The sequence below is a fragment of the Homo sapiens genome, chromosome Y (assembly GCF_000001405.40).
Source record: "Homo sapiens chromosome Y, GRCh38.p14 Primary Assembly".
Classification (NCBI taxonomy): Eukaryota; Metazoa; Chordata; class Mammalia; order Primates; family Hominidae; genus Homo; species Homo sapiens.
Window position 1 is genome coordinate 23770350 of NC_000024.10, and position 72089 is coordinate 23842438.

The 72089-nt window shown below is 38.6% G+C and overlaps 2 pseudogenes; one reads left to right on the forward strand and one right to left on the reverse strand.

Moving 5' to 3' along the window:
• OFD1P11Y (OFD1 pseudogene 11 Y-linked) lies at window positions 474-27901 on the forward strand (annotated as a pseudogene).
• ELOCP9 (elongin C pseudogene 9) lies at window positions 38472-38797 on the reverse strand (annotated as a pseudogene).

A 72089-nucleotide genomic window follows, 5' to 3' on the forward strand; every position in this document is an offset into this window, starting at 1 on the left:
CTAAATCTACAATGCCCAGGACAGCCCCCAAAACATCTGCTGGCTCCAAAAGGCAACAGTGGCTTCATTAAGAAACCCTGGGTCAGGTGAATGTTCGACTGTCAACCGCGAAAGCAGACTCCAAAGAGGGCAGACACTTGCAGGTGGAAGTGCTTAGAGCATGGATGAGCCGGTCAGGACGTGGCAGATCTGATCTGGCTACCCCAGGGAGGAGTGGAGATATGGCACCAGCCTGCGCCATCACGCAGGGCCAGTGAAGTCACGCAGGGCCAGTGAAGTCCCACAGGGACTCAAAACGCCTGTTTCGACTCACTCCATCCCCTACCTGCAGCGAGAGGCCGACGAGGGAAAGACAATCTAAGTCCAGCTGTGGAGTCCCGCGCTCCACTGCTTCAGCCACATTTCCCCGGGGGCAGTTCTTTGGATACCCTGGATGTGCTCTCCCGAGATATGGGTGGAGCTTCTGTCGGGTGCTAGGCAACAAAGTGCATGCACCATGTCTCTTCAGACGGGAAGACTGTACTTTGTAGGTCTCCAGGAGGGGCAGGATGGGGTGTGAGGGCTGTAATCTCGCGGTCCTGCCTCACTGCTTTCCATCCCTAGTCTTTGGGTCCCAGCCCTCCAAGCGCCTTTGAATTGTGCCTAGGTCACGGTCCTCATCCATGCCTCAGAACCACGAAGAGAGGAGGCTCACATGCTTGATAGAAAACCTATTTGGGACTGTGAGATTGAGAGTGTTAAGCACCCTTGCTCCTCACCTGGGACAGAGGCATGTCTCTGAGGCCAGGGATTCCCCCTCATCTTGGCCTTGCAGCCTGGACTGGGCAGTCAACTCGGCCCATAGCGGGGCCAGTGAGGCGGCTTGGGAGGCAGCTAGTGACTGGAGGAAGCTGGCGCCTGATGACTCAGGAATACACAACTGCCCCTCATCGGGGACAAGTAGAAATGAAGTATTGTTGATAGTCCTTAATACCCCTTTCCCTGCTAGGCCACTCAGGGTGTCCCCAGAGACCAGTGATCTTTTTTCCGTCGTTCACCTTTCCTCTATCCCCCAGGTAACCTGTAACCATTTTGTCTTCTAGTCCACCTTTCTCCCCATGTCTGACGTGTTGAGTCAAAATAAGCTGCACAGAAAGCTACACAGAATGTTGAAGGATTGGGGTGTACAGGGTACACTCAAGTATCAGATGTACGTTCATTTGCTCCATAACTTTTAAAAGTGTAACCTGTAAAAAGTAGTTCACATTTAAATTCATCCAATGTTTGGGTTTCAAAAGTCTATCCTGAAATATTACGGTCTCTTTGAAACTATTGAGAAAATGTTGCATTTGAGTCGACCTAAAGGAGAATGTTCAAATAATTAATTGAACCAACAATAAAATAGCCGAAAGCATTTATATAATGAACACATTTTAGTAAAATTAGGCCTGTTTTATAAATCTGGCTTACAGATTCCTAAACTAACAAGTGGGTTAGTAATACATTTGGATGAGGGACATTCACACCATGTAGAAAACACTAGTGTGCTGTTTTAATAGTTTGAGGAATGAACATTTTCATCTTTAAACTATGTAATGTGACTGAATATTTAACTTGAGCAGCAAATATCTGTAGATATACTTTATATTTTGATTAACAGCTAGAAATAGGATTAGCTCAACGTATTTTTATTGCAATATGCATTTAAAAAGCATATTTTACTTTTAAAATATGTAGATATATCCAGTGTATATGTCATTTTTAAACTTATGGTGTTTAAACTATTTTATGGTGTTTAAACATTTTAAACTATATGGTGTGAGCATTTCTCTGTTTCCTTAGAATTTTCTTGAAATCCTCATTTTTAGAGGTAAGAGACTTATCTTTGGATATTTTTGTAACATACAAACAGTCCCTTGCTGTCGAATATTTTGGTTATATTTTCCAACAGTCCACAGAAGTGTGATGAACTGGCAGAATTTTTCCTCATACTTTGTATCTCAAGCGTAAGCTTCTGAAATCACCTTCTAGGGAAGTTAAGAGTCTGCAAATGGGTCTGGCTAACCATCAGTTTCACTTGGAAGCTGAGGAAAGAAACATTTTTCTAGAACACACTGGCCTTCTTGTCTATGGGGTAAGAGTTTTGCAGGGGAAGTTTCCTAACTTCTGGATGTGGATCTAGAAACATTATGGAAATAAAAGGAAGATTTCCAATGAATGTAACACATCTGTGTATATCTCTACTGAGAAAATCCTACTGATTTTTTTTTACCTTAACTGACTGACTGACTTCCTTCCTTCCTTCTTTCTCCTTCCTTTCTTCCTTTCTCCTTTCCTCTTTCTCCCTTCCTCCCTTCTTTCTTCCTTCCTTCTTTTCTTTCTTTTTTTTTTCCTTTCTTTCTTCCTTCCTCCCTTGCAAGACACAAATTCAAAACCAGCTAATTCATGAGTTGATGCACCTTGTATTGAATGGAGAATAGTAGCTTCAGTCCATTTCAATGCAAGGGAACTCCCTCTTACTAAAAGCCTCTAACTCTTTAGTGGCCGATCACCAACAAAGATGTGGCTATGAGTCTTCGCTTTCTGTTTTCTTTCCAGAAATTGGTTTGGCAAAATAAAAGGTAATGTACTTCCTGTTCAGTTTTGAACATTTTTTATGTATCTTCTACTTTATTTTATGATTTTTTGGTTATAATTTAGGTTCTAGGGAACAAGTTCACAAAGTGCAGATTTGTTACATATGTATACACATGCCATGTTGGTGTGCTGAACTCATTAACTCATCATTTACACTAGGTATATCTCCTGATGCTATCCTTCCCCCTCCCGCCACCACACGACAGGCTTCAGTGTGTGATGTTCCCTTCCCTGTGTCCCAGTGTTCTCATTGTTCAATTCCCACCTATTAGTGAGAACATGTGGTATTTGGTTTTTTGTCCTTGTGACAGTTTGCTGAGAAGGATGGTTTCTGGCTTCATCCATGTCCCTACAAAGGACATGAATTCATCCTTTTTTATGGCTGAATAGTATTCCATAGTGTATATGTGCCACATTTTCTTATTCCAGTCTATCATTGATGGACATTTAGGTTGGTTCCAAGTCTTTGCTATTGCGTATAGTGCCTCAATAAACATATGTTGCATGTGTCTTTATAGCAGCATGATTTACAAACCTCTGGGTGTATATCTAGTAATAGGATGGCTGGGTCAAATGGTATTTCTAGTTCTAGATCCTTGAGGAATCACCACACCGTCTTCCACAATGGTTGGACCAGCTTACAGTCCCACCAGCAGTGTAAAAGTATTCCTATATCTCCACATCCTCTCCAGCACCAGTTGTTTCCTGACTTTTTAATGATTGCCATTCCAACTGGTGTGAGATATTATCTCATTGTGGTTTCATTTTGCATTTTTCTGATGGCCAGTGATGATGAGCATTTTTTCATGTGTATGTTGGCTGTATAAATGTCTTCTTCTGAGAAATGTCTGTTCATATCCTTTGACCAATTTTGATGGGGTTGTTTGTTTTTTTTCTTGTAAATTTCTTTGTGTTCTTTGTAGATTCTGGATATTAGCCCTGTGTCAGATGAGTAGATTGCAAACATTTTCTCCCCTTCTGTAGTTTGCCTGTTCACTATGATGGTAGTTTCTTTTGCTGTGCAGAAGCTCTTTAATTAGATCCCATTTGTCACTTATGGCGTTTGTTGCCATTGCTTTTGGTGTTTAGACATGCCCATGTCCTGAGTGGTATTGCCTAGGTTTTCTTCTAGGGTTTTTATGGTTTTAGATCTAACATTTAAGTCTTTAATCCATCTTGAATTAATTTTTGTATAAGGTGTAAGGAAGGGATCCAGTTTCAGCTTTCTACATATGGCTAGCCAGTTTTCCTAGCACCATTTATAAACTAGGGAATCTTTTCCCCATTTTTTGTTTTTGTCAGGTTTGTCAAAGATCAGATGGTTGTGGGTGTGTGGTATTATTTCTGAGGACTCTGTTCTGTTCCATTGGTCTGTATATCTGTTTTGGTACCAGTACTATACTATTTTGGTACCAGTGCTATACTGTTTTGTTTACTGTAGCCTTGTAGTGTAGTTTGAAGTCAGGTAGCATGATGCCTCCAACTTTGTTCTTTTGGCTTAGGATTGACTTGGCAATGCAGGCTTCTTTTTGGTTCCATATGAACTTTAAAGTAGTTTTTTCTAAATCTGTTAAGAAAGTCATTGATACCTGATGGGGATGGCATTGAATCTATAAATTACCTTGGCCAATATGGCCATTTTCACGATATTGATTCTTCCTATCCATGAGCATGGAATGTTCTTCCATTTGCTTGTATCCTCTTTTATTTTGTTGAGCAGTGGTTTGTAGTTCTCCTTGAAGAGTTCCTTCACATCTCTTATAAGTTGGATTCCTAGGTACTTTATTCTGTTTGAAGCAATTGTGAATGGGAATTCACTCATGATTTGGCTCTCGGTCTGTTATTGGTGTCTAAGAACGCTTGTGATTTTTGCACATTGCTTTTGTATCTTGAGACTTTGCTGAAGTTGCTTATCAGCTTAAGGAGATTTTGGGCTAAGATGATGTAGTTTTCTAGATATACAATCATGTCATCTGCAAACTGGGACAATTTGACTTCCTCTTTTCCTAATTGAATACCCTTTATTTCCTTCTCCTGCCTGATTGCCCTGGCCAGAACTTCCAACACTATGTTGAATAGGAGTGGGGAGAGAAGGCTTGCCTGTCTTGTGCCGGTTTTCAAAGGGAATGCTTCCAGTTTTTGCCCATTCAGTATGATATTGGCTGTGGGTTTGTCATAAATAGCTCTTATTATTTTGAGATCCATCCCATCAATACCTAATTTATTGAAAGTTTTTAGCATGAAGAGCTGTTGAATTTTGTCAAAGGCCTTTTCTGCATCTATTGAGATAATCATGTGGTTTTTGTCTTTGGTTCTGTTTATATGCTGGATTATATTTATTCATTTGCATATGTTCAACCAGCCTTGCATCCCAGGGATGAAGCCCACTTGATCATGGTGGATAAGCTTTTTGATGTGCTGCTGGATTCAGTTTGTCAGTATTTTATTGAGGATTTTTGCCTCGATGTTCATCGGGGATATTGGTCTACAATTCTCTTTTTTTGTGGTGTCTTTGCCAGGCATTGGTATCAGTATGATGCTGGCCTCATAAAATGAGTTAGAGAGGATTCCCTCTTTTTCTATTGATTGGAACAATTTCAGAAGGAATGGTACTAGCTCCTTTTTGTACCTCCGGTAGAATTTGGCTGTGAATCCGTCTGGTCCTGTACTTTTTTTGGTTGGTAAGCTATTAATTGTTGCCTCAATATCAGAACCTGTTGTTGGTCTATTCAGAGATTCAATTTCTTCCTGGTTTAGTCTTGGGAGGGTGTATGTGTCAAAGAATTTATCCATTTCTTCCAGATTTTCTAATTTATTTGTGTAGAGGTATTCATAGTATTCTCTGATGGTAGTTTGTACTTCCGTGGGATTGGTGGTGATATCCCCTTTATCATATTTTATTGTGTATATTTGATTCTTCTCTCTTTTCTTCTTTATTAGTCTTGCTAGTAGTCTATCAATTTTGTTGATCTTTTCAAAAAACCAGCTCCCGGATTCATTGATTCTTTGAAGGGTTTTTTGTGTTTCTATCTCTTTCAGTTGTACTCTGATCTTAGTTATTTCTTGCCTTCTGCTAGCTTTTGAATGTGTTTGCTCTTGCTTCTCTAGTTCTTTTAATTGTGATGTTAGGGTGTCAATTGTAGATGTTTCCTGCTTTCTCTTGTGGAAATTCAGTGCTATACATTTCCCTCTACACACTGCTTTGAATGCGTCCCAGAGATTTTGGTATGTTGTGTCGTTTTTCTCGTTGGTTTCAAAGCCATCGTTATTTCTCCCTTCATTTCGTTATGTACCCAAGCAGTCATTCAAGAGCAGGTTGTTCAGTTTCCATGTTGTTGAGAGGCTTTAAGTGAGTTTCTTAATCCTGAGTCCTAGTTTGATTGTACTATGGTCTGAGAGACAGTTTGTTATAATTCTGTTCTTTCACATTTGCTGAGTAGTGTTTTACTTCCAAATATGTGGTCAGTTTTGGAATAAGTGCAATGTGGTGCTGAGAAGAACATATATTCTGTTGATTTGGTGTGGAGAGTTCTGTAGATGTCTATTAGGTCCACTTGGTGCAGAGCTGAGTTCAATTCCTGGATATCCTTGTTGATTTTCTGTCTCGTTGATCTGTCTAATGTAGACAATGGGGTGTTAAAGTCTCTCATTTATTATTGTGTGGGAGTCTAGGTCTCTTTGTATGTCTCTGAGAACTTGATTTATGAATGTGAGTGCTCCTGTATTGGGTATGTATATATTTAGGATAGTTAGCTCTTCTTGTTGAATTGATCCCTTTACCGTTATGTAATGGCCTTCTTTGTCTCTTTTGATCTTTGTTGGTTTAAAATGTGTTTTATCAGAAGCTAGGATTGCAACTCCTGTGCTTTTCTTTTTTTGTTTTCCATTTTCATGTTATATCTTCCTCCATCCCTTTATTTTGAGCCTATGTGTGTCTCTGCACATGAGATGGGTTTCATGGATACAGAACACTGATGGCTCTTGACTCTTTATCCAATTTGCCAGTCTCTATCTTTTAATGGGAGAATTTAGCCCATTTACATTTAACATTAATATTGTTATGTGTGAATTTGATCCTGTCATTATGATGTTAGCTGGTTATTTTGCGCGTTAGTTGATGCAGTTTATTCCTAGCATCAGTGGTCTTTAGAATTTGGTAGGTTTTTGCAATGGCTAGTACTGGTTGTTCCTTTCCATGTTTAGTGCTTCCTTCAGGAGTTCTTGTAGGACGAACCTGGTGGTGACAAAATCTCTCAGCATTTGCTTGTCTGTAAAGGATTTTATTTCTCCTTCACTTATGAAGCTTAGTTTGGTTTGGATACGAAATTCTGGGTTGAAAATTATTTTCTTTAAGAATGTTGAATATTGTTCCCCATTCTCTTCTGGCTTGTAGAGTTTCTGCCAAGAAATCTGCTGTTAGTCTGATGGGCTTCACTTTGTGTGTAACCTGACCCTTCTCTCTGGATTCCCTTAACATGTTTTCCTTCATTTCAACTTTGGTGAATGTGACAGTTATGTGTGTTGGAGTTGCTCTTCTCGAGGATTATCTTTGTGGCATTCTCTGTATTTCCTGAATTTGAATGTTGTACTGCCTTGCTAGGTTGGGGAAGTTCTGCTGGATTATATCCTGCAGTGTTTTCTAACTTGGTTCCATTCTCCTTGTCACTTTCAGGTACACCAATCAGACATAGATTTGGTCTTTTCACATAGTGCCATATTTCTTGGAGGCTTTTTTCATTTCTTAATAAAAAGAATTTCTCTAATTTCTCTTCTTGCTTCATTTCATTCATTTTATCTTCAACCACTGGTACCCTTTCTTCCAGATGATTGAATTGGCTACTGAGGCTAGTGCATTTGTCACGTAGTTCTTGTGCCATGGTTTTCCGCTCCATCAGGTCCTTTAAGGACTTCTCTGCATTGGTTATTCTAGTTAGCCATTTGTCTAATCGTTTTTCAGGGTTTTTAACTTCTTTGCGATGGGTTGGAACTTCCTCCTTTAGCTCAGAGAAATTGATCGTCTGTAGCCTTCTTCTCTCAGCTTGTCAGAGTCATTCTCCATCCAGCTTTGTTCCGTTGCTGGTGACAAGCTGCATTCCTTTGGAGGAGGAGAGATGCTCTGATTTTTAGAATTTTCAGTTTTTCTGCTCTGTTTTTTCCCCATCTTTTTGGTTTTATCTACCTTTGTTCTTTGATGATGGTGATGTACATTTGGGTTTTGGTATGGATATCCCTCCTGTTTGTTAGTTTTCCTGCTAACAGTCAGGATCCTCGGCTGCAGGTCTGTTGGAGTTTGCTGGAGGTCCACTCCATTCCCTGTTTGCCTGCGTATCAGCAGCAGAGGCTGTAGAACAGCGAATGCTGCTGAATAGCAAATGTTGCTGCCTGATCATTCCTCTGTAAGTTTTGTCTCAGAGGGGTACCCCACCATGTGAAGTGTCAGTCTGCCCCTATGGGGGATGCCGCCCAGTTAGGCTACTCGGGGTCAGGGACCCACTTCAGGAGGCAGTGTGTCCGTTCTCAGATCTCAAATTCTGTGCTGGGAGAACCACTACTCTCTTGAAAGCTCAGTTGGAAATGCAGAAATCACCCATCTTCTGATTCGCTCACACTTGGAGCTGTAGACTGGAGCTCTTCCTATTCTGCCATCTTGGAACCACTCCACTTCTCTATTTCTTTTAATTGTGATGTTAGGGTGTCAATTGTAGATCTTTTCTGCTTTCTTTGTGGGCATTTAGTGCTGTAAATTTCCCTTTACACACTGCTTTAAATGTGTCCCAGAGATTCTGGTATGTTGTGTCTTTGTTCTCATCAGTTTCAAAGAACATCTTTATTTCTGCCGTCATTTTATTATGTACCCCATAGTCATTCAGGAGCTGTTTGTTCAGTTTCCATGCAGTTGAGTGGTTTTGAGTGAGTTTCTTAATCCTGAGTTCTAGATTGATTGCACTGTTGTCTGAGAGACAGTTTGTAAAAATATCCGTTCTTTTACATTTGCTGAGGAGTGCTTTACTTCCAAATATGTGGTCCATTTTGGAATAAGTGTGATGTGGTGCTGAGAAGAATGTATATTATGTTGATGTGGGGTGGAGACTTCTGTAGGTGTCTATTAGGTCTGCTTGGTACAGAGCTGAGTTCAATTCCTTGATATGCTTGTTAACTTTCTGTCTCATTGATCTGTCTAATGTTGACAGTGGGGTCTCAAATTCTCCCATTATTATTGTGTGGGAGTCTAAGTCTCTGTGTATGTCTCTAAGGACTTGCTTTATGAATCTGGCTGCTCTTGTATTGGATGCATTTATATTTAGTGTAGTTAGCTCTTCTTGTTGAATTGATCACTTTACGATTATGTAATGGCCTTCTTTGTCTCTTTTGATCTTTGTTGGTTTAAAGTCTGTTTTATCAGAGACTAAGGTTGCAACCCATACCCTGTGTTTGTTTGTTTGTTTTCCATTTGCTTGGTAGATCTTCCTACATCCGTGTGTCTCTGCATGTGAGATGGGTTTCATGAATACAGAACACTGATGGGTCTTGACTCTTTATCCAATTTGCCAGTCTGTGTCTTTTAATTGGAGTATTTAGCCCATTTACATTTAAGGTTAATATTGTTACATGTGAATTTGATCTTGTCATTATGATGTTAGCTGGTTATTTTGCGCATTAGTTGATGTGGTTTCTTCCTAGCCTCGATGGTCTTTACAATTTGTCATGTTTTTACAGTGGCTGGTACTGGTTGTTCCTTTCCATGTTTAATGCTTCCTTCAGGAGCTCTTGTAGGGCAGGCCTTGTGGTGACAAAATCTCTCAGTATTTGCTTGTCTGTAAAGGATTGTATTTCTCCTTCACTTATGAAGATTAATTTGGCTGGATATGAAATTCTGGGTTGAAAATTCTTTTCTCTAAGAATGTTGAATGTTGACCCCCACTCTCTTCTGGCTTGTAGAGTTTCTGCCAAGAGATCTGCTGTTAGTCTGATGGGCCCCCCTTTGTGGGTAACCCCACCTTCTCTCTGGCTGCCCTTAACATTTTTTCCTTCATTTCAACTTTGGTGAATCTCACAATTATGAATCTTGGAGTTGCTCTTCTTGAGGATTATCTTTGTGGTGTTCTCTGTGTTTCCCGAATTTGAATGTTGGCGTGCCTTGCTAGGTTGGGGAAGTTCTGCTGGATAATATCCTGCAAAGTGTTTTCCAACTTGGTTCCATTCTCCTCGCCACTTTCATGTACACCAATCAAATGTAGATTTATTCTTTTCACATAGTCCCATATTTCTTGGAGGCTTTGTTCATTTCTTTTTCTCTTTTTCCTCTAAACTTCTCTTCTCACTTCATTTCACTCATTTTATCTTCAATCACTGATAGCTTTTCTTCCAGTTGATCGAATCAGCTACTGAAGCTTGTGCATTCATCATGTAGTTCTCATGCCATGGTTTTCAGCTCCATCAGATCATTTAAGGAATTCTCTATGCTTGTTATTCTACTTAGCTCTTTGTCTAAACTTTTTCAAGGTTTTTAACTTCTTTGCGATGGGTTCAAGCTTCCTGCTTTAACTCAGAGAAGTTTGATCATCTGAAGCCTTCTTCTTTCATCTTATCAAAGTCATTCTGCGTCCAGCTTTGTTCCATTGCTGATGAGGAGCTGCATTCCTTTGGAGTGGGAGAGGCACTCGATTTTTCAAATTTTCAGCTTCTCTGCTCTGTTTTTTCCCCATCTTTTTGGTTTTTATCTACCTTTGGCCTTTGCTGATGGTGACATACTAATGGGGTTTTGGTGTAGATGTCCTTTCTCTGTTAGTTTTCCTTCTAACAGTCAGGATCCTCAGCTACAGGTCTGTTGGAGTTTGCTGGAGGCCCACTCCAGACTCTGTTTTCCTGGTTATCAGCAGTGGAGGCTGCAGTACAGTGAATATTGCTGAACAGCAAATGTTGCTGCCTGATCGTTCCTCTGGAAGTTTCATCTCAGAGGGGTACCTGGCCGTGTGAGGTGTCAATCTGCCCCCTACTGGGGGATGCCTCCCTGTGAGGCTACTCAGGGGTCAGGGATTCACTTGAGGAGGCAGTCTGTCCATTCTCAGATCTCAAACTCTGTGCCGGGAGAACCACTACTCTCCTCAAAGCTGTCGGTTAGGGACATTTAAGTTTCTGCTGCCTTTTTTTCAGCTATTCCCTGCCCTCAGAGGTGATGTATACAGAAGCAGGCAGGCCTCCTTGAGCTGTGGTGGTTTCCACACAGTTCGAGCTTCCCAGCTGCTTTGTTTACATACTCAAGCCTCAGTAATGGCGGGTGTCCTTCCCCCAGCCTCGCTGCTGCCTTGCAGTTTGATTTCAGACTGCTGTGCTAGCAATGAGTGAGGCTCCATAGGTGTGGGACCCTCCAAGCCAGGCACAAGATGTAATCTCCTGGTGTGCTCTTTGCTAAGACCAATGGAAAAGCACAGTATTAGGGTGAGAGTGACCCAATTTTCCAGGTGCTATCTGTCACAACTTCCCTTGGCTAGGAAACGGAATTCCCTAACACCTTGTGATTCCTGGGTGAGGTGATGACTCACCCTGCTTCAGCTGATGCTTGGTGGGCTGCACCCACTGTCGAACAAGCCCCAGTGAGATGAACTCAGTACCTCAGTTGGAAATGCAGACATCACTCGTCTTCTCCATCATTCACGTTGGGAGCTGTAGACTGGAGCTGTTCCTATTCGGCCATCTTGAAACTGTATCCTTGTACTTTTTATTAAGATTTTTTTCTTGGCTGACTGTAACATGCGCATTATAGGTAACTGCTTTTAAAGTAGGTGCATTTCTCATTCCTCTTTGAATTTGCATACATTTTTTATATAACAAGTGGTTACTAAATTTGAAATTAATTTCTTGGTATCACATTTAGTCTTTTGTAAGATTGTGATCTACAATCTCTAAATGTTTAAGAGCTAAAATTGATTTATCTATTTTCTTTGCTGTTTATAAAACTCTGCTAATCTGCTAAATGTCTGCTCTGAGCTTGGCACTGCAATAGACACACAACAGATATTTTGTGTGTTACATATGAGGAACCAGAATGTGGAGAGGTGAATCAAGTAAATTATGTGACATATTTCTTAAAACTCTGTAAAGTTTCCAAATAATAAAGAGACATTCATATCATTTTTAGTACATTTCTAATTATTTTAACTGCATTTCTTCACCATTATTATTGAACATTCATCCCAATTTATTATTTTAAATGTATATAGAGAAAACTTTCCCTGTGAATATGTGTGTGGTGGGGGTGGGGGTGTTTGTTTGTAGACTTTGTTTTTTAGAGCAGGTTTTAGTTCACAGCCATGTTGATGGAGAAGTACAAAGAATTCCTATACACCCACTGCTCCTACACATGCACAGTCTCTCCCACTGTCAATATCTTTCATCAAGGTGGTACATTTGCTGCAATTGATAAACCTTCCCCGAAAAGTCATTATTGCCAAAGTCTATCGTTTACATTAAATTTCACTCTTGGTGTTGTGTATATGTTTTTACTTTCTTTATTTTCTGTATAGTTATGTAAAACTTTCATATTTCAAAGTTTTAAGGACACAAGAAGCTTCATATTGTAATTATTTTCTTTGAAATGGAGTATCACTCTGTTGCTCAGGCTGGAGTGCGGTAGTATGATCTTGGGCTTCAAGCTTCACCTCTTTGTTTCAAGCGATTCTCTCACCTTAGCCTCCCAGGCATCTGGGATTACAGGTGCTCACCCAAGCACCTGGCTAATTTTTGTATTTCTAGTATAGGCAGGGTTTCACCTTGTTGGCCAGGTTTGTCTCGAACACCTGATCTCAAGTGATCCATTTGCCTCAGCCTCCAAAAGTCCTGGGATTACAGATGTGAACCAAAATGCCTGGCCTTAGTACAGTATTGAAATGAAAATTTTAAATGTGTTGTTTCTTCATAAGCAACCAAATTGTACTTAACCATTTTATGAATGTATTTATTTACATATTCATTTTTTAGTAGTAGGGTCTCACTTTGTCACCAAGTCTGAAGGGCAGTGGCATAATCTGAGTTTACTACAACTGCCCTCTGAGTTCAAGCAATTATACTACTGCAGCCTTTCAAACAGCTGGGATTACAGGCACACACCACCATATTCTGCTTTTTTTTTTTTTTTTTGGTAAGTGTAATTACCAATTGTATGATTCTTATAACAGGAATTCATCCCACTGAAACAACTTAATTGTTTCTACAAATATAAAATGCCAATTCAAAATGTTTTCTTTAAAGGAAATCCAGTTGAAAACATATCAGTGTTCTCAGGGTAGACATAATAATTGATATATACTTTTGTAGAATATATATAAATAGCTGCCCAAAATGTCTGTTTAACAGTATTTTAAGTGCACTTTCATCATGATTGCAAAGACAATGAAAATTTAGCTTATTTATATTTTAAACACTACTTTTAAAAAATTGTAATTGAATGACCTTTGATGTAAAATACTTAGAGGTTGATTGCAAAATCAAGAAAGGTATTTCAATGTGTTTTTGTATTTTATCTAACATTGTAAGAAAGAGCTTCAATTTTCCTTTGTAATCTTAGTTTTTTTTTCTGAAGGATGTTTCTCAATCTCATATTCATAAACATTATAATGTGTGATTTAAACACTGCTATAAAACCATGTCTAATTGGTAACCTTTTATTTTCTTAAGGTATTTACTATGCAGGATTGATTGCACTCAGTAAAAATTCACCCTACTTCCAGTTCCTAGAACTCACTGGTAAGTTTATTTAGTTTCTATAATCTATTTTGGTTTGTTAATTATAAACAAATAGCTTTATAAAAGTAAAATATTTTTTAACATGTGTCAGAGTTTGATAAAGAAACCCATAAAGGTAGGAGCCTATATCTTTTTAAACTGTAGCAAGATTTTTCTACGTACTTTTCCTTCTAAAAGAATGAAGCTAATTTTGAGTGAGAAGAGTAAGAAATTTAATTTGATTTAAATTACATGTTTTTCCTTGCTGACCATATCTTACTTTGTAAGCAATATTTCACCTGTTCTGCAGGTCATTATTCCCATATTTTCATTTTCATAATAACTTTTAGATAGTCAAATGAGAAAACTTCAGACAATATCAAGGGTCCTACAGACACACTGAAAGATACTGCCTGTAAAAATATCCATTGTTGGGAACATTTCCAAGAAAAAAAAAACCTTCAAAAAACTGTCTTTTAGGCCAAGTATCTTTGTATACTAGGTATGCCTCTCCAGTGCAATTGATAAGAGTATTAAATGCATTAATATGCCATTAATGAATAAAGTATGTGTTTAGTAATGTGTAATATAACTTTTGCTCTTAAGTGTATACACAGACCTGATTAATTGCCTTAATTTTGGCCTTCATACAAAACTTTTATAGTTTGTAACTACTGTGAGTTCTGGACCATTGGTTAGACTTCATAATGGACTTTGTAGCATGAACATAAGCTGGCAACTTGCCTTTTATGCTTAGTTATACCTTAGGACATTTAAAATAATATGTGAATTAGTAATGGTCCTTTTGTGTTCCTACGCCCTTGGGATTTTGTCTGTTGCATGCATTTCTATCATCCTGACAGAGACATTTATTCATTCATTCATTCATTCAGAACTTAATCATTTGAGTACATACTTTCTGTCAGCCACTGAGTCTGTGACTTAATTGCCAGGCTTCATTGTAGTAATGTTAGTAGAAGATAAATAAATTGAAGAACAAGACTTTCTAGGCTGCCTGCACACTAGACCATCCCTACTGAAATTCAGTAGGTAAATGATTCTATAGTCTGTGCTCTAGGCACCATTCAGAATAACTCAATGTGATGTTGGAAACGTCTTTACCTATACTGTTTAATGTGGTAGTTGCCAGTCTCTTGTGGCTATTGAGCAATTTAAATGTAGCTAGTGTAACTGAATAACTAAATTTTTAATTTATATTTAATTAGCTACATGTGCAAAGTGACTATCATAATGAACAGCATGATTCTAAGGTATATAGCAGCTATCTATTGCTTAATTGTTACTTCAAAATAAAATGAATGGCTTGAAGAGATATTAAGGAATAATCTACGGGCCAGGAACAGTGCCTTATGCTTGTAATCCCAGGATATTGGGAGGCTAAAGCAGGAGGATCACTAAAGTTCTGGAGTTTGAAATCAGCCTGACCAACACAGTGAAACTCCACTCCTTCTAAAAATTCAAAAATGTTTGAGTCGTGGTGGTAAGTGCATTTTATCCCATTTACTCTGGAGGCTGAGGCACGATAATGACTTGAACCCGGGCGGTGAAGTTTGCAGTGAGCTGAGATCATATGACTGCACTCCAGCCTGGGTGACAGAGCTAGATTCCATTTTACCCCTAACAAGAAAAAAAGAAGAAGAAGAAAGAGAAAAAAAGAAAGAAAGGTAGGAAGGAAGGAAGGAAGAAAGAAAGGAAGAAAGAAAGGAAGGAAGGAAGGAAGGAAGGAAGGAAGGAAGGAAGAAAGAAAGAAAGAAAGAAAGAAAGAAAGAAAGAAAGAAAGAAAGAAAGAAAGAAAATAAAAAAAACTGTGGTAGCACTTCTCACACTTCTCACACTGTGGCACCAGCACTGATACACAGATGTTCTGCTTTCCCAGTCCAGCTGAAGCTGGGTGTCTGAGCCACTTACAGACTCCAGTAGAGTGCTGTAAAACAGTTGCAACTTTGGCCCTGACCAGCTAGTGAGACTCGCATTTATCAGTAAAGATTAATTGAGAAAGACTTTAGTCAACACCACTGGGGCGTAATTGACATTGTGGTATTCCCGAGTGGAAAGCACTTAAGCACCCATGGTACCTCAAAGATTAGTCTTAAGACCACATGAGTAAAAAAGCTAGCTACATAACTTCCCCACATTCCTTTGTTAGTACTTTAATCTATTTAACTAAAGGTAAAGCAGGTCGCCTTCAACCATATTCAACCATATCTGTTACCGAAGTTATGCAAACTCTCTGACATTCCAAGATGGTTTGTGGCTATTACTATAACAGTCTTTAATATTTTTTCCACCAGCCTGACTGGGCCCCCAACATGAAATAATCTATATATTTACTATAATACATTATCTTTAAAAACAGTTTTTCCATCTTTACACAGTCTCTTTAAATCCATCTGGTTCAGAAATCTATCTGGCTGACAACCATTACAAGCTTTACCTAGCATCCCCGTAAAATTTCCAGAAGTCAGAAAAATGATGAGTAGAAAACATGTCAGTCATCCTAGTGTCAAAATTTGGATAGAATTCTTAGCTAACAATAAAATAGTTTCTGGTAAAAGAAAAATTATTTTAAAAATTTGTGGCTTCCAATTTGACAACAGAAAACTTATAGGAAGATATACTGTACTGAACAGTTTTCTGTTCCCTGATTCAGAGACATGTCATCCTATCCTATTTTAGTATACCTACTCTCAGGGGATGCCAAACTGTTGAATAGTCACAGTACTTTCCTCCTAGCTTCTAGTCACCCAGTCTTCCCACTGTTAATATTTCCTTTGAGAGATAAAGATATGCAGATAATGATACACACAAAATTTGGACGAGGAAAGAAAATGTGGACATTGGCCCTTTGCTTTTAGAAAGTTAAAATTCTTATCTATGATTGTCAAAAGAATAGACACATACATCAATGGGAATAGATATAGAGAATTCAGAGATAGATTCACACAAATATTGTCAATTGATTTTTTTAACAATGGTGCAAAGGCAATCCAATAGAGTAAATATGGTCTTTTCAACATGTGACTCTGAAATAATTGAATATTCATATGTATGGAAATGAACCGTAGACCTAAATGTAAATTGCAAAACTATAATATTTCCAAATAAAAACAAGAGAAAGTCTATGTGATCCTGAGTTTCACGATGTGATATGACACCAAAAGCAAGATATATGAAAGAAAAAAATAGATGTTAGACTTAACTGAAATTAAAATCATCTCTGTGAAAGACACTGTTAGGAGAATGAAAAGAACAATATGAAAGCCCATAATTTACATCACCATGAAGAAACATTAATATTTGCAAATTTTGTTCTTCTGATCCCTGGATAGAATGCAGACTGTCAAAGCAATCTAACTGTAATCCCCTCAGTGAAGACGATGGGGATGGGGATAAAGTGCTGAGCTGACTAATACTTTTAGTTTCAAGAAACTAAAAATTTCTTAAATAATTTATGCTTCTGGTTTAAAACAAAGTTTCAGATTATTCAGAAGGATATAAAGTGAAAATAAACTAGCAATTTCTGCCTGTGTTGTCTAATCTCACTCTCCACTGATAACTCGAATTTTAATAATTTTGTTTCTTTCTTATTTTTCTAGAATTGAGGTTAAAAGTCTATGTATTTCTAATTTAAACATACAATCAAATAAAATTATATTATAGATCCTGTAGGCAATTTGCTTTTTCTATCCACCAATATATCTATCTGTAGCAGTATATTGAGTTAATTGTTTTTAAAGTAAATATTTAACCCCCATTGATGGAAATTTAGTTGTCTTATTGTTTGCCCTTTTCCAATAGAGGCAACCAATATGCAATGTGCACACTCTGTGCACCTGTAAAAGTACAGCTGTGTGAATTCATAGAATTAGAATGAGTAGATGGAAAGACACTTGCATTTTGAATATATATAAGCACTGACACATACCTCTCCCAAGGGAATGAGGATAGCTACACTTCCACTCCATTGCCAACATTAGCGTTATCAAAGTATTAATCTTAATGGTGTTACAGGGAAAATAATGGTTTCTTTGCTTTATTAACTTGCATTTGTGATTTTGTTCATGTTTATTCAACATGTGATAATATTTCTCATCTTTGTTTGACATTTTATTTTTTCTATAATCTGTCCATGTTTTCTCCCATTTTTCAGTTTTGTTTTCTTTTGTCTTAACTGATTTGTAAGAGCTGTTTAACAATATTAAAATGTAATAACTTTAGTCCTGGTTATGCCTGCATATTATTGTAACTATTTTTCCAGTGTATTATTTTTGTTTATTCTATGCCATATGTAAATTTTTAATGTTTATGTAGTGAGGTTCATAAAGATATCTCCCTATTGCCTCCAGGTTTTGTATCATGCTTAGGAAGGACTTTCTTCAGATGTATTCTTAAAAGCTATAACCAGACAAAGTGACTAATTCTTGTGCTTTCAGCACTTCGGGAGGCCCAGGCAGGAGGATCACTTGAGGCCATGAGTTTGAGATCAACTTGGGCAAGCCACATAGCAAGACCTTGTCTCTAAAAAAAAAAAAAAAAATTAAATTAAATTAAATTAGTGAGCACAGTGGTTGCTGGTAAATGCCTAAGCATCTTCAACATAGAGAAAAGTTGAAACAATTCTAGTCAACACTTACATACCTATCATCTAGATTTCACTATTACATTTGCATTATATATGCTTCATCATTTTTTTCTGTTCATCTATTCATCTATCTTACATCTTTTTTTGTTTTTTTTTCAGAGTAAATTGCAGACACCCATGCTTTCCCCAAAGTATACTCTTTATTTTTGAACCAGAAGACTGGCCTCTTGCACACCTCACCATGTCTCTGTGTCCTAATTTGACCTGTTACTTTTTAATAGCTGGCAATCTTCAGCTTATTGATGATCAATTGCAGATGCTTATCCTCAGCATATAAAGTTTGAGTCTCTAGAAATAAAGCTAAATGAAGATACGGAGAAATAGAAAAGCAACTTCTGACAGGAATGTGTCAAAAGGTAATGTTTATCTTGTTACAGTTAACAAGAGTCATGTTTTTGTTTGTCATCTAAAGGTTTAATCTTATGTATAAACTTAGAGTATAATAAAAAAAAAATACCTGGAAATTTTAATAAAAAATGGAATACTTCAGTGCTGTGCATATCAATTTTTTTCTGATGAGATTTGTTTATACCTTTGATTGAGTTCTACAAATACAGTAAATGATATAAAACTATAGATTAAATAAATATAACATATTTGGACAGAGCATTAATGTGGAGCCTAGCTGTGGAGGGAGAATTTGTTGCTGTTCTTATGGTATAATGATTGGAACTTTTATTTTTTTGTAATCAATTTGCAGTTGAAGTTTTTTAATGGAAGTGGTAAGAGAGTATGCAAATGAATTAGCTATGTTCTGAAGTGATTTGGAGAAGATTTGTCAAGCAGAATCTGAAAGCCTCATTCTTTATAGAAAGAGTATCTTTGAGAGAAACCAAAAGCACCAAGAGGTGGTATTTACAAATATTTTACTGGGTGGATATTTCCTACAGCTATTATTGGATTGACTCAGGATCCAGGAATGAGATGTTACAATTGATGGAAAAAGGCCCCAGAAGAGCAGTAGGGACTGCGGCCAAGATTGCAAATAAAAGAACGGTGGGCCTTGAAACGGATACACGGATTTTCATCCTTTGAGACTGGTGGAAAGGGAAGAATTGCATAGGTGACCCGACAAGTTGGAATTATGAGAAACACTCGCTGAAAAGCTTCATCTTCTTAGACAAATTAAGGAGATAGATTAAGGGTTTCAGGAGCAGCTTGGAGGTGCAGAGTAGTTCCTGTGGGTAAGGTAAGAACAGCTCTTTAAAGGAGAGCTGACTGATTACCTGTACTGAAGGCCCAGCTATGGTTGGGGTAACCTGGAGTTGAGAGAGACAAAACCACGTGTTTCTGTTCTAGCTCTGGGGAGGAATTGCAAGGGTCTGTCTCTGCTGCCCCTTTCACTGAGGTTGGAAATATGGAGATGCTCTGGAAGTGGAGCTTTGCATAGCATAATTCATTTTCCTTGAGAAAGACAGCCTATTTAACTGAAGAATCTGTGGTTCTCCTGTGTAGTGAAGGTAAGCAGAGGAGAGGGCAGGGGGCGGGTGACCTAGGTGGAAAGGGAGTGTTGAGTGGTAGTCTCAGCGATCAAGAACTAGATCTGGAGAGACTGGCATGTGGAAGAATAAAGATGGTCCAGGAGTGCAGAACTACAGGATGAGATTTCAAGTGGAGACTGGAAATCAAAGGCAGTGTGCTGCCATTGGATGGAGCCATGGAAATGAGCAAGAGTAAATATCCCTGGGGTGAAGGAGTCACTAGGGACCCTAGGGTCATCCATGTGGCCATTTGATCTCATTACTGGTAAAGCAATTGGGAAGGATATGAAGAGGATGAGGAGTGACAGGGAGTTTGTGTTGGTAAGTGGGAATCTAACTATTCCTTTAAGAAATCTTATTTCTTTTCCAAGTGTGTGTCTTAGACCAAACAGTCTAAGAAATACAGCAGTATTTCAAACATACATCTAAAACTGCTGCTGCCGGATGTTAAAAGTAGGAAGTCTTCCCCCTTGCTTGGAGCTTCTCAATGAGACATAGGTTGTTTAATGCTAAGGGCACATGCTCTAAAATTTTCTATCTCATTTCTGGAAATAGGGCTTACCTCAGCTATAAAATTGAATGTTGGGTGCACAGATCTTTGAGATGATTCTATTGTGTTTAGACTAATAACTTCATCTTCAGGATAGGTGACTAACTAGATTTCTGTTTATTCAACTGTGAGTATCTGAAGTCTTTGAGGAAGATTGTCATTCCCATAAAAACCACCATGCCTGTATTTCGTCACCTGGAATATCAATCCCCTTCTCTCCCGGATTAAACCACAGTGTCATTCAAGGCCCAGCTTGGATGTCACCCCTGCAATGCCTTCCATGATTCCCACTTAGAAACTCATTTGAGGGCTCATTCCTGAATGTGGTCTTTATTTACCTGAGTTATAAAATTATCCTGTCTTAGTGTGATTGGTTCTCCCTGACTATACTGTGAGATCTTCAGAGATAAGGACTATACCTGATTACACTTTTGTATCCAGTCCCAGCGTGCTTCTTGATAGGTAGTTAGTAATTTATTGCTCTGTGAGGACATAAGTGGAAGGTTGGCTCCTTCATTTACAAGTTCATATGAGCTTTCTAACTCTGAATTATGACTCATAACCCATGAACTCAATGACTCATGAACTGAAACATTCAGACAGCACCACCATTAAAAACCAAGGAGATTTTATTCTTTTGGAGTTTTATTTCTGAATGTACATTTATTTTTTTTTTTCCTGAAGAACTTACAAAATTATAGTTAAGGGGACCAGGTGTGGTGGCTCATGCCTGTAGTTTTAGCACATTGAGAAGCTGACATGGTGATCTCATTTGAGCCCAGAGATTCAACACCAGCCTGGGCAGCGGCACAACCCCATCTCTACAAAAATATTAGCTGAACTTGGTGGTGCGTGTTTGTAGTCTCAGCTACTCAGAAAGCTGAGGTAGGAGAATCACTTGAGTCTGGGGGGCACAGGTTGCAGTTATCCAAAATCAAAACACTGCACTCAAGGCTGGGCAACAGAGCAGATCCCAGTCTCAAAAAAATACATAAGGGACTGAGAGATGTTAATTATGTAGTATAAATTACACAAGGCATGTTAAAAATATATGGAAACACAGTTTAACAGAAACTGAGAGAGTAAATACTTATGCAGCTGGAATAGGTAGTTGAGGAATACATTGAAGTGAATTTTTTTTTGAGATGCAGTTTTAATCTTTTGCCAGGCTAGAGTGCAATGGCACTACTTCAGCTCACTGCAACCTCTGTCTCCCAGGTTCAAGTGATTCTCCTGCCTCAGCCTCCCAAGTAGCTGGGATTAGAGATGCCTGCCCACCACCATGCCCAGTTAATTTTTGTAATTTTTGTAGAGATGTGGTTTCATGATATTGGCCTGGCTGGTCTCAAACTTTTAACCTCAAGTTATCAGCCTGTTTTGGCCTCCCAAAGGGCTAGGATTACATGAGTGGATCACCATGTCCAGCTGAGTTGGAATTATTTGAAGGTGAAATAGTTATTCTCAATTTCTGTACTTCGGTTTTTGGAATTTACGAAGCAGCATATTCATTTAAATTTGTTATGCTTTCATTAACTTGCTTGCTAAAACTTAATGCCTTTTTTTTGAGACAGAGTCTTGTGTTGCTACCCAGGCTGGAGTGCAGTGGCATGATCTTGGCTCACTGCAAATTCCACCTGTCAAGTTCAAGCAGTTCCATGCCTCAACCTCCTGAGTAGCTGAGATTACAGGTTCCTGCCACTAGGCCAGTTAACTTTTGTATTTTAGTAGAAATGAGGTTTTACCATCTTGGCTGGGCTGATCTTGAACTCCTGACCTCGTGACCTACCTGCCTCGGCCTCCCAAAAGGCTAGGATCACAAGCATGAGCCACTACAAACCAGCAAAAATAAATGCTTTTTTAGAGATTGAAACAAGAAAATTGATGCTCAAGGCTTCTTTTACTAAAAGATATGGATTTGTTAAGAGAAAGAAAAGCAGAGCTGAAGCAGAGAGTTGAAGATTTTGAACTGTAGGTATGCATGTTTATTCTGGATATTCAGAATGATGAGATTAAAAATAATTACTCAATATATGTCTCAATATTATAACATTTGTTGACAAATAGAATTCCTTTTTATAAAGGTGATATCACCCAGCATTAGAAGTTACATGTTAAGGAAACAAACACTAGGGCTGTGCTTTTGAAATATTAAACATTAAGATGAAAGGCAGAATGAGATGCTATCACCAGGCCACAGTAACATCATACAGAAAATTTGGAGACGCTGTTAGTACTTCAACAGATCATATATTTTAAAGTTAACTTCATTCCTTCAGGTCTGATAGTTTTGTGTGTTTATTTATTGTAACTGAATTTCAAATATCCAGGCCTGTGGTTTTTACCAGCTCTGTGCTCAAAAAAAGGAAGTATTGTGGTTTGACTTGACTTGTACTGCTGAAACTATTTCTCAATGCTATTCACTTTTTCTAAGTGCCCAGAAATGTTTCATCTGTATATTACCTGGGATTGACAGTAGGCTCACCTGTCTATAGTTTGCACAAGAAGCCTTCTTTTCCACTGGGAATGTGCTGTTAATTGACACTGATAGATACTTTAGGGATTTTAACTCATTAAAAAATTTGTCTCCATCTTATTTAATGTTGTTTTCTCACTTCTATAGGTTTGATTTTTTTTATTTCAACTCACTGTGTACTTTACTCTCTTTTTGGCAATAATGAAAAGGTAAATTAATCGAGAGAGAGAAAAAAAGAGAATCAACATTTGGGCAGAGAGAGTACATCACTTTTTTTAACCCACATTTTCTCTACTCCATTTCCCTTCTCTCAGCATATATATTAAATCAATGTAGTTTACCTCTCCATTGCTTTCCACATTACCAGCAGAGGGAGCTAATACCTGGATCCTTTTTTTTTTCTTTTTTTTTTTCTTTTTCTTTATTATTATTATACTTTAAGTTTTAGGGTACATGTGCACAATGTGCAGGTTAGTTACATATGTATTAATGTGCCATGCTGGTGCGCTGCACCCACTAACTCGTCATCTAGCATTAGGTATATCTCCCAGTGCTATGCCTCCCCCCTCCCCCCACCCCAAAACTGTTCCCAGAGTGTGATGTTCCCTTTCCTGTGTCCATGTGTTCTCATTGTTCAATTCCCACCTATGAGTGAGAATATGCGGTGTTTGGTTTTTTGTTCTTCTGATAGTTTACTGAGAATGATGATTTCCAGTTTCATCCATGTCCCTACAAAGGACATGAACTCATCATTTTTTATGGCTACATAGTATTCCATGGTGTATATGTGCCACATTTTCTTAATCCAGTCTATCATTGTTGGACATTTGGGTTGGTTGCAAGTCTTTGCTATTGTGAATAATGCCGCAATAAACATACATGTGCATGTGTCTTTATAGCAGCATGATTTATAGTCCTTTGGGTATATACCCAGTAATGGGATGGCTGGGTCAAATCTCAGACTAGTCAGTATTTTGCAGTACTTCTCAGGATGGCTGGATCTCATCATTTGTGAATCCATCTCCCTGGGTTTGGGAATTGCTGCAATGGGTGATTTGAAGTCTTACTATGAAGATCATTTTATTCTTCAGTATTTGGAAGCCCTGAGTGACCCGTCTTTCTGTTTCTGTCTCTTTTGGCACTTGATCAGTATTCCATCAACAGTTTTTTGTTTTGTAGGGTTTTTTTGTTGGTGATGTTTTGGTTTTAAGAGACACGATGTTCTATGTTGTCCAGGCTCGTCTGAAATTCTTGGGTTCATGTGATTCTCCTGCCTCAGCATTCTGCAAAACTGGGATTATAGTGGAAGGCCACCACACTTGACTAAAGCTGATAGACTATTAAGTGAGAAAAACAAACATTGTACCTTAAATATCTATGAGATAATTAATTAAATTCCAGAGTTACAGACAGCGTTATAGACGATTCAAATACATAGGTACACTTTTTTTTTTTTTTTTTAGAGGTGGAGTTTTGCTCTTGTTGCCCAGGCTGGAGTACAATGGTGCAATCTCAGTTCACTGTGAAATCTGCCTCTTGGATTCAAGGGATTCTTCTTCCTCAGCCTCTTGACTAGCTGGGATTACAGGCATGTGACACTATGCCTGGCTAATTTTGTATTTTTAGTAGAGATAGGCTTTCTCCATTTTGGCCAGGCTGGTCTTGAACTCATCCTGAGGTGATCCACATGCCTTGGCCTCCTGAAGTGCTGGGATTACAGGCATAAGCCACAGCTCCCAGGCCGTAAGTGCACTTTTATTACTTTGTAACTAATAGTATTATTCTTTCATCTCAGAATTGATTTGGACAATTTATCACCTTTAACTATTGTTTAAGTATTAATTATGGTCTATGAGAAACCACTTCTTTCTTGAGACTCTCCGACTCCCCTCAGTCAGAGATCCTCTCACTCTTCTCAGTTATATGCCGCAGCCCACTGCTTCTGCTAGTTTCAACACACTGTAATTAGGTCAGTTCATAAAATACACTGAGGACTTCTGGCTCTTTTCTTCTACTTCCCAGTAGTAATTGTCATGTAGCAGTTTTAGTCTGTTGAACTAAAACCATGTCACGTGATGTTTTTCCTAAATTTGTTAACTCAGCTATTATAGTTTATTTACTTTATGTTTCTCGCTAATTTCAGAACCCAGAAACTCCAGCAAGAAAAACCTAAAAGCATGACTGAGGACTTAGGAGATGGGAGCAGAATACAAAGTGTCTTGATGAGACCTATGACCGAAAGCTAAAAAACAAACTTCTAAAGTAATTGTTTGGCACATTTAAAGAAGTAAAAGGTTTAAATTACATTGGTAGAAACACAATAAACACTAAGGAAGTAGTCTATGATTAACATTTTATGGAAACTTTAGTGTTTAAAAAATGCATATGTTTATTAATAACCAATACTTTCCTGCGTTTGAGTTAGGGTAGCTTTTAAAAGATAAGGTATGGAAAAGCACATCCTCTGTTCTTCTTACTCATGGCTTCTCAAATATTTATCGACGGTGGTGATTTGCTTTAAATTTAATGGCACGTTGTGACTTGCTGAGGTTGCATAGTTGATAAGTTGTAAAGTTTGAATTGTAATCACTTTCAGTTAACTTTTCCCCTACCCCCCTCATACTGCCACAAAGATGGGGCTATCTAACAATGTATAAATTACACTTAGTGGTCAGATTGTTTGTCAGTGAACATGTGCCTTGTATTGCTTCATGATTCTGCAAAGCCATAATCAAAGGAAAAGAGCTAAAATTAACTATGTGAGGCAAATATTGATATAGGAAAAGGAAAATATGGACAACTATGGTTACCTTGGCTTTTCTTTTCTCTGATCTTGCGTATCAGTGAGTAATACCTCAGTGCTAAGACATTATGCCCATGTCATAACTTTTCAATGGGTTCGAAAGCATCTGACACATAAAAGGTACACAGTTAATATTTGCTGTTAATGTATCAGGAGGAAATGACTCAACTCAGGTGCTCTGGTCATTTATTTGGCCTCTTTTTATTGCCTACTTCATAATTTATCATCAATATTCCATTACACAGAACTTGCAAAGATTTCTTGAGATTATTCTATATAAAAAGTCTATTTTAAAAAAGTGTTTTTAATAGATTCTGAATTTCCAATATCTTCTCAATACATTTTGATTTATCTGTAGTTGTCAAGAAGTTGGCAGCAGCTTATTGCCTCTGGTACATATTACTCCTAACCATGACAAACATTATTTTTTACTTATGAAATTGATGCATTTCACCCAATTTTTTGTCAGTTTCTATATTAAAGTAGCTAATATGAAGTTTTTGTAGTTACTGAATTTTTAGGAAAACATGTATTAAAATATGTTTGTTAATTTTATATAGTTATGGAGCTAGTCAACTATTTGGTATCATTGTGACAGCTTCCATGGCCTGCATGGTGTCTTTCTGGCTTTGGGAGTTCTCGTATGACTTTGGCAAGTGTTGGAGTTTGGGGACTGTTCACCACAGGAGTGTTTCTTTATACTTTTGGAATCAAAAGGCAGCTTCTAAAGTCTGGGATAGAAAAGTAAAACCGTGAAAATGTACCTTTGGGTATCACTAATTCAGATATAATACTCTTAGCACCTGCTTCCCCGGACCATGCTTGGTCCCTGGGCACAGAAGTCCTTACATTTGTTTGTGCTGGGCAGATAGTACAGGTGGGTTGAAAGTGACTGTCTAATTATCATTTGATATTGAGTCTGTTGTGTGCTGTGTAAATTTAATTTTCTTCCATGCTCTTTGGGTCAGTTGAGACCAAGAGGAAAACGATGGTTTCAGTAGCCTTATGACAACATAGCCCTCCATTTTGTATGATTGTGATTTATAACATGAAGGCAGGGTTTTACTGTACATTTTATGTTTGAAAGTCATATCCCAGGCTTTAGTACTTAGGGACTTTGAAGTTCACACAATGTCGTGTTCAGTGCCCTCAGGTGCACCTGTACCATAGATAAGCTTCTGCATTGATAAACGTCTTTCTGGAAAGGTAACTGTGAAACTTGTATTTAATTGTTCTTATTCTCAGGTATCAACTTGAATTAATGGATGACTACATCATTAGAACTAACTGACTGATTGAAGAGCAAAGGAAGAATAAAGGTGAGGTTTGGGTGGGGTAAGAAGCCGTAGTTTTCAGTTTTGATACAGGTTATTATCTTCCCAATTTGAGTCTGTTTTATATTTTAAAAAACATAGCTTATGCTTAATTGTCTCTTTGATAGTTCACTTTTTTTAATTTTAATTATGTAAAATTAAAAAAAATTGTCTTCACTGCCTTTCGACAAACCATTATTTTTAATATTTTATATAATCAGAAAGGCCAGTTATTTTTTCTGTATATTTTCCTAAAGTTTATTTCAATATATTTTGATAAATCAGTAATTATCAAGAATTTGGCAGTAACTTATTGCCTCTGGCACATATTACTTTTCACCATGAGATACCTTGTATTTCACTTATGAAAAATTTTCTAACTTCTCTGTCTCCTGTGACATAGCTTCTTATTTCATTGGCTTCTAATATATTTTTTATTTATAATATTTTTACTTTATATATAACCTTCCGAATTCTTGTATATATTGCCCTTGAGACTGGAAGGTGAGTAATTTCCCAATCTTCAGATAATTTACATTTCAATATATTTCTAGGAAATTGCCTGTAAGGAGAGGTGACGTTTTGTTGGAATTTTCAATTAGACTATTGGGAGTACACCAAGAGTGGTTATTTGATGTTGTCCAGACACCCAGTGTGTGGCTTCCCCTTTTACTACTATCTTGTGGAGACTAACCCTTCTTTTATAAATTACTACCATCATCTATATAACAAATTATGCTTTAATAATATATCTACATAGATTCAAGTTAAATAAAATGAAAATAACAAAGTAATACCTACAATAAAATAACAATGTTGTCTTTTACAATATAGTAACAGAGAGATCTTCTTCAAGGAAGTTAAAACCTCTCTGGTTAGCAGGTGTAGATGGTGGAATTTCACCACATAGATGACAGTTATAGCTTCACATCACCTGTTAGGTAGCAGGGCTTATTTCTTACGTGCCTGTGAAAGTTTTGTCCCCTACACAGGCTATTTCATATTATAAAATAATGGTCATTAAGTCTGACATACTGGCCATAAATACTAAATAGCTTTTGTATTCACTAGGAAAACATTATAGTGTTTAAAAGGCTCTTTCTTTCAGGAAAAGCTGTTTACTTGCAAGAGGAGCTCATAGTTATTAATCCAAAAAAGGAGGAACTCAATCAATCTGTAATTTTTCTGTAATAAGTTGATATAATAATTTAGCGTATTTTTTGAAATAGATTTTAAGCAATATATAAAATTTTAGTCATACATAATTTATCCAAAATCTTCCTCTATAGATGTATAAACTGCCATTTCTATGGCAAAGAGGGGGATGACTAAAGTTAACTCAATAGTTCTTAATTTCAATCAACATCATATAGGAAAGTGTAGATAGTGCTTTGAGTCTTAGAGTCCTTCTTGAATCCTATCTGTTTGTCCAATGGCTTGTGTGCCTTTGGGCAGGCCCTTTGACTCCATATTCCTCAGTAGTAAACTCTAGGATATTTTCCACAGTATATGGTTGATGAGGGAATTCAGTGAGCTAACTTATGTGCCTAGATCATAGCAGGTGACCAATATTATTAGTTTATTTCTACATAAACCTGTTCTCTCTTGCATCAGCAGCAGCTAAAAATTTCTGTCATTACAGTGTTATCTCACAGATTAAAACAAAATGAGTTGCACTTATCACATGCCATTGCTTCTCTATTTTTCTGTTTATTCTTGTGCTTGCTATCTGAAGATGATGCTGGAACTTGAGGCACTTAAAATATTTTAAATATAAAGTTTATTTTTGCAAGTTTAACTTAATGTGAGAACTTTCTCTGCCTTCATACTCAAATATGAGATATACTAGAAAAGCACTACACAAAACGTTATGTTTTGTTTGTGGTTTTTTTTTTTTTTTTGAGACTGAATCTCATTCTGTCATTCAGCCTGGAGTGCACTAGTGTGCTCTCGGCTCACTATAATCATCACCTCCTAGGTTCAAGCAATTCTTGTGTTTCCACCTCCCAAGAACCTGGGATAATAGCCATGCCCCACCACATGAAGCAAATTATCTATTTCTTTTTTTTTTACTCTCTTTCTTTTTTATTTTTTAAGATGGAGTCTCATTCTGTTGTCCAGGATTGAGTGTAATGACGCGAACTGGGCTCACTGCAACCACTGTGCTCGAGTTCAAATGATTCTCCTGCTTCAACCTCCTGGGTAGCTGGGAATACAGACACCCCAGTACCATGCCCAGCTAATATTTGTAGTTTTAGTAGAGGTGTGGTTTCACCATGTTGGCTGGGCTGGTCTCGAATTTTTGACCTCAAGCGATTTGCCCATAATGATTTTCCAGTGTTCTGGGATTACAGGCCTGAGCCACAGTGCCCTGCTGTATTTTTAGTAGAGATGGGGTTTTTCCATGTTGCCCAAGGTGGTCTGGAACTTCTGAAATCAAATATTCCTATTATCTTTGCCTCCCAAATTGCTGGAGTTACAGGCAGGAGCTACCATGACTGGCCAGTTTTACCTTACCTTTTCATATTTGAATCAAATTTATATTGCTATGATGAGAGCTTGTTGTTAGGTCCTTCGTTGCCTCTCAAAAATGGGGTGATAATCTTAGAAGCACTTGCTTCATGAGATGTGGTCCATAAAACTTCCTCTGTCCCAACTGTAGTGCAGAAGGCAATTTCTGCTACTGTAGTTTGGGTCTTTTTGCAGAGGTTCAGACATCTGTTTGGTGACCTTAGTTAAATTGTGGCACTATACTTAAAGGAGCCTGCCATATTTTACTTTTGCAGCACTATAAAGTCAACATTCAAATGTAAATTTTCCTTTTAAATTTCAGGTTGAGTTAATGTCTCCATTCCCAAGGACTGCTGAGAGTGTGTTCCTGTTACTATCCCCGGGAACTCTGCCATCCTTTGTGGGTAACCTGCATAAGTCACTCTCTATTAAAAAGATCTTAGATGATTTTGACTGTGGGGCCCATCTTCTTTCTGCCTGGATCCCAGTGGCTGCTGCCAGATGCACAGATTATATTAGATCTTGGGTCTGTCATCAAAAGGTAGACCAGATAACTCCTTCTGTGCATGGTAAAAGAGAGAAACAGGCTTTCAGATTAATTTGAGAATTAGAAAGAGTTATTTTTTTCGATACCATCATACATTCCACAAGCAATGAATGAATTCCTGTTTTTCCTCCAGCAAATCATTTGTCATGTTTTAAAAATGGTTTATCAGTTCCAGCAAATACAGTTGGGCCATGCTAACTCATTGTTGTAATTTTCAGTCCCTTATAGATATATGAGTTTGAGCATCTTATTGTTTGCTTGCCATCTGTGTATTTTCATTGGTGAGTTCAGCTCTTTACACCTTATTAATTGGGTAATCAATCTTATTTTTAAGTTTCAAGATTTGTGTATTTTCAGTGCAAATTCTCGCTTAGATCTGTATTTTGCAGATTTTTTTTTCAGTCTGTTGCTTATCTTTCTATTTCCTGAACAAGATCTTGCTCAGAGTATAAACATTTAATATAAGAAAACAAATTATTAATTATTTTTTACCATTACTGGTCGGCTTTGGTATCATTTGTTAAAACTTTTGACCAAACCCAAGATCACATAAATTTCTTTTTGTGCTTTCTTCTAGAATTTGCATAGTTTTACATTTCCAGTTAATGCCTCCTTCACCATTAAAATTTTAAAAAAATGGGGGGGATTGCTGGCAAGATGGCTGAATAAAAAGAGCTCAAGACTTCAGCTCCCAGAGAGATCGATGCAGAAGTTGAGTGATTCCTGCACTACCAGCTGAGGTACACTGTTCCTCTTATTGGGACTGGTTGGACAGTGGGTGCAGCCCATGCAGCATGAGCTGAAGCAGGGTGGGGCATCACCTTACCCGGGAAGCTAAAGGGGTTGGGAAATTTTCTGATTTACCCAAGGGAAGCTGTGAGGGACTTAGCCACGTGCCCCGTTCCACATATGTGCCTCTCTTATGGTCTTCACAACCTGCAGACAGGAGACTCCCTTTGGTGCCTACTCCATAAGGGCTGTGCGTTTCAAGCACAAAATGGGGAGGCTGTTAGAACAAACACTGAGCTAGATGCAGGAGTGTTTTTTTTTGTTTGTTTGTTTTTGTCTTTTGGTTTCCTTGTTTGTTTTCCATACCGCAGTGGTGCCTGGAATGCTAAGGATACTGAACTGTTCACTCCCCTGGAAAGGGGTGCTGAGGCCAAGCAACCAAGTGGTCTGGCTCACTAGGTGCCACCCGCAACGAAGGCAAGCAAACTAAGGTTCACCGGCTTGAAATTCTCACTGTGAGCAAAGCAACAGTCTGAGATCAACCTGGGATACTCCAACTTGGTGGGGGAGGGGCATCCGCTATTGCTGAGACTTGAGTAGGCCCTTATACCCTCATAGTGTAAACAAAGCTGCAGGGAAGTTTGAACTAGTGAAGCCAACTGCAGCCCAGCAAGGCTCATGTGTTCAGATTGCCAGATTTTTCCTCTCTGGCTAGGGCATTTTTGTAAAAATGGCAGTAGCCCCAGTCAGGGGCTTATAAATAAATCCCCCCTCTCCCTGGGACAGAGCATCTGGGGGAAGGGGTAGCTATGGATGCAGCTTCAGCAGACTTCAACATCCCTGTCTGATGACTCTGAAGAAAGCAGCAGACCTCCCATCACAGCGTTCCAGCTCTGCTAATGGTCAGACTGTCTTCTCAAGTGGATCACTGACCTCTGTGTATTATGACTTGGAGACACCTCCCAGTAAGGGCTGACAGACACCTCATACAGCAGAGCACTGGCTGGCATCTTACAGGGGCCCCTTGGCGATGAAGCTTCCAGAGAAAAGAACAAGCAGCAAATAATGAGACAGAAAATTAACAAGGATATTCAGGACTTGAACTCAGCTGTGGACTGAGTAAACCTGATAGATATCTACAGAACTATCCACCAAAAATAAACAGAATCTACATTCTTCTAGGGGCCACATAACATGTATTCAAAATATGACCACATAATTAGAATTAAAACACTCCTTAGCAAATACAAAAAAAAAGGAAATTATAAAAAAGAGCCTCCTAGACCACAGTGCAATCAAATTAGAACCCAGGATTAAGAAACTCATTCAAAATCACAAAACTACATATAAATTGAACAGCCTGCTGCTAAATCCCTACTGGATAAATAACGAAATAGGCAGAAATAAAGATGTTCTTTGAAACCAATGAGAATGAAGACACAACATATCACAATCACTGGCACACATTTAAAGCAGTGTGTAGAGAAAAATTGATAGCACTAAATGCCCACAAGAGAAAGCAGGAAAGATCTAAAACTGACTCCTTAACGTCAAATTTAAAAGAACAAATGAAGCAACAGTAAATGAATTCAAAACCTAGCAGAAAACAAGAAATAACTAAGATCAGAGGAGAACTGAAGGAGACAGAGACGGAAAATCCTTTCAACAATCAATAAATCCATGAGCTGGTGTTTTGAAAATATCAACAAAATACATATACCACCAGCCAGAATAGTAAAGAAGATATAGGGAATATCACCAATGATCCCATAGAAATACAAACTACTGTCAGATAATACTATAAACAGCTCTATGCAAATAAACTTGAACATCAAAAAGAAATGGATAAATTCCTGGACACATACACCCTCCCAAGTGTAAACCAAGAAGAAGTTAAATCCATGAATAGACCATTAACAAGTTCTGAAATTGAGGCAGTAACTGATAGCCTACCAACAAGGAAAATCCAGGACCAGACAGATTCACAGCTGAATTCTACCAGAGATACAAAGAGGTAGCATTCCTTCTGATATTTTTACAAACCATACAAAAAGAGGAAATCCTCCATAAATCATTTTATGAGGCCAGCATCATCCTGATACTAAAACCCTGCAGAGACACACCAAAAAAGAAAATTTCAGGCCAGTATCCCTGATGAACATTGATGTGAAAATCCTCAATAAAATACTGACAAACTGAATCCATCAGCACATCATAAAGCTTATCCACCACGATCATGTCAGCTTTATCCCTGAAATGCAAAGATGGTTCAACATATGCAAATCAATAAACCTAATGCACCAAATAAACAGAACCAGTGACAAAAACCACATGATTATGTCAATAGATGCAGAAAAGGCATTCATCAAAATTCAACACCGCTTTTGATAAAAACTCTCAATAAAGTAGAAATGTACAGAATATATCTCAAAACAATAAGAGCTACTTATGCCAAACCCACTGCCAATATACTGATGGGCAAAAACTGGAAGAATTCCCTTTGAAAACTGGTACAAGACAAGGATGCACTCTCTCTCCACTCTTATTCAACCTAGTATTTGAAGCTTCTGGCCAGGGTAATCAGGGAAGAAAAAGAAATAAGGGACATTCAAATCACAAGCGAGGAAGTCAAATTGTCTCTGTTTGCAGATGACATGATTGTACACTTAGAAAACCCATCATCTCAGCATAAAATCTCCTTAAGCTGGTAAGCAACTTCAGCTAAGCCTCAGGATTCAAAATCAATGTGCAAAAATCACAAGCTTTCCTACACACAATAAGAGAGAACAGAAAGACAAATCATGAGTAAACTCCCATTCACAATTGCTACTAAGAGAATAAAATACCTCGGAATACAACTAACAAGGGATGTGAAGAACCTATTCAAGGAGAACTTCAAACCACAGCTGAAGGAAATAAGAGAGATAAAAAGAGATGAAAAATAAAAAGCTTCCATGCTCATGGATAGAAGAATCAATATTGGAAAAATGGCCATACTGCCCAAAGTAATTTATAGATTCAATGCTATCATCATCAAGCTATCATTAATTTTCTTCACATAATTGGAAAAAGAAAGCTACTTTGAAGTTCAAATGAAACCAAAAAAGAGCCTGCATAGACAAGACAATCTTAAGCAAAAAGAATGAATCTGGAGGCATCACGCTACCTGACTTCAAACTACATTACAAGGCCACAGTAAGCAAAACAGCATGGTACTTGTACCGAAACAGATATATAGACCAATAGAACAGAACAGTGGCCTCAGAAATAATACCACACATCTACTACCATGTGACATCTACTACCATGTGATATTTGACAATCTTGAAACAAGCAGGCAATGGGGAAAAGATTTTCCCTTTAATAAATGGTGTTGGGAAAACAGGCTAGCCATATGCAGATAACAGAAACTGGACCCCATCCTTTCACCTTATGCAAAGTCAACTAAAGATGGAATAAAGACTTAAATGTAAGAATTAAAATCATAAAATTCCTAGAAGAAAACCCAGGCAATACCATTCAGGACACAGGCATGTGCAAAGTCTTCATGTTTAAACACCAAAAGCCATGGCAATAAAAGCCAAAATTGACTAATAGGACCTAATTAAACAAAAGAGCTTCTGCACAGCAAAATAAACTATCATCAGTGTGAACAGACAACCTACAGAATGGGTGAAAAGTCTTGTAATCTGTCTATCTGAAAAAAGGCTAACATTCAGAATCTATAAGGAAATTAAACAAGTTTACAAGAAAAAAGCAAAAAACCTCATCAAACAGTGGGCAAAGGATATGAACAGACACTTCTCAAAAGAAGACTTTGATGCAGGCAACAAACATATGAACAAATGCTCATCATCCCTCATTATTAGAGAAATATAAATCAAAACCAAAGTGAGATACCACCTCATACCAGTTAGAATGGCGATCAGTACAAATTCAGAAAACAGCAGATGCTGAAGAGGACGTAGAGAAATAGAATGCTTTCACAGTGTGGGTGGGAATGTTAATTATTTAACTGTTGTAGAAGACAGTGTGGCGATTTTTCAAGGAGCTAGGACTAGAAAAACCACTGGACCCAGCAGTGCCATTGCTGGGCATATAACCAAAGTACTATAAATCATTCTACTATAAAGGCACACACACACATATGTTTATCACAGCTCTATTCACAGAAGCAAGGACTTGGGACCAACCCAAATGTGCATCAGTGATAGACTGGATAAAGAAAATGTGGCACATATACACCATGGAATAGTATGCAGCCATAAAAATGGATGAGTTCATGTCTTTTGCAGGGACATGAATGAAGCTGGAAACCATCATTCTCAGCAAACTATCACAGACATAGAAAATCAAACACCACGTGTTCTCATTTTTAAGTGGGAGTTGAACAATGAGAACATATGGACACAGGGAGAAAAACATCACCTGGTGGCAGGTGGTGGGATAGTGTAGAGATAACATTAGGGGAAATTTAGGTGATGAGTTGATGGGTGCGGCAAACCACCATGCCTTGGTTGTTTGCATTTCTCTAGTGATCAGTGATGATGAGCATTTATTCATATGTCTGTGGGCTGCACAAATGACTTATTTTGAGAAGTGTGAACAGACACTTTTTGAAAGACACACAGGTGGCCAACAAACTTATTTTTAAAAACTCAATATTATTGATAATTAAGGAAATGCAAATCGAAAGAAAAATGAGATACCATCTCATACCTGTCGGAATGGCTATCATCATAAAGTAAAAGAATAACTGATGCACTTTTGTCTGCTTTCAATTGTGGGGACACAGACTCTTGGGTGTCTCAGGAATTTTATGTGTAATCTCTCAGTCTGTTCACCCAGTGCCCATCCTTATCTAATTTTCCAAGGCTTTGTCCAGCTAAGACTTTAAAGTCAGAGCTTGTGCTATCTAACTGTAGAAAAGTTAATAATGTGATGTTTCTAAAGATAAAAAGAAATTCATTATTTGTTAGATAATTGATGAGATCACTCTCAATTGATACATCAAGGAAATAATAGTTAATGAAATGAAAGCCTGTGTTTGCAATCATAAGGAAAGAAAAAATCTCAGTCCTGAAGACAAATGACACAATTAATTTTTGAAATTACAGAAGAATTTATTAGACAGACTATTACTTTGATATCTTCCCTAACTGTGTGTTATTAGTTCCAGGTTTTGTTAGGTTTAAATACTTACATGTTATGTAGTCCGTCAGTATATGGACTATCATTTTTTAAATGACATTAAAAACGACTATCTGTCAATTTTTTAAATGACAAAAAAATGCTAGCACACATCATGACAATTCATATAAATATTTGTAAATCTCCTTAGCGGTACAGTGTAAAGGAAATAAAGTAAGCTTAGATATTTAAGCAGATGATTTATTAATATTTAAATATTGAAATGCTGTGAAGGTATGTAATTATGTCACAGTTTTGGTATGGGACTTGGGGCATTTGTTTATCCATGTACCCCATTAACTTAATGACTTCCCTTATTACTTCCTGCTGGATGATAACTTTTGGGCCCATGGAGGCTGAAGGACAAACTGTTACCTTTATTGGAAACTCTAGTCCAGCAGGAAAGTTTTCATTTCAGAATATTATTTCCTGGCAGATAGTTTCTTTTCTCATCTAAGGAAACTTCAGGAGTATTGTTACCTTAGCTGCTCCTCAGGTGGAGATGGACAGGACTAATTTTACCACACAGAATCACATGGCTATGAGAAAAGCTAATCTATGAAACACTTGATGGAATAAAACTTATATATTTTACTGTTCATCTTTTTATGTGCTTGTTTTCCATAGGCATGTCTTTCTGCTGAAGTGTGTGTTCAACTATTTCTCAATTTTGTAATTGGATTGTTTGTCATTTGTGTTGTGTAAGTATGTGAGTTCTTCATATATTGTGGATAACAGTCTGTTGTCACATACATAACATACAAATCTTCCTTTCTGTAACATGTCTTTTCACTTTCTTGATAGTATCTTTTGATGCACAAAAATGTTAATTTTCAGAAAATTCTTTAGTTGCCTGTGCTTTTGGTATCAGATCTAAGAACCCACTGCTAAATCCAAGGTTATGAAGATTAATCCCTATGTTTTCTTCTACAGTTTATGTTTTTACCTCTAATATATAGGCTTTGAACTATTTTGAGTTAATTTTATTTGTATTGTGAGAAAATAGAACAATTTCTTTGTTTGCGGTAGTCAGTTGTATCACACAATTTGTTCTATTTACTGATTTTGGCTACATGTCAAAAATCAATTGACCATAGAGGTATTGTTGGATTTAAAATTCCGTTCCATTGATCTCTGTGTGTGTACTTATGCCACTATTATGCTGTTTTGATTACTGCTGCTTATTGGTAGTATTTGAAATTGAGAAATGTGAGCCTCCAAGTTGGTTTTTGTTTTCAAGAACAATTTGGCTATTCAGGATCCCTTGAAATTTATATGAATGTTACAATTGTCTTGCCCATTTCTACCAAAAGGATTTTGGTGTTTTCACAGGAATCCCAGTAAATTTATAGATTGCTTTGTGCAGTATTGTCACATAAAAAATCATCTTCTAATCCAGAAACATTGAGCATCTTTACATTTATTTAGGGTTTCTGGAATTTATTTCAGCAGTATTTTGTAATTTTTCATATCTAATTTTTCCACCTTGGTTAAATTTAGTCTTGAAAACAATATGATCATTGATTTTTTGTTGTTGCTTTCCTGTTGCCCAGGTGGCAAGGTGGTTGTGCAGTCATAGCTCACTGCAGCTTCAAACAGTTTGGCTTGAGCAATCACCCCACCTTGGCCTCCCAAAGTACTGGAATTACAGTTGTAAGCCACCACTCTCAGCCTGTTGTTTTTTTTTTTGTTGTTGTTGTTTTTCTTTATGTTTTGAAAGTTGAAAAAGATGATTTGCTTTATAATCAGTGAAAATATAGTACTTTGAGTTTCCCAGAAGGCCTAATGCACAAGAACTCTAAGTTGCATAGTTGACTTATTGACCATCTTGGTAAAGTTTAATTACTTCTTAAGAAAGTGTACCTGGTAATCTTCCAAAATCGTCTTTAAATAAACTTCTTAAATTGTAACAATAAAATAATGGCAGGACACATTTAAACAATACTGAAGTTTATCAAAGGGCTTAAGAAATTTCAACGCATATTTTTTCTTTCTTTCTTTCTTTCTTTCTTTCTTTCTTTCTTTCTTTCTTTCTTTCTTTCTTTCTTTCTCTCTTTCACTCTTTCTCTTTCTCTCTTTCTCTCTTTCTTCCTTTCTTTCTTTCTTGACAGTGTCTCATTTTTTTGTCAAAGATGGACTGCAATTGTTCCATCATGGCTCACTGCAGTCTGCAGCCTCTCAATCCTGGGCTCCTTTGATCTTTCTGCCTTAGCCTCAACCAGAATACCTGGCTAATTTTTTTTTTTTTTTTTGGAGACAATGTTTTGCCATGTTGCCTGGGTTCACCTCAAACCTCTGGGCTCAAGTCATGTGCCTGCCTTGACTTATAGGCATTAATAAAACATTTATTATGTTAGGGTCAGTAAGAGTAAGCCAATGTTTTGGCAAAGTTTTGAACATACATATAATGCAATTATTTGCATAACTCCAGTAATGCTATTGACAGCTACAACATCAAAATAGTTTCATTAACAAACAACTAAATACATAAAAACACTTAGCCCAATTGTTTAACTGTAGGACATGTTTATTTTTTCTAGTTTTCAGCATTTTCTAGATCATTGTTAATTTTAAAAGTCTTATCCATAGGTAAAGAAAACCACCTATGAACTACCATGTTTATTTCTCAGTTTGTGAAAATGTCCTTAATTTGTTGACATTGCAAACAAATTTCAACTCTGTTATGAAAAGTACAGAAGACAACCTTGTTAGCAATTAATTTTATAGTTACATTGCATACAGGGAATGTGCTATCTGCTAAAAAATACAAACTCAACTACAGGTCTTAAACACTTAAAAGAGTTACCAGTTGATTATAATTTATTTTATTATATCAGTCTATTGTATTTATAAACAATCAATTGTATTTACATACAATCAAGAAAGTTCAAAGCCATCAGAAGTTCTAGTGTAGTTTCAGGTGAAATGGGAATTTAAAAATCCCTGTGGAGCTGTGGATGTACTAATATGTGTAGGTAAAATATGTGCACTCTCCTTGCAGTACTTTTGAAGGGATGTCTCTCACATTGACCTCAATGATTTTCTTCTCAGCAAAATTACTTGGGCCACTCAACAAGGGTTTCATTATTGCTGATATTTGTGCATGTTCTTTTATAAAAAAATTATGACTCAAAAGATATTTATATGACATCATGGGGTTAGGGCTTTGAAAAGCACTGGAAGTTTTCTCTTCTTCATCTGTTACGTTTTAAAGTAATTCTACTTTGATTTCTCAGAAACTTGAACAGTTTCTTGTTAGACCCACAGCCACTGCAGCCAGGTCCCAATGTAGCAGCACAGCCTCAACTCCAAGGCTGTCCCTCCCCCAGCTGCCTGCATCTGTGGCTTCCAGGGCAGTGGGAAAGGTTTCACCTTTCTGTTTTTTTGAGAAATGAAATTGTTGTCTTAATTTCACTTTTATGTGGTTTAATGCTAGTGAATAGAAATAGATTTTGTGGCCAGGTGCAATGGCTTATGCCTGTAATCTCAGCACTTAAGGAAGCCAAGGTGGGCACATCACCTGAGGTCAGGAGTTGGAGACCAGCCTGACAGCATGGAGAAATCCAGTCTCTAGTAGAAACACAAAATTAGCCGGGCTTGGTAGGGCCTGTCTGAATCCCAGATACTCAGGAGGCTGATGTGAGAGAACCGCTAGAACCCAGGAGATGGAATTCGTGGTGAGCGAGATAGTGCTCTTGGACTCCAGCGTAGGTAATGAGAGCAAAACGCCATCAAAAAGAAAATATTTTTTGTGTTGATATTTTGTGCTGTTATTTTGCTTAATTTGTTTGCTAGATTTCATAATTTCTGGTTGGTTCCTCACGGTTTTCTGTGTATGAGATCTGTCAGTAGTTTTACTTTTCTCTTTTACATATGAATAGCTGTGTGTGTGTGTGTGTGTGTGTGTGTGTGTGTACATATATATACTTGTTCCACTGAAACTTCTAGTACAGGGTTTAATACGGTTGAGCATCAGTGATGTGTTCCTCATCTGAAAGCTTTGGTTCCCAAAAATTTAGATGATGATTGTTATGAGTTTTTCATAAAGACATTTTATCATGTGAAAAAAATGTGAACCACATTTTATTGGATTTTTAATTGTTAAATATGTTTTAATTGTTAAATATGTTAAATATGTTGACTGTCTTTAAGTACTTTTGGTAAAAGTTGAGACAAACGTGGTGTATTCCATCATTTGATTTACATAATATATTGAAAAGGGATGGCATTAGAATGGTAAAAAAACAATTGCTTTTCTGAGAAAAGATCTTAAACATTGTGGTGTATAATGTCTTCTCAATGTAACAAATTCCATGTACTGTTATTTGATTAAACATTATGATGTCTATAATTATCAGATTTAGTAACATTTAGTTTTTTCTCCTAGTGATATCGTAAGTTTAATTCAATACTGATTTAGGGTTAGAAAGGGGTATGATAACTTCTTGTACTCTTATGGGTATTAAGGGTTAGAGATTAGTGTCATAGAGGACGTATTTACAGTTTTTTAAGCATAATGGGGTAACCTTAAGGATAGGATAGAAATGGAGGATTATGATACGGTTTACAATTGCAGAAAAGTTCAGGATTAGATTAAGAGTTAGGGCTGGACCTGAGATAAGATTTAGTGCTACCGGAGGATTAGGGTTGGAGTTACAGTTACCATTAGGTTTATGGGTTAGGTTTACGGTTGAGTTTAGGGTTAGGGTTCATAATCAGGGTTAGAGTTTAGGTTTGGGGTTGTGTTATGCTTAGGTTTAGGGTAAAAAAAATAGGCTTACATTTAAAAGTTAGGAATTATGGTCTTGACCAGGGTTAGGGTTAGTTTTAAGGGTTAGCTTGAGGGTAAAGTTTAGAGCATTAGTGTTGGGTTTCCGTGTTTGGGTTAGTGTTTAGCATTAGGATACGGCTAGGGTTATGTTTAGGGTTAGGATTCAGGATTCAGGGTTAGGGTTTAGGGTTACTGTTAAGGTTAGTGTTCAACATTTATGGTTAGATGTTAGTGTTAGTGTTGGGCATACAGTTAGGGCTTTGTATTTAGGTTTAGCATGACTGTTAGGGCTGGGTTTGTATTGAGGTTGAGGTTGGTGGTCACGATTAAGGTTGTTAGTATTAGTATTAAGATTTTTCAAGAGTTAGGGGCAAAGATTAGGTTTAGGTTTAGGGTTTAGGTTTAATTAGAGTTACAAGGCTTTGTTTAGGGCTGGGGCTACTGTTAAGATTTAGGGTTTATGACTTAGGGTTAAGGTTATGATTAGGTTCAGTGTTTAGTGTAAGAGTTATTTTTAGGTTTAGTGCCAAGGTTAAGATTATATTAGAATTATGTTAGCTTTACTGTTAGGATAAGGGCATTAGGTGTAGTGTTTAGTGTGAGTGTTAGAGTTATGGAATGTAGTTAAAATTACCTTCAGTGTTTTTGGGATTTAGGGTTTTATAGTTAGAATTAGGTTTAGTTGTAGGTGGTAGTGTAAGGGTTTGCATTAGGGTTTGGTTTAAGGTAAGGTTTAGGATTCAGGATGAGGATGAAAACTAGGGTAAGTGTTATGTTCAGTGTTAGGGTTATGATTAAAAGGTTTGGTTTAGAGTTAAAATTTAGGGTTAGGGTTTAGTGTTCATTTATGGTTTAACACTGGGTACCTGCTTGTGGTTCAGTTAGGGTTAAGATGATGGTTAAATTGTTCATTTAAAGATTAGGATTAGGGTTAGTGTTAGGGTTAGAGTAGGGCTTGGGATTAGGTGTTAGTGTTAGAGTTAGGGTTTACGGTTTGGCTAATGTTTGGGATATTGTTTAGGGTTAGTGTTATAATTAGGGTTAGGATTTGGGCTTAGAATTATCTCCTTAGTGTAAGGTAAGGTTTATGTTTACGTTTGGTGTTGGTGTTCATGTAGGGGCAGAGTTAAGTTAAGGGTAAAATGGTTAGGATTAGTGGTAAGGGTTATGTTTAGTGTTAGGGTTAGGGTTAGGCTTACTGGTAGGGCATACATTTGGTTTTGGTGTTAGGGTTGAAGTTAGGGTTAGAATTTGGGGTAAGGATTAGGAATAGGGTTTCAGTTAGTGTTAGGATTTAGGATTAATGTTAGGGATTAGCATCAGTGTTAGTGTTACAGTTAGGGTCTAAGGTTTAGTTTAGCATTTAGGATTAGGCTCTTGGTTTATGGTTAGGTTTATGGGTTATGATTAGAGTTTATAGTTTAGGATTAGGATTATGTTTAGGTTTTAGGCTTTAGGTTTACAGTTATCATTTAGACTTATTTTTAGTGATAGGTTTAGTGTTAGGTTAGTTTTAGTGTTAAAGTTTGAGTTTTATGCTTTACAGTTAGGATTGGTGTTATTAGTAGGGTTATGTATTGAGCTTATGGTTAGGTTCACTTCTTCAGTGTTTCATTGTTAGCACTAGGATTACTTATAAAAATAAGAGATTGGCTTTGGGTTAAGGTTTCAAGGTTAGTTTTAGGGTTAAGTGTTAGAGTTAGTATTTAGGTTAAGGATTAAATTTAGATTATCAGAGTAAGTTTTAGGTTTAGGATTAGAGGGTATGGGTTAAAATTCAGGGTTAGGGTTAGCTTCAGGATATAGAATTAGCATTAAGGGTTAGTGTCAGTGTTAGTGTTAGAGTTCGAGTTTAGTGTTAGTGTTTGTGTTTTCACTGGGCATTTGGTTGTGGGTCTGTTGGTGTTATAGATAGGGCACAGTGTTTGAATTAGGATTAAGTTTAGAATTATTGTTTAATGTTATTGTTATGGTTAGGGTAGGTATAGTTTATGCTTTAGGTTATAGTTATGGTTAGTGTTTAAATTTATATTAAGCAGTTAAGGTTATGTTTAGTATTATGATTACAGTCAGCATCACAATTATTGGTTAGAATTAGTGTTAGGGTTGGCATTAGGGTACAGATTGGGGTTAAACAATAGGGCTACAGTTTATGTTAGTACTTAGGCTTAGGGTTAAGGGTTAGGGTTAGGTGTAGGGTTAGGTTTGGGCTAAAGATTAATGTTAGGATTAGGGTTTGGGTTTTATGTAACAGCTAGGTTTAGGTTTGGGGTAGATGTAGGCTTAGGGTTGTAATAAGAATTTTAGGTTTTAGGTTAGAAATTAGTATCAGACTTAATGTGAGTGTTATGTTCATGTTCAGAAGGCAGGTTTCAGAGGTAGAAGTCAGGATTATGTGATAGGGGTTGTGGTTAGTTGTTAGGGGCTTTTAAAGTTTGGAGATATGGTTTTTTGTTTATGGTAAGTGTTTTTGTCTTAGGGTTAGGGTTTTGGGATTAGGGTTTTAGACAGTGTTTAAGTTCAGGTTTATGTAATGGTTGGGGTACCTTTGTGTTAGGGTTATTATCAAGGTCAGGGTCAAATTCAGGTTTAGCAGTTAGAGTGGGATTTTGAGTTGGGATTTCACTTGGGGTTTTGGTTTTAGTGAGTAGTTAGGCATAGGGTTGATGTTGGCATCAAGTTTGTGGCTTAGGGCTGCTGTTAGTGTTAGGGATTCTGGGTTATGATTAGGGAGAGGGGTGGGTCAAAGTTAATGTGATGATTAATTACAGGGTTAGAAAAGGCACTGGGCAGCTGGGTACTGTATTATGTCATCACTGTGGTTTGCAGAAGGGAGGACTGAACATTGCACCCAGAACTTATTGGATCTGAGATCAGGGACATCTTAATTGCTCATTGTACAGCCTAGTGGACTTGGAGCAGGAAGGAAGCTGCCTTCTGAGGCCACAGCTTTTCTAAATGTCAATCAAGAGCCGACCAAATCCACAGTAGCTTGTTTTTGAGAGTGACAAATGTTTCAAAGTAGTCTCTGGAAGGCCCAAAGGAAGGGAACTTAGTGACAGCTTACACCACACAAACATTTTGGTAAACCTTAGAGGTAATAGTGGAAATAATTAAATGCTGGTGGCCAAGCACTCTGTGTACCAGCCACAAGTGGAGACTAACTTGGCACATTCTCCTGCACCAGCAGAAGAAAGCAACTTGCAGACTCTGACTCCAGTCTCTGGTGCAGGGGTTGTGTGAGATCTGGAATGACAGCAGAATTTAAAATCAGCTGAATTCCAACTTGTTTGGTCTATTAAATCTTGGAAGGGCTGTTGAGATTGATGGTTGTGGCAGTTCCTTTCTCAAAGAGGGAGACTGAGTCCCATGAGTGGTGATCCTGGTTCCTGTGGCCTGGGATGACTGCACTAAATGTTGTGTCCACTTCTGTACTTTACATTCTTTGTTGTAACACATATCAGCTGTGCTCCTCCCTCCAGGCCTCTGTCCATTAGGGGGCAGGCTCCCAGGCCATGAGGTTCTCCTGTGTCTGGGAGCTGAGACCAGGTTGTCTCCAGGGAGGTGCCCAGTGAGGACTGAATGATAGAGGACCTATGACAAGAGAGGGCTCAGTCCCCCAAATCACTAATCAGCTCTCCTTCCTGAAACACATAGACTGTGAGAAAATTTACACTACATAAATGGGCTCACTTTTCCTTTCACCACTGGAGCTGAGACCGGGCAAAGGCTGCAACAGCCAGTATGTCCCCTGGCACTGACCTATCCTCTCCACATGGCTGTCCTGACCCTTTTTCTTACTCCTCCAACTCTTATGCCTCCTGCCCATTTTAACTTCGGTGAAATGCAAGTCAAAACCACAGGAAGATACCACTTCACATCCATTATAATTGCAAAAAACAAACAAACAAAAAGGTAACAATTGAAATGGTTGAAATGGAAGGGAAAATATGAAAGTAAAATGCTACAGCTGCTGTGGAAAATAGTTTGGTAGTTCATCAAAGGCTAAATATGTAATTACCATAGAACCAACAAAATCCACTCCAAGCTATACACACAAAATGTAAAACAGATATTCAAACAAAAACGTGCATACATATGTTCATAGCAGCATGCACAGTAACTAAAATCTGGAAACAAACCAAATAAATGTCCACCAACAAAAAATTAGCGGTGAAATATCGTATGTCCATACAATGGCATAATACTCAGCTGTAAAAAGGATTACAATATTAATGCTACAATGTGAAGAAAATTCAAAATCATTTTGGTTTAAGAAGCTGAACACAAAACTCACATACTGCATGATTTTATTTATATAAATATTTAGAATAAATAAATCTATAGAGCTAAAAAGCAGATTACTGGTTGCTAGGTATCAGAAAGAGGAGAGATTGGATATTAGCTCCTTAATAGGTAGGGTAATTCTTTTTAGGATAATGAAAATAATTTGGAACTAAAAGGTGATAGTTGCACACAAATGTGCATGTACTAAGGATTACTAAAGAATTCATTAAGAAACAGTTAATTTTATATTATGTGAAGGAATTTCACCTCACTAAAAAGACAAAATTTCTTCCTCAGCATTCTCTCAGCAATCTGAGCTCTCTTTCCACAGAGTGCTCTTAGCATGGGGTTCTGGTCCCTCCACAGTCCAGAACTGTCTCGGCCAGTACAGCCACATACTAAGCACGTACTCCAGTCACACTGTCCACCAGCTCCTTGACTTGTTACTAGTAGAAGGTATCTTAGTTACTGGCATCAAATCTATCATGGTCTGCACTAACCTCAACTCTTGCCTCCTCACAAGAAAGAATTTGACTGAGGGGAATAAAGTAGCAAAAGAGGCTGAGAAAAGTTTCACAGCAAACATGGATGCTTACTTAAAATTTTTAGAGTTAGAAAAAATGGAAAGTGCACTTGGAAAAGATCCAAATGGGTGACTTGAATATATACTATATATATATGACTTGCAAATATTTTGTCCCATGCTGTTAGATTTCTTTCCACTATACTGTGTCCTTTGATGCACAAAAGTGTTTAGTGTTGATGAAGTTCAATTGATCTATTTTTTATTTTGTGTTCATTCTTCAATATAGCTATGAAATCATTTACAAATCCACAGCCAATAAGCACAAGAAAAGATGTTCAAAATCACTAGCCACTTAATACATGAATACCTAAACCACAATGAGATAACCACTTTATCTCCATTAGAATGTCTATTTTTTTTTAAGGAAAAGTTTGAGACTGTGGATAAATTGGAACCCTTATCCACTGCTGAAGAGATTGTGAAATGGTGGTGATGGTTGCACAATGTGAGCATAGTTAATGCCACTGAACTATACACTCAATAATGTTTGGAGTGGTAAATTTTTTATGTATGTTTTTCCACATACAACAAAAGCTTCCTCAGAAGTCCTCCTAATAGTTCCATGTGTGATGAAAGAAGACAATTCTCTGTTATCATGAGTAGAATCCTATTTATTTATTCATGCTGGTATACACACTCCTAGCTCTTCTACACGAACAGCATGATCTCATGAAGCATAATGAGTCCCTTCTCACCTGGCCCATTTGTGCTTTTTTCCATCATTCCATTCTGCTAATCAACTCACTATCTACCCGCTACAAACCACTGTAAATTACAGGTCTGTTTACTGTCTCTGTAGACATTTCTTCTCTGTTATGTAATAGAAATGAAATCATACAGTATGTCATCGCTTCAGACCAGCTTTTATCACTTAGCTTTATGTATGCCTGATACATCCATGGCTTTGCATGGCTTCATAAATCATTCCTTTCTTTTGATGAATAGTATTTCCTTTTATGAATTTACCTGGCCTGGTTAATATTGAAGGGCATCCTGATTCCTTAAAGTATTTGGCCATTGTCAAGAGAGCAGTTACACATAAATGCCTGTGGTTATTGTTTAGGGACGAGTTTCCAAATCAGTTGTCTAAATACCTAGTGTGCAATTGTTAGCCTATATGATGAGACCATGTTTACCGTTGGAAAAAAACTGCCAAACTGGCAGAAGAAAACAATCATATTTTAATGTTGCTATACAAATATGCATTCCATCAGTAATGAATGAGTTTTTCTGCTGCAGTTTTGATTATATTTAAAAAGAAATTCAGACATACTATAGCTGTTAGTGCTCTCACTCTTAGTTTAATTTGCCTTCCCTGGATGACAATTGTTGTTGAGTATTATTTTGTAATTGTTTGTTCATTAATCTATGATTGCTGCCAAAAAGCATCTATGTATTGTGCCACAGAAAACCAATTGTAAAAAACGTACTGTAAGCTCTACTTGGTAAAAACTAAGAAAATTATGCGAGTACTCAAGAGTCATTTATCCTGCTATTTTTTTCTAATCTTATAGTTACTAAATAAAATAGTGAACTGTAGCTAATAAGACATTGTGGTGTATTAGTTTGACGCTTTGCTGTTTAGAGATCACTTTCAATCAAGTGATTTTTTCATGGATGTCAACGGAGCAACAGGAATTTCTAGAGTACAAACTGTTTCTGTTGGAATTCACAAAAAGCTCCATTTCAATTTCAGTACATATTTTGCAATGCTGAATCATTGACAAAGGTTAGAACTATGAAGTTTCTGGTTCTTAAATCTGCTTCTGCAAAGTAAGCCAAAATTTGAAATCACATTTGTTTGGTCTGTTAGCTTTTCATCCTTCACAAAACAGTCCACTACATCAGAATCAATTGGAAGACTGAGATTCATTCAATAATAGTTTACTGTTATTCTTTTTTGCACCTAGAAATCACAAGTAAAATGTCTGATAATTTCAGCAGTACACATTTTAAATAATAAAAGACAGAAAGAATGACAGATGAAATTAATTCCATGAATTTATAATAACTTGCTATTTGGTTTTTCTTACTACTCTTACTGTGTTATCTGTCTTGAGAACATCAAAATAATAATGCATTGTAATAAGTATTCCAAAATAACTGCAAAAAAAAAAACAATTGAATCCTTTTTTTTTTTTTTTTTTTTTTTTTTTTTTTTTTGGTGGAGTCTCACTCTGTTCCCACTGCTTGGCTGGAGTGGTATGATCTCAGCTCTGGTAACCTCAGCTTCCCAGGTTCACACAATTATCCTGTCTCAGCCTCCTGAGTATCTGGGATTACAGGAGCCCACCACCACTCCTGTTTAATTTTTCATATTTTTATTAGAGAGCTTTTTTCACCATGTTGACCAGGTTGGTCTCAAACACCTGACCTAAGTACACCCACGTGGCTCAGCCTCCCAAAGTGCTGGGATTACAGGTGTGAGCCACCATGCCTGGCCAACTCAATTATTTTATCTCTTTAGGGAGACAAGTGTAGGTTGAAAACTGTCTTTTCTAATACTTATCAGTGCCTCAAAATTGTTACGTTAAAAATAAAACTTCCAACCAAAGTATACTTATTGGCATCCAGAATTTTAAGAAAAGCTGAGAAATAAAACATCCAGCTTCTGGCTGTTTCCTGGAGAGCATGCCCAATGTCTGGGGAACCCTTGGACCCTGGAGGAAAGGTAGGGCTGGGGTAAGTGGTCTTTGGAGGCACTGCCACTCTGGCAGCCACTTTGGCTCCTCAGGAAATGACTTGGAGCCTCAGGCTTCAGCAGAAATAACAGGGGCTCAGTGAGCAGTATTTTGGGTGTCTGTTTTCCATCTCCATGTCTTCTTTGGTGAGGTATGTATTCAGGTCTTTATCAATTAATTGGGTCATCTTACTTCTTTGTATATTTTGCATAAAAGTGACTTTTCAGATGTGTTTCCTAAATTTTTCTCTGCCTGCGGCTTGTATTTTTGTTTCCTTAGCCTGATCATATTTTTTGTTTCATTTTTTCTTTTTTTTTTTTTTTTCTTTTTTTGAGATGAAGTCTCAATGTCAACTAGGCTGTGGTGCAAAGGTGTGATTTTAACCCAGTGCAACCTATGTCTCCTGGGTTCAAGGGAGTCTTCTGCCTCAGCTTCCTGAATAGCTTGGATTACATGAGCCTACCAACAAGCCCACGTTTTTTTTTTTTTTTTTTTTTTTGTATTTTTAGTAGTGACAGTGTGATAATCAGTTACTATCGGATGAAACGAATGGGGGTGAATTCAGAAATGAAGACAAAGACCAAAAAGATCTGTTCTAAAACATGGGTTAGAGGGCTTATTGCTTCTAGTGAGCAAAGGCCCTGAGCTTCTACAGGACTTTGTATTTATTAGTCAGAATCAGCAGGGAGGAAAGGCAATTGTTGTTCAGCTGCTTGATTTATCACAGGCTGACATAATTGCTTTCTTTGTACTACGGCCTTCAAATGTTCCTACATGTAACAACAAGGAATATTGCACTTAAGGAATGACTGCCCTCAGCATTCCTTCTGGTACCAGACGTGGTGTGTCAGTTTGCCAATGTCTTGCTTTCATGAAAACAGTCTGCTTATAGCCCCTCCAGTCATTACTGAGTTGGTCATGACCCTCATTCTTTTGGCCTCCAACATCTTTTCCTTTTTGTTTTTGCATTAGTTGAGTAAAGGCAATTGCAGGCTATGCAGCTCTCAATTGCTGTTTGGTGGTCCAGCTGATTTTAAAGACAAACAACATAAAATAGAGACATAATAACATTACTCTGATAACCACAAAAAAGATATTGAGGTGTTGTTTCAAGGAGGTCCAAAGGTTAAGGCTCTGTAAACCTTGCTGAAATTCTGCCCAAATTTTTAAAGATGGCTGAAATGCTTCAGCATGCTTATTCAAGTTAAGGATTTTACTTTGTAAATCATTAAAATCAAAAGTAACATTGGATGTGAAAACCCCCTGTAAATGGGCCTTTACAAGTTTCCATGGATATTTCTTTTGGTTTTATTCCAAATTGGTTACACAAATATGATTTTGGTTAAAATTACACTGCAATTGCTGATGCAACTACAAGCTTTGTACTTGTTTTCGGAGCCACAGAACTGTGGTCTTTAACATTGGTACTTCCATTGTATCTCGGTGTTAAGTTTAATTTTAAACACCTATGCCCAGTCAGCTGTACACATCCAATTTTCTACATATTGAGCTGTTTGGATGGAGCTGTGCATTGCTACTAAGGACCCCACAACAAATGTTATTAATATACCTAAGGAGACTTTCACAGAAATTATCATGCCTAAGGCTCTACAAGCACAATGCATAAGCTGAGTAAGAAAAAGGTTTACAAAATGTAAACCAGAGGTGGCCACCCAAATCTCAGACAGATTTACAGGAATCCATAATCTTGGATTGTGACCTAGCATTATTAAGGGGGATATGCTGTATGTTTGTATTGTGCTATGATTAACGGAATGATACAGTTGACAGGAATCATAAGTCAATTGGGCATCATTTACCTGGACTTTTTTTTTTTTTTCTGCTAGAAAAACAAAAGTTTTAAAAACACAAATTGTAAATTGGTAATATTTTCTACCAAAGTAACATTAAAACTGTGTTGAGCACAATTCCTAAAATTAAATAGTGTTCTGACACAAATGCTGCCATTCATAAAGGGAGTGCTGCCTTCCCTATTGACTCCTGAATTGGACTTCTCTTTCCTTGATAATGCCATTGAGGCAAAGATGGGCTCAAGCCTCTTCCATGCCAAGCAAGCTATGCTGCAGATTGGGATTGAATTCCAGTGCAATGTAGTGAAGAGTTGCTAAAGTTTCTTCACCAGTGTCATCGAAGTTCTCACAACGAGGTCGGATTCTCATCTCTCCCATCTAAATGACCACAGGGTCCCCAGTCAATAATGTCTCCCACTAGCATGGACTGTTAGTCTAGCTAGGGTGCCAAGACACTGGGTCCAATGATGGGGGTAAGAATTATCAAAGGAAGCCCATTCTGTATAATTAATACAACTTGGGTGATGGGGCTGGGAGTGGTTATTAGCTATAACAGTAATGTTAATAGAGCTAAGGCCTAATAAGTACATAATTTTTCCATAGTAACTCAACCATGCTTGGGATTAAATTGCAAGACAACTGCAGTTGAGTGATGTACTCTGGGTGACACATAAAAGAAGTCCCTGCAATGGAGCAGTATAATTGATAATCATTGTTCTGAGAGTCTAATTGTTCTGTGTCAGGGGAGTTTGGTATCCTTGTTCCCACACTCCATGATCATGATAGATCACAGGGGGACTGTCAATCCAAATTACAGTCCATAATACTCAGGGATTGGAAACATACGTCCAATATGTTTTTGTCTCTGCACAGGGAAAACAAACTGCACAGGGTGTTACAGGCAGCATGGCCATAAACGTGAAGTCAGGGGTTTTTACCTGAACTTGGCACTCCAGCACTTTCAGCTGGCTCATGGCTTGTAATGGAGGAGCCGCATCCATAGTTGGGATAAATGGCTCTCTCCAGTCTCCCTTTCCATGGTCACAAACACCTTGAGGGCACCCACACATTTTATCCATCTCCTGCAAAAACACAAGCATTCCCTCCTCCTTACATTAGTAAATCTACTGAGCCTGTCCATCATCCTTCTTCTGGGTATTTCATACTACCTTTCAGTATACTCTCCTTTTTCCCTCTAACATTTACCAATGTCCTTCTGCTACAGTCTTACTATCTGTGACAAAAGTCAAAAAATTTAAAGCAAATAAATTTGAAAAAATTAAAGTAAATAAGTAAAAGTAAACATAATTTTGTTTGAGGTGGTATCTGGTCTCTTATTTTTGCTTTCTGTTTTTCCAGCACATGTTGTAATGTTTGATTTGCCCACTGTATAATTCCTTGTCCTTGAGGGTTGTAAGGAATTCCTGATTCATGAGTGATTGAACGTAGCTATAGTTTTTTTTTTTTTAAATGATAACTAACATAAGCGAGTCCATTATCAGTTTTTTATTTGTTTGGGGACCCCATATGAGCAAATGACAGACAATGCCATTGTACATGACCAGCTCTCTGATCTGTTTTGCATGTAGCATTCAGCAAATGAGAATAAGTGTCTACAATCACATGAACAAAGGAGAGCTTGCCAATGGCAGCCTCATGAGTAGCATCCATCTGTCAGATTTCGTTTGGAGCTAAGCCTCATGGGTTATAGCCTTCTATAGATGCGACTCCAGGTACATGCTGGAAGATAGGACAGGCTTACGCAGGCTGCAGCCTGGCTGTGAGGCAAATCAAACACACAAATAAAGGCCGAGGGGTTTTGAAGCAGTAATGTATGAGAAGCTTGAGCTTGTTGAAATGCAGAACAAATCAATCTATCTGCTCTATCATTACCTAGAAATAGTGTAGAGAGTTGTGTGGGAAAGCAAATATGAGAAATATAAAAAGGAGCAGCACAAGAGCAAAGGGCTTGTTGAAGTCTTAGAAACAAGTTAAACAGCTCTGGTTCTAGGATGCCTTAAATAGTGGCAATCTCAATGTGACTGGCTACATTACAACATAGGCTGAATCATAGACAGTGTTAATAGGAGATGAAGCAGTGAGTTGTAAAACCTGAATAACTGCCATTAGTTTTGAGCGTTGAGCTGAAACTCCAGGGATTTTTATTCTTTGAATAGGATTAGGCCCATAAGTAGCGGTGCGACCTTTGAAAGAGCCATCAGTAAAATAGGTCTGGCTGCCTGAAATGTGTTTTTGATGAGTAATCACAGGGAAGATGAAAGGTTGAACTTTTAAAATTGCTAATTTTTTTCTGATGGATAATATTTATCTATTATTCCTACAAAATCTGCAAGAGCAATTTGCCACACAGTCAACATGTCCCATGCTGCAGCCTGTTGTTGGGAATCCAATTTTTTTCCCTTCATACTTTTAGACTTGCTCTAAAAGGAGAACAATATTTTTTTTCTGGATCATATCTCTTAAACATTTTGCATGTATGCCTACCCATTGTTATAAGTTGAGTAATTAAAGAAAGATAAACTTGCAGATACTTTACAGTCTGATTGAATTTTTTTAAAAAAGCCATTCTATTACAATTACAGATTTTTCTATGAACTGGTCTAAAAGTTCTGCTGGAGAATTGGGGGTAGAAAGAATAAAGAGAACCAAAGGTTTTGTGGCTGTAGTGGAGAGGTGGGTGTTTGCTGAAGCATTTGCTCTACAAGCTGTAAGTTAGTAAGTTGCCAAGGAGAATATAATGAATAATCTCCATGGAGTGTCTGAGTGTTTGAGTTGATAAGTTTCAATTAACACCTCGCATTGGACACAGCCAATTTATATCCCCTAATAATTTTTGGAAATCATTCAAGGTTTGTAATCTCACCCTATGGAGGACTAATTTCTGAGGTCAAACATTTATTTCAGTAACAGTAGCACCTAAGTATTGGTATTGGGAGATTGTTTCTACCTTTTCTTGAGCTATTTTGAGATTCCATTTAGGCAAAGCCTGTTTTGTTTCTCTGAACAATTGGTGTTAATTGTTCCGTAGGAGCAATCAAAAGAATGTCATCCACATAATGAATGATGAAGGCAGTAGGAAATATATTCTGAGGCTCCTTTAATGACTGTGCTACAAAATGCTGACATAGCATGGGAATGGTGAGCATGCTTTCGGGTAAAACTTTCCACTGGTAATGAGAGACAGGCTCTTTTTGATTGCTAGAAGGCACAGAGAAAACAAATCAAGACTTATCCATCTCATGTAAGAATATAGTCAGGAAAGAATTTGTAAGATCTACCGCTACGAGAGGCCAGTCCCTTGGAATGGCTGCCAGGAATGGCAGACCTTGCTCTAATGCACCCATTTATTTAATCTGTGCATTAGTAACTCAAATCATGTAGTGATTTGCTGGGAAAACTATCTCTTCTCTATATACTAAACTTTTGCTGAAACTTTACACTTGTGTTCCCACTACTTAATCTTTTAAATTAAGTATTTATGTGTGTGTATTCCAACTAAGTTTTCAAAGAGCAATGTCTTTCTTCCTGTTGGGAATAAAGATTCTACTATCCGTTCACCTTACTTTTGTCTTTTGCCCTCCCTTTTTCTAGATTTTTTTCCCTTCATACTTTTAGACTGGCTGTAGTAAATACATTGTTCATCTTCAAATCGTTCTGTTGCCTGAAAAGCTGCCACATTTTCTGACATATATAGAATCGAGTTTAGGAGTAATGTAGCATCTTTCCACATAAAACGAAACACCTCTGTAAGATTTTGGAATGCCTTTATATATCTATCAGAGTAATCAGAGAACTTGACTAGATATAAATTTGTTTTTTTAAAATTCTGCAATAAAAATTAAACCTGAAGTTTAGTAGTACCACATTTATTTGACATTTTCTGCAGGGCCTACAGGGAATGTAGGGGTTTATTGGGTGGCACAGGGAGAGAAACTGATGATAAGGTGGTTGGAAAGCATGTGAAAGAAGGGCAGGTATGGCATTTAGAAGTTGTATTTAAGGGGTACGCAAAGGTTTGTCTCTCTAATTTTGGGAAATTATCTTCTGTAGCCTTGCTTGACATGACTACAAAAAGGCCAGAATCAATTTTACAATGCTTACAAAGGTCTGGGTTGTCTCCCAAGGTAAAGAAAGCTTGTACATCAGAAACTCATACTAACGGATCTTTCATCTGAAGAAAACATCTGATAATTAGATACTTTCAAATAAACTTTTATCTCAGAAGGCCAGGTGTTTTTGTCTTTGAGCTGGTGTAATTTCCATACTTTTGTGCAGTACAATATGAGCCTTATTTTTTCCCAGTTCGAGCAAAGCTTTTCCTTTAGGTACCTTTTGTTCTGGTTTGGTGAGAGGGATCCGTTCCTGATGAGGGCATCTCTGTCCAACTCTATTCATACACCAGGATGCTGGAGGACAGAGTCTTGGTTTCTGGCAGGCTGGCCTCTCCATTAAGACTAGTCTCTCACTTCTCTCCCCCTCACTTTCTCTCTCTCTCTCTCTCTCTCTCTCCCACCTCCCTTTCCCTATCTCCTCCTTCTCTCATTCAGGTCTCCTAGAGACCTCTGTTTAGAATGGGAATAAGAAAAAATATTATAAACTCTGTGTGAATGTGTGCATGATTGTGGAAATCAAGGGCTTGCACTTGAAATTCCAGTTTGTAGCTCCACAGTGAAAGCTATGGGTTTCAAGTGGGCCCTCACCTGCAGTTTCGTGGCTACCTCATAAGGCTTTAGGCAGCATCAGGCATAACTCAATCTGAGCGGGTGGTTTATATTGGCCTGCCAATGCTAAGAGGAGCCTACGTTCCCTTAGAGGGAGTGGCTAGGTTGGCCTCTGACAGATCCCATCATGGGACCCCTCCCCTTGTTTGTCTATAAAAGTTGCCATAATTGTTTATATACCCTGGGGTCAATTGCCTGTTTTTTTTTTGTCTATTGTCCTATTGGCATTTATTGTCCTATTTAGTGCTTGTCAAAGTTTCTTATGTCAAGTCATCAACACTGCCCAAGAAGTCTGTGCAAGGACTTCTTCAAGGTCCTCAGTGCTGATGTTTTATCACAGGAGGTCAAATTTCTCATCAGTCATTTCAGCTGGCCATCTCATTCCTGCCTTTTCAATCAGAAACCAATTAGGTGTTGTTACGGGAATGAGGGTGGGAAACATTTTCCTGTTTGGGATTTCTGGCACCATAAAGGTTGCTGGCTTTTAGATTTTCACACCCCACAAACAAGTGACTGGACCACCTTCAGATTAGACCAGTGGTGGATTCAAAATAGCTACCCTGCAGACCTCTTTGCTGACATCTTCTATCATCCCATAACTTTTCCTGTGCCCTTAAGAAGGGAACTAGGCAGAGAAACCTAGCCCCGTACTGCTTTACTCCATCTGGGATCTTATTCTATTCCCCTGTGGCTACTCTCCTACCTTAGGAAAGATCCAAGTGGCCCCTTTCCTCCTCATCCCCACTCTTTACCCCATACGTCTCATTTTCCTGTGTCGCAGCAAGTCCAGTGTCTCCAAGACTTGGCTCTGCTCTGCCTCCTCAAACCCTTAAAAGAAAAGGCCTAGTTTGAACTATTTGCCTTTGAGTCATGGAGACACCAAATATATTGAGGCTGTAAGTCAAAAGGGAGAGGGAAATCATGTGGGTTCTACCAGCCTCAGACCCACCTCTTGTCCTCTCCCTAAATCTCAAAACTTAAAAGGACAGAAATCATGTGGCAGGAAGTGCTGACAATAGCTGTTTTCCTGCTTCTGTTGGCCATACCATTTCCGTTCTTTTGGAGCTACAATCCCCCAGGTCATGAATTTCTCTGTCCGTGCTGGGTTTAATATCTCTGCTCAAACTTTGTTTAACTGCCTCCAGAATAGGAAACTCTTGTTCCCCACCTCATAGAGAATGGACAAGCTTACGGGTTTCCAGGCAGCTCCCTTGATACCCACAAGGAGATACCGGTGAAAATTGTTCAAAGCTCTCCTCCCACCTGAGGAGTTTGGGTCACAATTAGGTCAGGTAGAGGGAAAAAACTCCTCAAGGGGGTCTCTAGCTTCCTGTTCTGGCCTATTGGCTTATGTGAGGAAATGCTTTCTGGCCTCTCTCCAGATACATTCCTTCTCTTCAGAGGTGAAAAGGCTTAAAAGGAGCTGTTGACAGTCATCCCAGGTGGGTCATTGGGTCTGGAGCACAGACTCCATCAATGAGGTCAAGACCTGGGGCTTTTTTTTTAAAAAGAGGAAATTTTGAGCTTTCCAGTTATACAGGTCAGAAGTAGAAAAACCTGACCTGTAAACCAAGAATGGGGCTGAGCGCTCATCACCTGAAGGGACTGGTGCCTCTCTCAGTGGTAGGAGGGGGGCTACCTCCTCCTGCCATGGCCACAATTGAAAGACAATAGGTGTGAGAACATGCAGGAGATATAACAATGTATGTTACAAAATTTCTCTCTTGGCTCCTCAGAGGATTATGGGGTCTGCCTTAAAACAGGCAAACTCTGAACACTCTGCGAAGTAGAATGGCCAAGTTTTGGAGCCAGGTGGCCCCCGGAAGGGTCACTGAGCCTTGCAATTGTTCAGGCTGTGTGGCGTGTTGTGGGAACTCTTGGTCACCTCAATCAGTTTCCATACATTGATCAGTGGCTAAGTTTGGTCAGGAGCCCTCTTCCATGCCTCCATTCATGTGCCATTCATAATTCTACTTCCAAGGTCCTGTTGAGCCCAACCTCATTTTCTCCTCAACCCTCAGCTGGCTCCACTCCTCCTGTACTTCCTCCTTCTGAAGAAGAGGAAACTCTCCCTCACCCAGTTCCACCACCTTATAACCCTCCTGCTCCTGTAGAATCTTCCCTTTTCTCCTTGACTATGCCCCCTGAGTGTTTCCACCTATTGCCTCTCTTTTGTGGCCATGGCAGGAGGAGGTAGTCTGGACTGAAGTTGTCCAGGGGACTGATGAGTCAGCAGGAGTGTTTTTAGAAAGCCTCCAGGGGGTCTATCAGACTTATACCCCTTTTGACCTGACAGACAGGTCCTGAAAATAGCTGTGCTCTTAATTTGGGGTTTGTGGCTCAGGTAGTCCCTGATATTAAAAGAAATGTACAAAAACTGGAAGGATTTGCTGGGATGAATATCAGTCAACCTTTAGAAATAGTCCAAAAAGTTTTTGACAATCCAGAGTTTGAAAAGCAAAAACAGGCAACTCAGGCAGTTGAACAGGCCACTGATAGAGCATCCAAAAGACAAGCAAAAATCTTGTGGCAGCCATCCAGGAAGCAAAGAAGGGAAGGCCCCCATCACAGAAGAGTGACCAGGGAATCCCAGGTCCCCACTGGAAAGGCAAGAAAGGTGAACAGGTTCCCTGGAGAAAAAACAATATGCTTATTGTAAGCAAACTGGGCACTGGAAAACGGAATGCCCATTACTAACAGAGGGAAAATCAGAAAAGAAAAAAGTTCTCACCCTCCCTGCAGCAGAGGAGTCTGATGACTGACAGGACCAGGGCTCCATCTGTCTTGGCCCCTGGAAACCCATGGTGACTGCTACAGTGGGAGGCCAACCTGTATGCTTCCTAATAGATACCAGAGCACTGAGTACTGCAGACACCCTTGGGCAGTGTCTGTAATAAGAGTGGCTGTACAATGGGTTACTGGAGCTATTCAAGAATATCCTGTCACACACTCAGGAGAAGTGAGTTTGGGACAGAAAAGAGTAACTCACTCATTTCTTGTGGTCCCAGTGTGCCCTTTTCTCCTCCTTGGATGAGACCTACTTCATAAGTTACAGGCCTCTATCTCCTTCTCAGCCCAGCAGGCTTACCTTATGCTGGAAACACCAAGCCCCCGACTGCCCCACTCCAGCTAAGTATCCCTCTTTAAGAGGAATATCTTTTAATTTCACCATCACAACCACTGGAGAATAACACCAATCCTCTCCTGTTGGACTTACAGACACTCTTTCCCTGAGTCTGGGCTGAGTCAACCCCCCCAGGACTGGCTAAGCACCATCTGCCAGTGGTTGTAGAACTCCTGACCACCACCTCTCTGATCTAGAAAAAGCAATATCCTATGAGTCAGTGGCTAGACAGGGGATCAATCCCAATATTCAGTGACTGTTACCAGCTGGCACACTCACACCATGTCAGTCGGCCTGGAATACTCCATTTTTGCCAGTCCAGAAACCTGGAAAAAATGATTACTGGCCAGTACTTGACTTAAGGGAAGTTAAAAAATATTCAGTTACCATCCATCCAACGGTCCCTAATCCTTATAGTCTACTCAGCCTGCTGCTGCCAGAACATACAGGATACACTGTCCTTGACTTAAAGGATGACTTCTTTGCTATTCCTCTGGCCCCAAGAGCCTACCAATCTTTGTTTTTGAATGGACAGATCCTGGCTTGGGAGACACCCCCCAATTGACCTGGACTCAATTGCCTCAAGGTTTTAAAAATTCTCCCAATCTTTTTGAAGCTTTCCAGCAGGATCTTATACCATTCCAAGCCAGTCACCCAATCATACTCTTCTTCAGTACATAGATGATCTTTTATTAGCTACAGAACCTACTGACAGCTGCCTGCAACATACTAGGGACCTACTTTACCTCCTTCAGGAACTCAGATAATGGGTCTGCAGAGAAGGTCCAGCTTTGTCCTCCTAGATTGTCCTACCTGGGGTATGAGACAAACCAAGGGGAAAGGGCACTCACCAGTGCCCAGAAGGAAACTATCCTATGAATCCCCTCTCCCACCACCAAGAGACAGGTACATGAGTTCCTGGGGGCCATGGGATACTGTTGCCTATGGATTTTAGGGTTTATGAGGATTGCCAAGCACCTGTACAGTGCTACAGGAGGGAATGGCTCACTAATTTGGACTGACACAGAGGAACAGGCTTTCCAAAACCTGAAAAAGGCATTAACTGAGGCCCCTGCTCTAGCCTTTCCAAATATCTCAAAGCCATTTCACCTTTTTGTCCATGAAAACTAGGGAGTTGCTAAAGGGATACTCACTCAGATCTTGGGGCCAAGGTGATGCCAAGTTACCTATTTGTCTAAGAGAATAGACCCCATGGCCTCCAGGGGGTCCAGTTGCCTGGGAGACATAGCAGCCACAGCAAGCCTAGTTCAGGAGTCTGATAAACTGACTTTAAGTCAAAACTTAACCCTTACAGCTCCTCATGCCATAGAGACTTTGCTGTGAAGTGCTTCTGGCAAATGATTGTCAAATGCTCACATTTTACAATATCAGAGTTTACTATTAGATCAGCCTTGTTTAACTTTCTCTCCCACAGTGTTTAAATCCAGTAACTTTACTCCCATATCCAGACTTCAACACACATGTCCATGACTGCCAACAACTGTTAGAGACCAGAGAAATTGGCCGACATGATCTCCAAGATGTGCCCTTAAAGGAGGCAGACACCACTGTGGATACAGAGAGTAGCAGCCTCCTTGAGTGGGGAGTTCAAAAGACTGGTGCAGCCATCACCATGGAGATGGATATCCTGTGGGCCCAAGTTCTGCCGGCTGGCACCTCAGCTCAGAGAGCTGAGTTGGTTGCCCTGACACAGGCTCTCCGATTGGGTAAGGACAAATGTATTAACATTTACACTAACAGTAGGTATGAATTCGCTACTGTGCATGTGCATGGAGTCATCTATCAAGAGTGCAGGCTAGTCACCACAGCAGGAAAGATGATCAAAAACACAGAAGAAATTCTAGCCCTGCTTGGAGCCCTATGGCTCCCTCAGCAAGTGGCTGTAATTCATTGCAAAGGACATCAAAGAGAAGACACGGCCATTGCCCATGGTAATCAGAGAGTGGACTTTTTGGCCCTGGAGGCTGCATGGCTTCCAGTCATGCCTTTAACATTACTGCCTGCAGTGTTCTTTCCACAGCCTGACTTATGCAATCATACCGCATGCTCAGCAGAAGAAGTAAAACTGGCTTCAGATCTCCAGGCCACTAAAAATCAGGAAGGTTGGTGGCTTCTTCCTGACTCCAGAATCTTTGTACCCTGAGCTCTCAGGAAAGTTTAATCAGTCGTCTGCATTCTACCACTCATTTGAGAGATGCAAAACTGGCCCAGCTCCTAAGTAGCCATTTCAAGATCCCTTGCCTTCAGAACTTACAGATCAAGCAGCTCTCTGGTGTGCGGCTTGTGCTTAGGTAAACACCAGGCAAAGTCCTAAACCCAGCTCAGGCCACTGCCACTGGAGAAACTCATCAGGAGAAAAGTGGGAAATCGACTTTACAGAAATAAAACCACACCGGGCTGGGTAGAAATACCTTCTGATACTAGCAGACATTTTCTCCGGAGGGACTGAGGCATTTGCCACTGAAAACGAGACTGCCACCATGGTAGTTAGGTTTTTACTCAATGAAATCATCCCTTGACATGGGCTGCCTGCTGCCGTAGGGTCTGATAATAGACTGGCCTTCACCTCCTCCATTGATCATTCAGTAATGCATTAAACATTCACTGGAAACTCCACTGTGCCTATTGACCCCAGAGCTCTGGGCAGGTAGAACACATGAACCACATCCCAAAAAGTACTCTTATGAAATTGATCTTAGAGACTGGTGAGAATTGGGTAAGACTCCTTCCTTTAGCCCTTCTTAGAGTAAGATGCACTCCTTACTGGGCTGGTTTTTCACCTTTTGAAATCATGTATGGCTGGGCGCCGCCTGTCTTGCCTAAAGCTAAGGGATACCCATTTAGCAGAATTATCACAAGCTAATTTATTACTCCTGCAGTCTCTCCAATGGATACGAGATATCATCCAGCCACTTGTCCAGGGAGCTCATCCCAATCCAGTTCCTAACCAGATGGGGCCCTACCACTTGTTTCAGCCAGATGACCTGGTGTTAAAAAGTTCCAGAAAGAAGGACTCACTTCTGCTTGGAAAGGACCTCATACTGTCCTCACCATGCCAATGCTCTGAAGGTGGACAGCATTCCTGCTTGGATTCATCACTCCAGCTTCAAAAAGACCAACAAAGCCTGGCAGGAAACATGGGTCCCCAAGCCTGGGCCAGGCCCCTTAAAACTGTGTCTAAGTCGAGTGAAGCCATTAGATTAATTATTATTATTATTATTATTATTTTTACCTTTCTTGTTGGTTTCCACCTGTTATGCCCTCCGCACCTTCCTGTTCCTTACTCCTCACTTCTTTCATGACAGGACATGTATTTGCAAACACTACTTGGAAGGCAGGAACCTCCAAGGAAGTCTCTCTTGCATTCAATTTATGTGTTTTGTTCCCAGAACCTGCTCGTACCCACAAGGAAAGATGCAACCTGCCAGTCATGGGAGCAGGGAACGTCGACCTTGCTGCAGGATTTGGACACTCCAGGAGCCAGACCGGATGTGGGAGCTCCAAAGGTGCGCTTTTACTTCTCTCCTGGAAATCATCCTGACTCTAGTTGTAGAGATACTTATGAGTTTTTCTGCCCTAACTGGACATGTGTAACTTTAGCCACTTACTCTGGGGGATCAACCTGATCTTCAACTCTTTCCATAGCTCATGTTTCCCATCCTAGACTATGTACCAGAAAAAATAGTAATACTCAAACCATAACCACCCATAAACCTAATTCAGCTCAATGGTATTATGGCATGTCATGGGGATTAAGGCTTTATATCCTGGGATTTGATGTTGTAACTGTGTTCACCATCCAAAAGAAAATCCTGATCTCATGGAGCCCTCCTAAGACAATGGGGCCTTTAACTGATCTAGGTGACCCTATGTTCCAAAAACACCCAGACAAGGTCGATTTAACTGTTCTGCCACCATTCCTAGTTCCTAAACCCCAGCTGCAATGACAACATCTCCAACCCAGCCTGATGTCCATTCTAGGCAGGGTATATCACCTCCTAATCTCACCTGGCCTAAACTAGCTCAAGTTTGTTGGCTATGTCTAAATGCCAAACCCCTTTATTATGTGGGATTAGGAGTAGAAGCTATGCTTAAAAGTGGCCCTCTTTCTTGTCATGCACGACCCTATGCCCTCACACTAGGAGACGTGTCTGGGAACATTTCTTGCCTAATTAGTGCTGGATATAACTTATCTGCTTCTCCATTTCAGGCTGCTTGTAATCAGTCCCTGCTTACTTCCTTAAGTACCTCAGTCTCCTACCAGGCACCTAATAATACCTAGTTAGCCTGCACTTCAGGTCTCACTCACTGCATCAATGGGACTGAACCAGGACCTCTCCTGTGTGTGTTAGTTCATGTGGTTCCCCAGATATATGTGTACAGTGGGCCAGAAGAACAACTTCTCATCACTCCCCTTGAATTACATCCCAGGATTTGCCGAGGCCTTCCGCTCCTAGTACCCCTCCTGGCCAGCCTTAGCATAGCCGGATCAGCAGCCATCGCCACGGCTGCCCTGGTTAAGGGAGAAACTGGACAGGTGTCCCTGTCTCAACAGGTAGGTTTAAGCAACCTCCGGTCAGCCATAGATATACTGCACACCAGGTACAGTCTCTGGCTGAAGTAGCTCTTCAAAACTGGTGAGGCTTAGATCTGCCATTCCTCTCCCAAGAAGGTTTATTCACAGCTCTCAGAGAAAGTTGTTTCTTCTGAACCAATCAGTCTGGGGTCATAAAGGATACTCTCCAAAAGGTTCAAGAAAATCTAGATAGATGCCAACAAGAATGAGAAAATAACACTCCCTGGTATCAAAGCATGTGTAACTGGAATCCATGGCTAACTACTCTAGTCACTGGGTTAGCTGAACCACCCATTCTCCTCCTGCTGTTAGGCTTAATCTTTGGGCCATGTATATTAAACTGGTTTCATAACTTTGTAAAGCAATGCATACCTTCTGTCAAACTTATGTATCTTAAAACCCTATACGACCCCCTTGTTCTAAATGAGGAATCAATGATTTGACTCCCCAAAAACACAAATGGGGAATGTAATACCTAACATTGTTTTTAATATGAATAGACTCACCCTTAGCTGAGAAAAGCAGACTAATGCCATTTGGCTCCTTCATTTACAAGACATCAAGGGCTCCTTACCCACCCCTTTTCCTCAAGGACTTTAACTTGTGCAAGATTCTCAACATATCAAAGACTACAATTAACTGATAACATGCTGAGGCAAGTGATGTCCACAGTTCCCAGCAATTTGCTCTGAGATGGTACCATAATGCCCCCATGTTTTTCTGGTAGATAATGCCAAGGGCCCCCTCACCTGTCACCTTGTGATGAATTTAAAGCCCCTGCACCTGGAACTGTTTGTTTTCCTGTAACAATTTGTCTTTTTAACTTTCTTGTCTGTTTTGTCTTCTGTAAGATTGTTGCAACTAGAATTCCCCCTCCTCTCTCTAAACCAAAGTATAAAAGAAAATCTAGCCCCTTCTTTGAGGCCGAGAGAATTTTGTGCGTTATCTTTCTCTTGATCACTGGCTAATAAAGGACTCTTGAATCCACCTCAAAGTGTGGTGATTTCTCTCTAACTTGCTCAGTTACAACAGTTTGCAGGACAAAGAAACCTGGCACACATGGTACCTCAGACAATTTGCCTTCTCACTTGCAGAAAATATCTAGATGTTGGATAATATTGAGAGAGAAGTTATGTAGATAAGACGGATTCTTGCTAAAACTACTTTAAGCAAAGAAACAGACTGAAATACCAGGCTGCAGGCAGATTTTTAAAAAAACTTGCACAAACCTGCTGTCCACTCATATAAAGGAACAAAGCCTGTCAAAGAAATCCTTTTGTATTTTTTTGGCCTAAAACATTCCTACAGGTATTCTGATAAAAGACAAAGAAGATTCTGCATAAAATCATTTCTCTTCCACAAAAAAATCTCTATTTCTTCTACCCAGTGTGCTTCCGTGTGTTCTTATGAACACTTTTGCAGCCATGTGGATTCACCACTATATATATCAGTCTGCTCTTGTGAGGTATCATCAGAGTTTTTTCTCTGACTGCAAATAATAATAATAATAATAATAATAATAATGACTGTACATGCTAAGAGTGAAGTCTGATTGACAACTTAAGCAAAACTTATTCACAGCACAGATAGGAGACAGGATGGGTTTGTCACTATGAGGCAGGTTCTGATGTTTTTATGAATTAAGAAAAGAGTATGCTTACTAGTCTTGAAAAAGTACTAGTTGGCTTGGCTCAGAACCTGGACCCAAGACTGAAAGGTAGCTGAAATAAAAATTTATAGAGGCTCAGCTCACAGTGGAAAGCATATCCAGAAAAAAAAAAAGAAGAAGAAAATAAAAGTGTTCATCAGAGCACACTGAAGCCCCCTGGGTAAAAGGAATAGAGACTATTTTCTGGAAGTATGTGCTTTCTTTAAAGAAGAAAAATGTTTTTATGCAGACTCTTCTTCTTTTATCAGATTATTTTTGGTACATTTTAGGCAAAAAAAAAATACAAAAGGGTTACTTGTTAGGCTTTGTTCCTTTATATGAGTGGACTGCAGTTTTGTGCAGGGTTTTAAGACATCTGCCTGCAGCCTGGTATTTGAGTCTGTTTCTTTGTTTAAAGTAGTTTTAGCAAGAATTCATCCTATCTGCATAACCTTTTTCTCTCAATACTATCTAACACCTAGATATTTTCTTCAAGTGATAAGGCAAATTGTCTGAGGTGCTTTCTTTGTCCTGCAAACAATCCAGATATTTGTAAGCATTGTAATGTTGACCATGCCCTCTTAGCACATTGGACTTGTCTATAGTGAACATTTCTCAAAAGTCAGAGAAACAACTGCCCAGGAAAGCCTCAGAAGAAACTTCCAGATGTTCCAGCTTTTCTTCTATCCCCTATCCAGAGACTCCTCTAGTCACTTTATCATCCTCAGCTTCTTCAATTATCCCAATCAATCCTCCATTAAACTGCTACCCCTAAAGAAAATGCTCAATAAACATGGTGCTTCTAAATTCCTGGTTCTCTTTTAGTTACAAGACTTTAAACACATAGATTGGGACACAGAAAAGTATTTTGATAACCTGGATGAATACAGACAGGCTTTCCAAAATGCTGTCCAAGTTTTTGATTTTGCATGGCAAAATGTTGTCATTCCTAAGCCAAATCTGAAGTATTTCTGAGGAACAGGAAGACCTACAGGCAACAGAGAGTTTCAAGGACAAATGGAATATTTCATATAGCCACCCAAAGAAGAAAACCTGTCCAAAAAAGAAAAAAAAAGTGGAAAAGTATAAGCCCCATTTCCAATAAGAAGGGAGACATTGCCCTTAAAAACCCTAACTAAAGGCCTACTGATTTAATGGGAGAGTGGAAACAAAGACTTTCCAATGTGAATATTAAAAAGCTTTCAAGAAACTGGAATCAAATCTCTCAATTGACCTAAACTGGCCATAGTGAAATAAAAACCAAATCAAAATATTTCAGACTTTATGAAAAGGGTGAAAGGGTGAGAATGGATTCTGTGGATTTTGAGAAAAAATCCTATCTCCTGATTTAAATAAAATACAGATAATCTTAAAAGACCAGTTTATTACTCAATTTTTAAATCAGAAGGTAACTTCAAAAGCAGGCTATGCTATGGGATACCACTGTAGAAAAACTGTTGTGGGGTGGCATTCCTGGTCTTTTACAATAGGGACCATAAAGAGGCCCAGGAAGGGAGGAAAAAACAAGAGTCAGACAAAGCACAAGTGACTGAATTATAGGTCTACAAAATCCAGGAGTTTTGAGCTGGACCTTCGAACTTCTGCAAGTTTGGCCATCCAGGACTGTTCAGGAAGAACTGCAGAAAAAACAAAAGGATGCCACCTCAAACCTATCCAGCCAGTGGTGGCGACAACTGGAAGATGGAATGTGTGCAGGGACATAGGTTGCTTTCCAGGGCCAGATTTTAGAAGGTCCAGTAAGACTTATGCATCCCAGGTCTCAATTCAGGCTTCATTTTTTGTATTCTCACCATGAACCATGTGTACACGTGTAGAAAATTCTCATTGTGACATATCACAAAAAGTTATTTTTCTCATGGCCAAAAACTTGAGGAAGTCACACAAAAATTGAAAGTAGAAACAAAGTGTAAGAAGGAAATTAAAATAGCTCTCCACCGTGACAACCAAAATTAGTTGCCCACTGTAACACTGGTGTTTGGGGTCCTCATGTACTGGGAAATGGAAGAATATGATGACTGATCTTGGAAAAAGATCAGTTTGGCTTTGGAATTTGTTTGGGACCAAACAAGTTCTGACATGAAAAGTTGGCCCATGTCCTTGACCCATGACTAACAAGTGCTAATGTAAAAGCTTGGTCCACGACCTTGACCCATGACTAATCAGAGACTGACGTGATAATTTATACCAGTTCTTGTTGTATTCCAAAGGGTGTCCAGAAAAAAAAAGGCCCACTAAAACTTATTGTCCCCCACTGTGTACTTCCTCCAGCTGAAAAAATAGTGACTATATTTGATAGTCCATTGCTTATACAAAAGAAAAGGGTGTTTCAATGTTGTTGTTTTTCAGTTAGTTTCTTTGTGAGCATATCTTTGTGCACAAAGAACAAAGATATGTCTATGTCGGCCTGCGTTTCTTCATATCAGTGGGCTGAAGGTTTGTGTAAGTTTACTAATATGTGTCTGTAGGATCTTTTTTGCAAGCTGGATCTTTGTTTCTAGAAGTTATACCAAGGTCCCCTTCTAACTACCTAACTATTCTCTACTGTTAGGGAGAGGCCCACCCTGAATACCTAACTAACTGCTGTTAGGGAGAATTGATCTTTCCAGCTACTTACTCTTAGGGAGGGGGTTTGTACAACAAAATACAACAGCTGGAACTCCACCTGAGGTCAGGATAATATTTCCAGAAACACAGTGTTTTCATAAGTGGTTTCATTTGCAGTACCATTTGGAGTTTGATTTCCTCTACATGAGATGAAAAAATTTGGTTTCTCAAAATATCTGTGTTAAAATGAGATTAGCTGAGGTAATAAACAGCTTAAAAATTCTGAGGCTGTGGACATGCCCTGATAACTGAGGGCTATAGGTACGCCAGAGAAGTTGTGAGTTCATGGGGCTTTGCTTTGCTTAACTTCCTTAGTCTTAACCCCACAAACATAAACACCCCTTGATTATGAGTCCACAATATAGTCTCTTTACCTGGCAAAATTTGTAGAATAATTGCCTACAACAGGGTATTATTACATACATCACAATATTAATCTTTTTATGTTTTCTACTTAGCTGTAGCAGGAGATTTCTGAGCGGATCACAGGAATTAACAGGGATATTATAAAATATAGGCAAATTCTAAAGACAACTAATGAGAGTAGAAGATAATGGCCAATGTAATATTTGAAATAAATTTTTCTCTTTTCCTTGTTCATTTCTATAAAAAACAAATATAATAGGCCTGAGTTGATAGCAAAATACTCCATAAAGTAATAGTTAAATTAATTATTGGTATAAAATGCAGGCCAAATAATTATTCTCAAATAGCCTTTGTACATTGGCTTTGATGAAACTCTTTTTTAATGAGGAACTTCTGATAAGACCTCTTAAAGCCAAGCACAACCATGGGTTTTACTTCCAAATACCTACGAGTTGGGTAAACTTTTCACCTATTGAGGTCCAAAAAAAAAAAAAATGGGATTTCTGAGCATGTTAAAAAGTGACCTTCTTTGATATTTGGAGTTTTCTAAAGACTGTTGCAGGGTCTAAAAATGCCTTTCATTTATAGCTTATTTATAATGACTTCTAGCCCTTTTCCACCTTCTGGCTTTGGGAAATACTGCCTCTGGCTAGAAAAAATAGTGAAATCCTTAAGGTAAATATGGATGCATACAGTGCTTGTAGCCCAGCAACATTTTTCTCGACATCCCATGCTTGTTATTTAATATTGGTTTCCCCTTAGGGGAGAGCAAGAATTTATCATGCAGCCATTCAGATGGATGCTTCTTTATGGGCTAAAATATCTCTACCTAGTAATAAAGTGGAAATTTCAGGAATTATTAAATTGATATGACTAAATAGAAGGCTGTTTCAACCATAACTAATGGGCTGAGAAAATATTGTATAAAGGACTTTGCTGACACATCCATCATTGTCACATTGTGGGACGAGAGAAAGCCTTGATTGGAAAGCAGAACAAACAGACCTGCTCCAGTTTCCAGAAGGAAGTCTACTTTCCTCCCTTCCACCTCCAGAATCACCCAAGGATTTTGAAGAGTATGGAACCTGAAGAGTATGGCAGCTGTTAGGGCTGGGGAATTGATCTCCAGGGAACTGTCAGTCCTGCTGGACCCTTTGTGAGACTGGTCCTGGGCTTAGTGATGTATGCCTCTTAAATTAGCACACACTTCAGTGCTCACCACCGTAAGTTGGACAATGTTGAGGTGGCTTCCTATTGTTGTCTCCACATTTCTTGCTAAAGTGTCCTGTTTTACCACATTGATAGCAGATAGCAGGTGCCACCCTGGGGCCTGCATTTTTAGAAAACTCTATTGTGTTAGCTAGACTCTCTGTTCTTTTCTTGTTTTTACTCTCCTTTTTTATGCCTCCTCATGTTTCCTATTGTAAAATCTGAAGTAGACACATCCGGGACATTCTTTAAGGTGTTATTGAGATGATAAAGCTAGCTTGACTTAAGGAGACAGCAAGGAAAGGGTCCCTGGAAAACCACCAGTCTACATGTTTGTGTCTCATTTATACATAACACATAAGCAGTCCGAAAAAAAATCAGGCTGCAGATACCAATAAGACAACTAATAAAGGTGGCTGCATCTTGAGATTCATATCTTCACAGACAGAAGAACCTTAAGTCAATTCAGATAAAAGTCTTGCACAAAACTCGGCCTCACTGTGATAAGAAAATGAGCCCTGGCACAAAAATATCCTTGCCTTTTGTATAATCATTTGGATTCCAGGAAGCTCCTTATAGGTCATGGGATGAGCTCAGCAGCTTCTATAAATTATGACTACACCTCCTGATTATTTCTAGGGAAATTTCTTGGGTTAAGCTTTCTAATTATTCTCAGGCCGAGACCCCAGGCCCAGCTGAATCACATGGTCTTCAAAAGAGTGCATTGACTTAAAGCATTTCTTTCTCATGCTAGTTCATAATAACCCTGAACCTCAACCTCATAGTGGGAAACACATTTGCACCCTTCTTTTCACTGGCAGAGAGCTTTCTTCTTGCACTTTTTTCTTTTTTTTTTCTTTAATCTCAACTTTGTTTCTGAGCTTCTTAATTTTTTTTTTTTGAACTAAGACCAAGATCTTTGCATATAATCACAGACAAAGGGATACCTTTACATCTTGTTGCATTGGTGAGACTACAACATATATTGATGCATGGACTGAAAAGAAAATAACTCAGAGGGTTAAAAATAGAATTTAAACTTTCGTATTCATTTCAAAAATGTCTTCTTTGTTTCAAGAATATTTTTTTCTCATAAAGAGCCTGGCAATTACATGAGATTTAAAGGAGATCCTAAGGAAACTGAAGTTTCAGCTTGAGGCTACATCACAGTGTTACCTGATTGCCTTGAGACTAATTCTGGTCTGTGACGGCTCATCAGGCCTTTGGCTCAAGGATTTCCCATTTTTATCTATTGAATTTATAATTTTGATTTTCACAGCTATAATGCCTTTCATATTGTATGCAATGCTGTAGGTACTTTTGCAGACTAGGTGTATACAGACTTGCTTAATACACTCACTTGGTGTGTTAGTAATTATGAATGTAATTTAAAAAGGTTTATTTTTGTGATTTCCCTGAAACAAGTGGAACTCAAGATTTCAGTATAAATTTTTACCTATAAAAGCCTTTTTGTCCCTCAATAATAGACATTCATGGCACTGTATGGGAAGGATTTGACCCCAAGTAATTACCTTTTCCTTTATTAGGAATTTTTACAAATATATTATTTTCCTCCACATAAAAGTTCCATCATGAGACAAGTTCATTTATGCCTGTTGAGAGACATGCGGTGGAAACAATATATCAAAACCCAAATCTGTCTTTCTAACTTATGAATAAAAATAATTTTGAGTCAGAATTCTTAAGCTAGCATTTCTAACCTTACATCACCACCTAGTGAAATGAGATTTCTTTTCTACCTGGAGCCTTGGCAATTCATTGTCCAAAACTTAGATTTTTCAAATTATTTTCCCATTTACATTCCACTCTCATTGGTTAGGCCCCATGTCCTATCTGTAAACAGGCAGACTCCGCTATTAAAGGAGAAAGACAATGTTACAGGACATATTTTAGCTTCTTTGCTTTCCCCATGAAGGACCATTCAGCCATTCCATTTCTACAGCTTTGAGCCACCTTTTCTATGCTGCACTAATTTTGGATTTAAAATGCTTGAAAGTCAGTCTGTCTCATTCTCTGAGATTCTGATGTTTCACTGAGAACATAGTTAGAAAAACCAAAGTTAGTAGGAAGACACTTCCTCTATTAAAATGGTTTGAACAAATTTTACTACTATGTAACATCTCCAAGGCCTCTGGGGTGAATTGCAAGCCTTTGGGGCTCAGTGGGTCTCGGGCAAAAGCAGGGCAGAAAAGTAGGGATTTGCACAGGTGAGTGTCACTAGTGCTGCTGACTAGCTCCTCCAGATTTATGAGTAAAGGCTATACTTCCATTTATGGGCAGCACCTATGACCATTTGGGGACACCAATGAGACAGAGGAAAAAGATGAAAAAGTATACCTTAACTCTTTCTATTTATTCTGGGTAACAACAAAAGGAGGAAGGCATCTGAGTGATGCCTTATTTCCTCTCTGTTCCTAGATGGCAACAAAGCAACTGTAGACTGCACTCCCCTTGAATGCACTTGGAAGCACTGTGACTCCATTGACCCTGAGTCTCTAAATTTAAAAACAATAATAATAATATTCAATTGACAACAAGATGGCCATATTCCTGATAGAAGACCTGGCCTTCCCAAAGAAGCATAATTTCAGTAATATCTAACAACTAGGTCTTTTTGCTCTCCAAAAAACCAAGATTTTGTAAACATTGTAAAATTTCACCTGCCACTTTGGGAACCATGCAAGGTGAGTCTACCAAAGTTAAAGAGTCAAATCTCTAGAGAACGGCCAAATGCATTTTCTGAGTGCCCAATCTGCCTCCTTTATCTGAGACTCAGAATAGCCATATAATAACCCCTATGGTTGTGCATTCCCAGGAAACCTTCAACTTTACTGTTGCCAATATAACAAACGCACAATGAACATGGTGCTACTAAGGTTTAAATTTCCTTCTCACTGCAGTAAATGTACACATAAAGCCAGACTTAGGGCAGTTCCCTGATAGACCTACACAGGCTTTCCAAAATTTAAACCACATTTTTCATCTTATCTGCAGAAATGCAGTGCAACTATTAAGCCACATTTTAACTACTGCTGAAAAACAGGCAGCACTACAGGCAGCATTATAGGCAACAAAGGAATTTGAAGATGAACAACTGACATCCCATAGTCAATCAAAAATAGACACATTTGGAAGATGAAAATGAGTGAAAAAAGACAGAATTACTATTTCCAACAGAAATAAAAATACTGCTGTTTTACAATCCTAATTGAAGCCTTAGTAAACACATAGCTGAATGGAAAAAAGAACACTTTCTACTGTGCATATTAACAGACTTCCAAAGAACCAGAATAAAACCTGTTAATTACTCTAAACTGCCCTTGTTGAACCACAAACCAGAAAAATATCTCTCAGCTTCTTTGGAAAGGCTGAGAGAAGCTTTAGCAAAACATATCTCTCTATGTCCTAATTCAATCAGGAGTTAGACAATGTTAAAATACTAGTTTATTTCTCAGCCATCTTCTAATATCAGAAAAAAAAAACTACAGAAGTAAGCTTTGGGATCAGATAGCACTTTGGAAAACTTCCTGGAGTGGCTTCCTGATCTTTTAAAACAAGAACTGGAAAGAGGAGACCTAGTAAGTAGAGAGGAGACACAAGAGATTGAAAAAGGCATTACTCACCATTTCACAGGCCTACAAGATCTAGAATCCCCAACATACACCTGCTGATTTCTACTAGTGTGACAAGCCAGGACACTTTAAAAGGAATTGCCCAGGCGGTAAAAGAATATACCCTAATGTTCAGCCTGTGAGGGAGATGAGTGAAAGAAGAAATGTCCCCAGAGACATAGGTCACCATGTCCAGCATGTGTATCCCACATTGTTCAGCAGGAATAATTGATACCAAGCTCTACCTGTCACTGTGATCTAGAGGATTCAAGTAATTCTTGAGGCAAAATGGAAATTAAACAACAACAACAACAAAAAGAACAACATTTTTCTAAATTCTAGAGCCTGTTTCTCTCTTCTTCTCTCCAATCCAGGGATCTCCTCCAATAGTGAAGTGTGTTAGCTAGCTTGC